The following is a 63229-nucleotide window of genomic DNA, read 5'->3' as shown; positions in this document are numbered from 1 at the left end:
TGTGTTTACTGCTTGGTCAGGCTGGTAAACCTTTGACCGAGTAGGAAGCTTGGTGAGGGACAAGTCGGCAATTCGGCTGGCTAGTACAGTTAGTAATATCACATTTTTTTTAATTTGTGTTCTCACTTGAGATTGGATCGGTGACGATCTCTCCGATGAGATTGGTGAGTCTCCGTACTGGTTCGTAGGCTGTCCGCTCTAAGGTGGGGGTGGTACCTACAAAAGAGACTCCGATGCTAAAGTTAGTACTTGATAATGTAGATGTCTCGTATATATAGTAGACGTACCTTGGTGATTTTAGGGTTTTTACTATCTACCGGCACATTGGCAATTTTAGGATTTTACCTCGTGATTGCGGCGTGGTGACAAGATTGTATTTTTATTTATCTGATGATGTGGTCTCTTTGGGCCGATGTGATGTTCTGATGTCTATGTTTCATGGTCGAGCTGAGGAGCTCGGTAGTAATGAGTTTACTGCTTGGTCAGGTTGGTAAACCTTTGACCGAGTTGGGTAACTTGGTAAGGGACGAGTTCACAACTTGGTTAGGCCAGTACACTTGCCCCCAAGCACCGAGTAATGTAAGAGCAAAGGGGCTTTTGAGGAGCTCTCAAATTTGATGTTTTAGTCAGGTCAATAGACCTTTGGCCGAGGTCGGCAACTTGGTAAGGGAAGAGTTCACAACAAGGTAACATTTAATATAAAACGGTGTAATACTTAGTAAAAGTTATACCAGTGTTATTATAACCCTTCTCATTTTAAAATATATAAATTATTACTTAAACTTTTAAATTTATAATAAATAATTTAAATTGTATCATAAAATTAATTTTAAATAGAAATAAGTAGATTGTTAATTATAAAAGTAAGTATATATATAAATAAAGATTAATTAAATATAATATAATTATTATTAATAATATAATTATTATATATTTATAACGGTCTGGATACACCAAAATGATAAGGATCCAAAGATAATATAAGTATGGGATTGAATAGTTGATGATGACTTAAATGAATTAATTTGTACTACTTATACTAACAACATACATCTGCTTTTCGGTAGCTTATCTCATCAGAACTTCACAGTAAATGTGCTTGACTTGGAGTAATATAGGGATGGGTAACCTTTTGGGAAGTTTTCAAAAATTGTGTAATTAAGGACAAAACATGCTAAAAAGTTAAGTATTGTGAAATAAAATCCTTAAGAGGCCAAATATGAATGGTTTGTAGCGACCAAATTTACAACGTCCTCAATTTTATTGGAAGTGTTTAGCATAATCTCATTATTGATATATGAGATACGGAAATCCATGGTTACTACCTAGACCATTTCTCAGTCTTGAAATAATTGAAAATGAAAATTGGTATTAATTAATTAACAACATCAATAATCTACACTACAAGAAATGTTATATATAATGACATATAAAATGTGTTATTATAGGTACAATATATGTAAGTATCCATCTATTTAACATATAATTACATATAATTTTAGTGTTGATTTTGAATGAAATTTAATAATATATTTTTTATGTCACTATAACTTATATCCACACTTTTTAATAATATACCAACATATTATATTTATTATGTAGATAAAAATAATTTTTAATGATACATGCAGCGGATAATAATTTTCTTGTAGTGCTAGTTAGATCCCAAGTCAACATGCAATCACGTTAAAGGAGTAGTTCAGCCGAGTTTGGCTAAAAACTGTAAAATTGTGAATAAGGCAGATAATGTATAAGGTCACATTTACCGTTAAGTCCTGCAAATCGGACATATGCAAAAGATTACTAACGCTTTTGAGTAACGTTTTTTTCCTATATAAATTTCACAAATTCTAAAACATTACCACCAGGTTACTTATGAAATTATCAATTTTTTAAATTGTCAACAATCTTTAATCTAGGAAGTCGTCTTTACTTTAGAAAGAAGTCAAATAGATTGTAAGAAATTTATTATAAAACAAAGCATAGAAATGCAGTAACAAATTAATTCAATTAAAAAAAATAAGAAAATAAGTTTAATCATATAAATTTTAAAAATTCAATTATTTTAAGATTTTATTAATCAAAAAAAATTTCATCATACATTTTCAATTAATTGAGATAAAAACAAAAAACACTAAAATAATATTATAATTAGTCAAAAAGATTCATCTAATTCATTATTGAAAATTTATGAGAAACAATTATATCATAACTCTAAAATAAAAGACTAGTAAGACATGATAGATAAATAACCTAACATAATACTAAAATTCATAAAACAAAGGAAAATAATTAACCTAAAGGGAGAGAATCCTCCTCCAAGATTAATTTCAACTTTTAATCTCTCATAGTACCTCAATGTAGAATAGAAAGAGAATAAAGAACATATCTAAGACTAAAAATAAAAATTGAATTATTAAAATATGCCATCATACCAAGTAAGAGATGGTAAAATGAAAAGAAAAAAGAAAAAGAAAAAGAAATTGAGGATCTATCACCTAATTAATATGTTCTTGGCAAAACCAAACTTTGAACATAATTCATAGCGTAGACCTGAAATATCTTGTTGGTAAGTTTACTATGTTTTACTGTATTATCTCTCCCATCATAAAGAATTGCTTGAAGAGTTGTAGTGCTAATCACGAGTAGACAACCATTCTCAAACATGCACAACGGTTGCACAAAGGACAAATACTTAGAACTAATTTGGAGATCTTGGCGTAAAGACAAGTTCAGTAACGGAGTCCAAGAATTCTGATTCCCAAACTCCTTCATTTGCCAAATGCAAAATCTGTTTCTGTTGGAATTGACAAAAGAAAGACTCAAACAATCCTTCAAATGCAAAAGCCGAAAGTCGTATCCTTCAAACATGCGAGGCAGCAAAAATTGTGTGTACGTCTCGCTCCCAAGATCAAGTGAAATAAGAACCAGTTCACTAGATACATAATGTGTTGTGACTATCCAATTAAGAGTACCATTTAGATATACTCCACAACAATTTTGACTTCGATTTAAATCATCATAAGGAGGGAGACTTTGAATCTTTCTCCAACAATTATTGTCACCTAGGTTGCAAACTTTGACCTCACTGAGTTTCTGTGAACCAGCCATAGAATGCTCAAAGACAATTACAACCTTGTATGTATCACTTAGGTTGTCATACCCAAACCCAAACCATTTTATGAAGTCATATCTGTTTGGATTGATTGGAATTATACAATGTGGGACTTCACATGTTTTTCTAATGGCAGGGTTCCATAAGAGAAACTTGTATGTGCGTGCAGAAGAGGTGTTAGATAAAGCGAACAAAAGGACCAACCCATTGCAGGAACCAGCAACCTTGTACTTGTGTTCTTGCCTTAGGGCAATGTCAGAAAGAGGATCCTCTAGCAAAGAACGAAGAGAGCAAGGAAGGGCAAAGTCATGTTTCCGATTTCTGTACCGTATTAGGAAGTTGGTGTTCTTGGGTGATCTATGAAGGTGCAGTTTCACGAAACTTGGATCAGAGATGAGGGATTGAAACGACTTGCTCACGCATCTGCATTGCATAAGAGATCTCACTGGAAGCCATGACAGAATTTCAACCATGAGTTCGTCACACAAGAATGGCAGTGCCATGTTGTGGTGTGGTTTCGGATTTCAAAGGCAACAAACAACACAACGACTTGTGGCAATCACTATTTTATAACCAAAAGTTGACAAATCTTTACTGATATTTATCCTAAATAAAGCAGATAAAGACCGAATATTAAAGATTACTTTATCTTCGATTTGTTGTTTGTTAATTATCACGATTTTAAATTGATTTATGTAAAAATATATATAGTAGATAAAGGGCGAATATTCTAAATTACTATATAACTTATTTGTTTTTTGTTATCATGATTTTAAATTGATTTAGACGTTTATATAATACATAGTAACAAGCTCTCGTCTAGTATATTAAATAATAGATAGGAATAGAGAGTAACTAGTATTTTATCCTTCGTAATTTATGAGCTAAATATTTATTAGATTAAATTATATATATATATATATATATATATATATATATCTTTTACCTATTAAAATATTTATTTTAGTTTTTTAGTTTTAGATCAATTTGGTCACTTTAAAATGATAATAATTTTTAATTTTATAACATATTTTTTGAATTAAATTTTGACTAATTTAAAATGTAAAATTTGTAACATTAAATTTACTTTTATGAAAACATAAAAATTCAACTGATGCCCGAATCTAAGATGACTACAAATTAGCATAATGAAAATCATGTGAAAAATAAATCTCAGGATAACTAGCTAGAAAATAATTTGAAAGTATATTTCTTTTGAATTATCAATTACTTTTTTGACTTATTTTTATGCAATTTTAATTGTGTTTATGACATTTTTTTTGTTTAAATTTCAGTTGGATTCAAAATTTTTCATATAAGTAAATTTAATGATCCAAGTTTGAAGTCTTGAATAAATAAAATAAGGATTCAAAATCATGTTTCAAAATTGAAAATAATCTTTATTTTGAAAGGATCAAATCAACTCAAATTTAAGAAATTAAGAACTAAAATGAATATTTTAAAAGATAAAAGTTCAAAATAAATCTTAAAAATAAGATAAAGAAATAAAAATATAATTTAACCTATTTATTATAGATTAGGGTAAAATAATTACTCCATGTTTTTATGCCTTTTTTAAAGATTAAAAAAATTGTTTGAATTAATTCTACTTTGTTCAACAACTATTAAGTAACCCATGCATATGTCCGGGCGACATCATTATTAATTTATGTATTGTTTTTTTAATATAGCTTTTTTAGACATTTATTTTTAATAAGTATTACAATTTTTATTGTAAAATTCATACCATTTGTTATGAAAATTTGTTTTGCTTAAACAAATAAGTAATAGAAGTGAAAAATAGAAAAAAAAATTTAAATAAACATAAATATATTATCATAATAATTTAAACTATATATAAATGCTATATAATTATTTGATTTTCACTTTTTTTAAAAACTCATTTATCCTTTAACTTATTTATCTATATTTGTATAAAATATTTTTATTTTTATCTCTATTTATCATTATAACTAAAGACTTTTGTAGTAATTGTATATTATCTTTTTATAATAACAATTATTATTGAATAATTCTTTTTTTTTTCACAAAATAAAATCACCATCATTATCTTTTAATAATTTTTGTTATTTTCTTTTTTGAACAAATATATAGAGATATATACAATATGCATCTTTTCATCTTCTATATTGTACTACTATATATAAAAGGTATATCAATTGTATAGTTTATTTTTAGTCTCCACTTTTTTGACACTATTATACTTTTTATAATTATTTCATCTCCAATTTATACTTTTGATAGATATAATACTTCATATAGAAGTGTCAAATGAACTCTTAATATCTAAGCAACTCATGTGAATTAAGGTTCACGAATTAAAATACTAATAAAAATATTAAAATAACCAAAAAAAAAATAAAAAAAATTAATTGACCTTTATTTCCTATGCGCAATTATTTTACATCGACATAAAAGAAAAACTTTCACAATATATTATATAGTGCCTTTTTTCCCCTCATGCGTATCTATTATATAGTTAAATCAAAGACCATCTCACTAAGTATTATCTCTAAATTTTATGACTACTAACCTTGTATTAATTATTCATATAACTCTTTAGATTGATATAAATTTTTTAACAATATTATTGAGTGACACGTCTAGTTTTATTTTATAATTAGAAATATTAGATGTTCTCAAAGTGTTAAGAATTTACTTGGAAGGGTTTCAAATGTTAATTTGATTGTCTATGTTTTTTACTTGTCAATTGAATGCGAACTTTGACATTTCTTTTCATCACGTGAAATAATCTAAATTAATATAACTAGTAAAAACTAAAAATATATATATAGTGTTAATATCAAGTTTGCATTCAATTAATATATTTAATAAAATACCTAGGGTAAAAAACAAAACATAATAACTAATATGATTAATGGTCTTGGTGGATGTCAAAATATACTTTTTTTTTGTTGAATTAAGTTCGGTTATGTACTATAAACAATGTTAGTTGCGAAATCATCAAAGTATATTATTAAAAACTCTTGTGAAATATCAATGCAAACATAACCATCATTTAGTTTAGATATTTTTTCACTTCCAGTATTTAATATTGATTATGAAAATTGATTGAGTTCCAAAACACTTATGCTTACTACAAAAAGTTGTTTTGTAGTGACTCACATCCTATAATGACATAATGTTTGTCGCTAAAAATTATTTTTACCTATAATATATGTTAGCATGTGTTAGTAAATATTTTTCATAATTGTTAAAAGTGTTGGCATATAGGTTGTAGTTGTTGAAACTCATTTAAAACTAATACTAAAATTATATATGAGTATATGTCAAATTAATTTATACATAAATATAATATTTTTATAATAATACTTTTTGTATGTCACTATGTTTAACATTTCTTGTAGTAGTTGTCTATGTTATTTTGTAAACACATTTTTTTTGTAAGAATTCATGCGTGACAACGATACCAAATATAAGAAACATTAAATTGTTGCATGAACAATATCATATCTAAGTGAATTATCATGGTATGGTTGATAAAATTTGTCTAAAGTCTCCACTAAAGACAATGATATTTCTTTTTAATATTGAAGTATTATCATGATCTACTGGCATGATGTCTATTACAATTTTATCAAGTATCTCAAAAAAAAAATTATCTATCATTAGAGTTGCATCTCATAATATCAACTTTATTAATTTTAATAAATAAGCAAGTTTACTCTTTGAATGAATGTCACAAATATGTAATTTAGGAATATGAATCTTGAACTTCGAGTGACTTCTTCCACCTCTAAGTATTAATAAAGATGTAATGTCACTTAATGCAATTGCTAATACAATTTATTGTTAAAACTAGAATACAAAAGTTAATGTTTTTCATATGAATGTTTTCTTAATTAATGCTTTTTATAAAGAAATTTAATTTTTTGTATTAGATTGGTAAAATAATTGTTAATATATCATTTTTTCACTAAATTTTAAATTCAATTTTATTATCCCGTACAATAATTATTACAGTGTAAAATAATAGAAAGTCAAAATATTTATATAAGTTATTATTAATTGATGTACAACTTAATTGAATTGTCAATTTCAGTACCAGAACAGAAAACAGGCAATCTTAGAAATTTTATCCCCAATGCAACTAATCATTATCCTGGTCGTCAATCTATATATATATATATATATATATATATATATATATATATATATATATATATATATATATATATATATATATATATATATATATATATATATATATGTATATCCTATTCATATTCTACATTGGGCGTCACCAAGTAGCACTCGACTTTAAGCCACATTAGAGAGCACACATAATTTCACGCTCGAAAAAATTACAATTTTGCCTAACGGCAAGTGCAAACAAAGAGCATACAATAATCTCATGCCCGACAAAATTACAATTTTTCCCAACACTAAGCACAAACAAACACTACTAGAAAAGTTTCATTTTCCTGCGAATTTTCCTGCAAAAAAATATTCGTAGAAATTTTTTGCAAATTTTCCTGCAAAAAAAATTTCGCAAAACTTTTTTGCGAATTTATTTGCGAAAAATAATTTACAGATATTTCTTACAAATTTTGCTACAATTTTAATAATCATAGAAATTTTTATCCATGGTAAAAATTTGCAGAAAATATTGTAAGAATTTTATTTTGTTTCTTGCAAAAATAACTTTGCAAGTAATGTTTACTAAATGGTAGAAAAATTTTGCAGGTAACTTTTCTTACGAATTTTCCTACAAATTTTAATCCGCAGGAAAAATAAAAAAAAAATATTTAAATTTATAAGTTTAATATTTTAAAAAAAAACTTCAAGTCCCACATCAATTGAAAATAAAACAATTAAAAAGTACATAAGTTGGAGCAACACTTACCTTACAAGTTGATTTGTATGGTTGAGTGTTAGGCTTATAATCTACAATCTTAGAATTTAAAATATTATGTGTTGGAGGCATGGAAACAAATGTTTCGGATGAATTCATTGTGAGCATTTGAAAGTTGAAAAATTAGTTTTTCGTAAAAAATATTCATGCAGAATTTCTTGCGAAAAAATTCGCAGGAAACTTTACTGCAAATTTTTTTTTGCAGGAAATTTTCATGCGAATTTTTTTCGCAAGAAATTTCGCAGGAAAATTTCCTGCGAATTTTAAAATTTGCAAAAATATATTATTCACGAAGATATTACCTGCAGATAAAATTTTGCAGAAAAATTTGTAGGAACAACGTTTTCTGCGAATTTTTATGAAAAATCCGTAGGAAAAGTCGCATGTAATAATAGAAATTCTAGTAGTGAAAGACTCCTCGAATTGATTATGCTCGGCATGATACATAATAGAAATTCTAGTAGTGAAAGACCCCTCGAATTGATTATGCTCGGCATGATACGTTCCACGGTAGACTTAACCCTTCTTAGGCTTAACAATCATTAGTATGAATGCAAGCCCGACGCCAAGGACTCACGCCTAGTGCCATGCGGTTTCTAAAAAAATATAGGACGAATTGAACATCACCAAGACTCAAAATCAAACATACACACATCCTTTTATTAATCCAATTGATTAGAAGCACTTATTTTTATCCAAAACTACATTATACGTCATTAATTCATGAAATCACACATCAATTAACAATATCCCAAATTTTCAAGAACCCTAACCTACGTAGACATTCCAATGAATTCAATTATCTATCATATTATCATTTTCACTAAATAATACAATAAACATAGTCACAATTCAATATAGAACCTAATTGGATCGTCAATTTTGGCTTCAGAAAAGAATTAGAAAATCTTAGAAATTTAGTGATTTCTCCCACTATCCTTTTTCTCTTGTATTCCCACACATGAATTACTCGTTTTCCTCTCCCATATCTTATTATGACGATAAGGGCAGTTTGAGACAATCTGAGCACTTCTCCTCAAAGCTCCTTCCTTCTTTCCCTTCTCGCTCTCAGTCCTCTCACAAAATGAGGCACATCTCATAACTCTTCGTAACCCCTTCTTTTAAAGATTCACTAAATCGGGTCAACCCGACTTGTTTCTCTTCTCCCATTAAATTAAATAAATTAATATAATTCAATAAAACTACCTTATTATTATTTAATAAAATAATTCTCCACATTTAATTTCAAATAATAATTATGAATATAATCTAATAATATTTAATTACAAACATTACTCATTATTTAATAATATTTATTTTTAGTAAAAAAATCAGGATGTTACAATTTGTATATATAATTTATTATAAATTTTAGTTATATATAACAAACATTTATGAAGGTGTATTTGATTAGGATATCACAAGATTTGAAAAGAAGTTTTTCTTATAAAAATGTCACCTAGTATTCAATCAAGACTTTTTTGTATTATAAAAAATTCTTGTAGCATTATTAAGACAATTAAGATTTTTTTAAAAAAGTATATCAAAATCCAGTGATATTTAATTGAATATTTGTTTTTCACTTAAAAATAGTCTTTTTGATATTAAAAAACATAATTTTGGTGGATTCTTTTATAAAATGAATTTTGTAAGACTTTTTAGTGGAAATTATACATAATAGACTCATCCAACAATCTCACCCAAATCTTTAATATTTTGAGTGACTTTTTTTTTTCTATATATCTTTTTCTCTCCATCTTCTCAATTACCTTTCTCGTGTTTCTCATCTCTCTCTTTTCTCCTCTCTTTTCTCGTTCACTTCCTCTTTGCATTTATCTCTCCTCTTCTTTTTCTTGATCTCGTTCATCTCTCTCACTTTTCTTTTTTTCTTCTTATTTCTATTCTTTCTTTATCCAATAAAAAAAAGTATAATATCAAAATTTTCAAATTTTAAAATTACTCACATATTGAAATGAAGAGAAATTTTTAGGTTATTTATAAAATTATTGTGTAAAATATACCTTTAAAAGCAATAAAATATAGAACATTGAGAGCGTGATTATGAGAGTGAAAATTTCACTTTTAAGATATATGCAATATTTACTTAAAAATAATTAAAATTGTATATATGGTCATGACATTATCATTACTAAGAATATCATAATTTTTCCTAAGATCTTTCTAGTCATAGTAATAACTTTTAATATGAAAATGAATTGTTCAATCTTCGTGACAATATTAAGAAATGTGATTGAGATGATATTTGATATTTTTAAATTATTTCACTATTTTTTATGAAAATTATGTTTTCATATTTATTTAAGGCATGAGTTTAATTTATGTTAACATGTATAATAAATACTATATAATTTTCTTCATAAAGAATGTTTTGATAAATTTTTGGTTGAACTAGTAGATGAATTTTTATCTTTAGTGTTATCAAATAATGAATATCATATTTTTTTAACTTATTATTTAAATGCAAGAACATGAATCAGAAGATTTCAATACATAAAGGATTATATGCGGAGATTTCGAAAGACTTGGAACTATAATCAATTATTTATTATCTATTAAAATATTGAAAAGTTGTATTAGTTTAGCTTTTTTTTTATTATTTATTTATTCAAGTCTTACCATTTATGTTAACTTTTTCATTAATTTTATTGTTTACAAAAAAATTCATATTATTCTTTGAAATTCTATAAAATCCCTTCAAATCTTATGAATTCTTATGACTTAATAAATTCAGTAAAATCTTAATTACAAAATCTTAAATATAAAAGTGTTTTAAAAAATCTTAAAGGTTATTCCTTCAAAATCTCTTAAAATTTACAAAACTTTTTTATGCTAAAACAACCTTATTAAATCTTAATCAAATACACTCTCTTAACTTGTAAAATGTAAATTAAAATACCACTAAGAAGTTAATGAAATTTAAGTAAAACTTGATTCAGTCTCCTATTACTTAATTACTTAATGAACACGTTGCATCAATAATATGCTTTTATAAATAAAAAGTATATTAAAAGAATATGATTTTTAAAATATCCTAACATTTTTTTTTATTTGTAATTTTTATTTGATTTGCAAGAGTGTTAATTACTGCTGGTATTGGAGGCTAAATCAACAATATGAAGCAACTTCCAATTGCCAATGCTCATCCAATGTGACTATGGAGTTTGTTTGACCTTATAATCATCACTCTGAACAGTGGAAATATTTCTTAAGCATGGAAATCTATCAGTCAATCATTACAAGAAAAATGTTAATTTTTGACAAAAATTTTCAACGAAAATTTTCGATAGAAACAAGTAAATTTTCGATGGATTTTTTTTTTCTGACGGATTTTAATCTGTCGAAAAAAGTGACATCAGAAAAAAAAATCCGTCGAAAATCATATTCCGTCAGAAATTTTCGTCAAAAATTTCCATATAAAAATTCTATCAAAATTATAATATTTATTTAATTTTAATAAATTTATTAATGTGACAACCCTCATATTTGGTCTCTTAAGGGTTCTATTTCATGATATTTCACTTTTTAGCGTGTTTTATCTTTACTTGCGCAATTTTTGGGAGACTTCCCAGAAGGTCACCCATCCTTATATTACTTCAGGTCAAACACGCTTAACTATAAAGTTTTGATGAGATAAGCTACCAAAATGTATATGTATGTTGTCAGTATAACTTATACAAATTAATTCATTTAAGTCATCTTCAACTATACAATCTCATATTTGTACTATAATAATAATATATAATAATTTTATATTATGAATAATAATAATAATAATATATTTAATTATTCTTTATTTATATGTACTTACTTTTATAATTAACAATCTACTTATTTCTATTTAAAATTATAATTTAAATTATTTAATTTTATAATTTATAATGATAATATAATTTATAAAATTATAAATATTTATTTATTACATACTTATAAATTAAATTTTAACATTTTAAATATAAATTATTAATTAATTTAATATATTTATTTATCTTAAATCAAACATAGAAAATTCAAAAAAATGTATTTATCCTTATTTTATTTTCTAATATAAAATTTTGTATATATGATTTAAGAGTAAAGAATTTTCAATTTAACGGTTGGATTTACAAAAATTCTCATTTAATATAAAGTTATTGACCGGTGTAATACTTAGTAAAAATTATACCGGTGTTATTATAACCCTCCTCATATATATATATATATATATATATATATATATTAATTTTTTTTAATATATGATTGTCAATTTTTTGTAAATAAATTCTTATATTTTTGAAAAATATAAATTTGTCGAAAATATTTCATTAGTAATATAACTTTTTCTACGAAATTTTTTTCATAAAAAAATAAATTTTTCGATAGAAAAATCCGTTGGAAATTTCTGACGGAAAAATCCGTTAGAAAAATTCGTCAAAAATTACCGACGGATTTTTCCGTCAGAAATTTCTGACGGATTTTTTTGTCAAAAATTTTCTTTCGAAAATTTGCGTTTTTCTTGTAGTGAATTGACCAAAGATTTGCAATTGTACCCTCCAAGCTATGAAGTACCGATACTTGAATTTGCTTCACGTATCTGTATCCGATACCAATTTGCTGATACGATACTCTTAGATATTTCACCGATACGTGTCAATGAAGTATCTTAGCCTTTAAAAATATTATCAAAATTTTATTCAATTCTGATACTCTCAGATACTTCACCCATACTTATTGGTGATACGTATCGATGAAGTATTCAAATTTTTGAAAAATTATGAAATATCCATTACAACTAAATAAGATATATAAACATGTTTAATATAGAAACATAGAAATATTAGTCATTGATGAACTGTAAATGAAAATTTTCTTCTATATAGATAATTTTAAAAAAGAAATGAAATTAGTAAAATTATTTCTATTTGTAAATAATAAAAAATAATTTATGATGAAATGATTTATAATTTATTTATTTTTAGTAATGTACAGCAAGTATGTTTTTAATTTGGATTTGCAAAATAGCAATTATATATTTAATGTTTATGAATTTTGATCAAAATTACAAGTATACACAATTATTATATTGTATGAACACTGATATATATGATGGCACGTATCTTACAAGTATCATATCTTATATATTTTAATATAATCATATCGCCATGTCGGATACGTATCATATCGGTGCATCATAGCCTCCAAGAGATTTCCATTGATTGAGATTAAGGAACCTTAAGTTGCACGAACTTGAAACCGTATCAAAAATTAAACCTGTTAGTTTGTTTCCATCTAGATCTAATACTCGGAATATTGCTGCTTGAGGTCAAACACTCTAGGAATGGAACCATTGAAACTATCGTGGGATTGATTTTTCAGCAAAGTCAGAAATTAAATTTCCTTTACTTGCAGTCTGCCAAAAGCAGATTTTCCATATTAGAAAATGATGAAAGGCCATGATCTTCACTGGAAGTGGTATCAACTTACAAGTTGTTATGGGAAAGACCCAATGTATGTAGATAGTGCCATTGAATTGATTTGAAGAGAAAATGAGGTAACCATGACTATGAAGGAATTGCCCCTTGCAATTTGTTGTTGCTCATTGGAGGAAGACACGATTCGGAATTTCTTCAACGTACACCATCAATATAATTATGAGAAAGAATAAGCTCCTGTAGTAATGGAAGTGTGAAGAGTGTTGAGGGAACTTTTCCACTAACGGAGTTATTACCTACATTGATGCTAAAGAGATTTAAAAGTTTCTCCCAATGAGTGGATGTGATTGGTCCTGTGAGAGTATTTTGGAAAAGGGATAAACACTTGAGTTTATTGGAAATATCGAGAGATAGGAGAGGGGAGATTAATGATATATCAAGGATCTTCAGTTCACTTGGAAGATTCCCTTTAGAAAAATACCAATCAATGCATAATTGTTAAGCTACACGGTGGTCAAATTTGAGAGATTTGCCAAGAAATTTGGTAGTTACCTTGACATATTCAAATTCAATTGAATCATTCAGAGAGACTTAATCTTTGATAGTTGTACTATCTGTACAGCCATGCCGAGCTCAAACTCGGCATCTCAGCGCAAAGTAACCTCGGACACGCGCTAGGTGACATCAGCTCGGCATTCAAATAGGTCATAACTGATCCTGGGCCCAAGGCTCAGAAAAATCCTAATCCACTCAAAGGTACGTGCATTACTTATACGAGACATATACTCACGCAAACCCTAACTTTAGCATCGGAGTCTCTTTTGCAGGTACCACCCCCATCTTGGAGCATCAACGTACCCGTGAAGGAGGCTCACCGATCTTACCCAGCGGATCATCCCTACCTCGGATTCCCGGTAAGAACATTTGGCGTCCACCGTGTGGCCGATCAAGACAGCTCTGATCGGCCACGCTTATGGTTTTCACCAGAAGCCATAGCAGACGCGCAACAGACGACCTAGATCACACAACTAACATGGATAATGAAGCAGCATTGAGACGACTGATCGAGCAGGTCGAGCAGATGTGACAGCAACACGTCGCAGATCTACAAAGTATGCGTTCCAAGCATGAAACTGACCTAGCCGCGATGCGCACCGCTAATGAGGTTGACCTAGTGGCGCTACGCGCCGAGAACGAGCATATTCGTGCTCAACTCCCTCGGTGTCCCTCTGATCAACCCCCTCAACAAAGCAACCTGCATGAGGAGGAAGGGCACTCGGTTTCTCAATCGCCAACAGCGGCTAGGGCACCAACCCCCAGGCCTGCCACACATCGGTCTCACATGACGTAAGCAACACTCCTTCCCACGTCACGAGAAATCAGACAACCTTCCGCCGTCATCCTTTTGTGGACGGCATCATGGAAACACCTCTCCCTTTCGGGTGGAAGCCTCTCCACATCGACCGTTACGATGGCACCATGGATCTGGACGAGCACATCGATCTGTATACCACACAGGTAAATCTTTACACTAATGAGAATGCTATCCTGTGTAGGGTTTTTTCTACCTCGCTCAAAGGGTCGCACTCAACTGGTACACCTAGCTACCTGCCGAGTCAATTGATAGCTTCGGCACCCTGGTCAGACGATTCACAGCACAGTATGCGACGAGCCGACCTCATCACATAACATCAGTTGCCCTGGCCAGTCTCAGACAGAGTGACAATGAGCCACTCCGGACGTTCATGGAACGATTCGCCGCCATCTCGGTAAAGATCCGAAATATGAATCCTGAGGTCGCCCTGCACGCCATGCTCATGGCACTCAAGCCCGGACCGTTCGTCGACAGTCTGTGTCGTGAAGCTCCTCGCGATATGGACGAGCTCCATGCCCATGCTGCTGGGTACATCCAAATGGAAGAACACTCTGCCTTCCGTGACCAGGCTCGCGGAAAGTCACAAGCAAAGCCCGACAGTGGCCACAAAGACAAGATGAAGATCACCAATGACAGTCAGTTCAAGAAAACTGCTCGGACAAGCAAGGGGGGGAGATACGACTTCTACACTCCCCTAAATACGCCCCGAGTTCACATCCTAGAGGAGGCAAGTAATAGCAATCTGTTCACCCTGCCACCACCAGGTCACACTCCCAACAGTGCGGACAAGTCCAAACACTGTAGATACCACCGAAACCACGGTCACACCACTGAAGAGTGCCGCACACTCCGAGACCGTATTGAAGAACTCATCCAGGCAGGTCACCTCGGCCAATATGTCCAACGACAGCAGGGTCACAGAGGAGGATAAGGTGGACGAGGACGAGGCAGAGGTAAGCCAGGAAACAGGGTCAACCCCCTTGCGGGGCGTCATTAACACAATTGCAGGTGGCTTCGCAGGGGGAGGCTCTAGCAGCTCGGCGCGGAAACGACATTTGCGTAGCATCAACAACGTTCACTCCGCTACCTCGGCCTCGCATCAAAGCTCGCCTCCAATCACCTTCACTGACGATGACTACGTTGGCGTCAGCCCCAATCAGGATGACCCGATGGTCATCGCCGTGGAGGTCGCCAACTGGGAGGTCTACAAGACGTTGATCAACCAAGGAAGCTCGGCTGACATCCTCCATTGGCCAACGTTCCTCAAGTTAGATATCCCTCACTCCCTTATCCAGCCTCACACATAGTCGTTAGTTGGATTTGCAGGAGAACGAGTTCACACTCGAGGGTACGTGGATCTGCTGACGACCTTCGGAACCTCTCCGGATACAAGGAGGATTATGGTCCGATACCTCCTCGTGGAAGCTAACACCTCCTATAATATAATCATTGGGAGGCCGACGTTAAATCAACTCGGAGTAGTGGTGTCCACCCCGCACCTCACCATGAAATTCCCCGGGACTGACGGCAAGATTATCTTTGTCAAGGAAAATTAGAAGACAGCCCGGCAGTGCTACGCCGAAAGCCTCAAGGTCTCCTCATCCGACGAGCATCGCCCGAGTGATCCCCCACAGTGGCTCACATCGCCCACGTGGATATCACTAACCTCGACCCGAGGTTCGACTCCCATGATGAGCGACCAAGTCCCATCGACGAGCTCGATGACCTCCAGGTTGGGAGTCTTCTTGGGCAGTGCACGAAAATCAGCAGATAGTTGAACCCGGAATTGCGGCAACGGTGAGCTCCATCTGCTTCCATCTATGGGGTCTGGTCATCATCATCTTTAGGGGCTGCTCCACCATCATCAACTCCATCAACCTCAGCAGCTCCACTCCCCCAAACTTAGGAGCCTGGTCCCCAAGCCAACCAGTATACGCCTGAAAGTCCTGGTAACCAGAATTGATTGCAGAGTGTACTCATGAAAGAACATGGTGAGCACAAAAATTATACACAGTGATGACCAAGCAAATATAGCAAAAATGGAGAATATCCTTAGACCAAAATTAAGCACAACATGCATGCACACGGAAATGAACTATAACAATGCAACATAAAGCACACAAACATACAACATACAACAGAACATAAAGAAACATGATTGAAAACAGATAAATATGGGCTGTCAGGAATGTGGTGCGCCGGGCTTAACACAGATGCGCCGGGCTTAATATCAGTAAAAATCAACGAGGTTTCAAAATCTGATATCGCGCCGGGCGTGCGTTAAACGCGCCCGGCGTGGTGGTTCCAGAGACCAAAAATTGAGTATTGTGCTGGGCGCGAGGTGAAGCGCGCCGGGCGCATAACCCTGATATGGTCAGTTTTGCCTAAATTTACTTTGAGATAAGGCCTGATTTCCACCTAGATACAGAGTTACCTCTTCCTCACACTCCCAACAAGATGTACCCTATATTTACCCACTCAAGCATGATTCTAACAATCAACATCTAACACAAAACAATACATACCACAAACCAACATATAACACAAACAACGTGTACACAAAACAATCATGCATAACAAACATTAACACTAAAATCTACAACAGAATGAAAGGACAAACACATAAACAAAGTCAGATCTCTGGGTTGCCTCCCAGGAAGCGCTTGTTTACTGTCCCGAGCCTGACGGTGACCAACTTGAAGTGCTCTGATTCTCCTTCTCCTCTTGTTGCTCTTGTTCCTTTTTGCCCCGTGTGCAATCTCATGATTGCTCAACAATGACTCAGAAGGATTGGTGAATCCAATTTGAGCAGTACCTTGCATACAAGAGAAAGCTGAAGACTAGAGTACACAGGTTAGCTCCAACAATTCATTGCTAACAAAGAATAACAAAAACAGTAAAGGATTAAATCACAAATAGCTATAAATACTAAATTGCCATTCTAATCCCCGGCAACGGCGCCAAAAACTTGTTGAGATTTCCGTTGAAACACTTTTGTTAATATTTGTAAATTCGTTTAATTCTATCAACGGTCTCAAACACGGCAAGTATACCGGCTGTTTAAGTAGTAAAAATATCGTATCCACAGGGATTAGAAGGTAAAATAAGCATTTAATGACTATTCGTGACTAAAGAATGATTCCAAATTGTAGTTCATCATGTATATGAATCGAAGAGCATGACTACTGGAATGAAAGCTATAAATAAATAATGGTTTGTGAGTGGAAAAGGGTAGAAATGGTAATGGTTTTGTGAGGTTGTGGGGGTCAGATTTCACCAAACGTAACACTAATGTATCCTTAATCTCTTGTTGAATTCATTGCTTAGTCAACCCAAGAGTTTACTCAAACCTAATCCCTTAGAGAAAGAGCCTAGGTGCGGATATTGAATATCAATCCCTTGAGTACCCAATATCTACACCCGCATTACGGGCTAGGGTTTAAGACTACTAATGGGTCAAGCTCTATCCCTAGATACAATCACCACTAGGCATATGTTTCAGAACTAGTTTCAAAGGTTATTTTCCAATACCCATGGAACCTTAAATCATGCAAAGGGTGATCAATCCAAAGCAAGCATTAAGAATAGAAACAAACACAACAAAGAATAAAACAACATGTATATATATCATTAAAACCGTAAAGATTACAATAGAGTACGTTGGTTACATCTAACCCCACAAAATGGGTGAAACCACTCAACAAAGAGGGCAAATACAAAATAGAGATGGAAGAGGAAGTGAAGAACCGAAGGAAAGATCCGCAGACGGACGATCCCAAGCCCTGGGAATCCCTTCCGCAGCTCCTAGAGGCGCCCAATGTGAGAATGGGGGTTTCTCCCCCGAAAATGGCTTCAAATACGAGCTTGGGGAGTCAGATTAGGGTTTCGCGCCCGGCGCATAAGTCTTCGCGCCCGGCGCGGGGCCTTCCAGATACTCTCTGCCTTAGGACAAGCCCGGCGCAATTCACATTACGCCCGGCGCAATGGCTCCCAGAGGTGAGATACTCTGTTTTGCTCGCCTGGCGCGGATCACCTTGCGCCCGGCGCAGAACCTCTTCTCTGCTCCTTAGCTTCTTAGATTTCCAATCCTAAGAGTCTTCAACTTTCCACTCTTCCTCAATACCTGCACAAAAAATGAGGTGGATTAAGGTATTGTTAGATGAATTTGGGTTAGTTATATCTGCACACAAAATGAACCAAAAAGAGAACAATTATATTGCAATGGTTCAAAGGATGAGTGGAATTTGTTCAATAAGTCTCATCCAAAAAGAGGTAAAATTGAGACTTAACAAACAGCTCGAAGCTGAGATCCTCAAGAACGCTGAGCTCTTCGCATGGTCCAGTGCCGACATGCCAGGTATAGATGCCGACTTCATCTGTCACAGGTTAGCAATTCACAAGGAGGCGAAGTCAGTGGCCCAGAGGAAGAGGAAAGTCGATGGCAAGAGGCGGGAGACCATCATCACCGAGGCGCAGAAGTTACTGAACGTTGGCTTCGTTCGTGAGGTCAGATACACCACATGGCTGGCAAATGTGGTTCTGGTGAAGAAGAGCTCGGGAAAGTGGCGCATGTGCGTCGACTACACCAACCTAAACAAAGCCTGCCCCAAGGACTCGTATCCTTTGCCGAGCATCGACAGGCTGGTTGGCGGAGCATCCGGGCACGCCCTTCTCAATTTTCTCGACGCTTACTCCGGGTACAACCAAATCATGATGTACCCACCAGACGAGGTGCATATGTCATTCATCACCGACCACGCCAATTACTGCTACAGGGTGATGCCCTTCGACCTCAAAAATGCAGGAGTCACCTACCAGCGGCTGATGGACAAGGTTTTCCACCAGCAGATCGGGAGAAACATGGAGGTCTACGTCGATGACATGGTGGTCAAGACCACCTCAGTCGAAGCTCATGCTGCCGACCTCGCCGAGGTGTTCGGCCAGATCAAAAGGCACAACATGCGCTTCAACCCAGAGAAATGCGTCTTCGGCGTCCAGGGAGGTAAGTTCCTGGGTTTCATGATCACTAGCAGAGGGATCGAGGCCAACCCGGAAAAGTGCAAAGCCATCATTCAGATGCAGAGACCCCAGACCGTGAAAGATGTCCAGCGTCTGGCAGGAAGGTTGGTCTCCCTTTCCCGTTTTATTCCCAGGTTGTCGGACAAGGCAGGGCCCATCTTCACCCTGCTGCGCAAGCCAAAAAATTTCGAATGGACGGACCAATGCGAGGAGGCTTTCAAAAGCTTCAAAACCTTCCTCACTACTCCGCCAATCCTTTAGAGGCCGGATCACAAAGCCAACCTCCTCCTCTACCTAGTGGTGGTGGAAAGCGCAATCAGCGCGGTTATAGTGCAGGAGTACCAAAAAGCACAGACACCGATTTATTTTATCAGCCGAGTCCTCCAAGACACGGAGAAATGGTACCAAACCATCGAAAAGCTTGCATTGGCACTTGTCACGGCAGCCAGGCGTCTCTGACCTTACTTTCAGAGTCACCAAGTGGTCGTCAAAACCGACTACCCAATCAAGCAGATCCTGAGAAAGCCGGAGCTCGCCGGTCGGGTGATAGCCTGGTCAGTAGAATTATCCGAGTTCGACATCCAGTATGAAAGCCGCGGTGCCCTGAAAGCTCAATGCCTGACTGACTTCGTAGCCGAACTCACACCTACCTCAGCCGAAGAACTAGAGGTATGGACTTTACACGTTGACGGGTCCTCCAACTCTAAAGGTGGTGGTGCAGACATCACCTTGGAAGGACCGAACCGAGTCACTTTGGAGCAATCCCTCAAGTTTAGCTTCAAGGTGACCAACAACCAGGCAGAATATGAGACGCTTCTCGCGGGGCTAAGGCTGGATCATGACCTCCGGGCTCGGAGAGTGAGTTACAACAGCGACTCGAAACTCATGGTAGAGAAGCTCAGCGAAACATACCAGGCCAAGGACATTCTCCTACAGCGGTATTTCCACATGGCATCACAGCAAATCTCGTCCTTCGACGAGTTCACTATACAACATGTACCGCGAGAACAAAACACTAGAGCCGACCTCCTATCAAAGCTCGCCAGCACCAAACTCCCTGGATAACATCGGACCATCATCTAGGAAACCTTGCACTCACCCAACCTAGATGATAAGGTCGTCAATACCAGCAACAATGAAGACCAGGGATGGATGACAGGCATCTGGAGCTACTTGAAGGAAGGAGTTTTGCCCGAAGATAAGGACGAAGCTCGAAAGATGAGGGTGAGGTCGGCCAAGTTTGTAAGTATCGGCGACGAACTGTTCAAGCATGGCATCTCCACCCCACTGCTCAAGTGCTTAACTGCGCCTCAGGCAGCCTATGTTATCGAGGAGATCCACCGAGGCATATGTGGCATGCATTCCGGGGCACGCTCAATGGCGGCCAGAGTACTCCGAGCAGGATACTACTGGCCCACTTTGAAGTCTGATTGCCAGGACTACGTACAAAGGTGCAAATAATGCCAGCAGTTCGACAACTCACATCGGTAGCCACCCGAAACTCTTCACCAGATGATGTCGTCATGGCCTTTTTCCCGTTGGGGAATGGACATCCTTGGGCCATTCCCCCCCGCAAAAGGTCAACTCAAGTTCCTCCTAGTGGCGATCGACTACTTCACCAAGTGGATCGAGGCATACCCACTCGCCAAAATCACCACCAAAAATGTACAGAGATTCACCTGGAGGAACATCGTTTGTAGATTCGGAATCCCTCACACCCTCGTCACCGATAACGACAGGCAGTTCATCGCACAAGGCTTCGAGGACTTCCTCCGTGAGCTCGGCATTAAGCATCTTCCAACCTTAGTGGAACACCCCCAGACCAATGGCCAGGCTGAAGCCGCCAACAAGGTCATCCTCCGAGAACTTAAGAAGCAACTGGGGAACGCTAAAGGACAATGGGCCAACGAGCTTCCCAACATCCTCTGGGCGTATCATTGCACCCCCCAATCAACAACGCAAGAAACGTCTTACATGTTGACTTACGGAGCTGACGGAATGATTCCAGTGGAAATCGGAGAGACATCTCACCGACGCCAAGTCTTCAACAGCCAGCAGAACGCTCAAGAGTTAGCAGCTGACCTTGACCTAGTCGATGAGCTCAGAGAGGAAACTCAAATGCACGAAGAAGCCTGCAAGCTCTGAGCTTCCAGAAGATACAATATGCGAGTGCGACCTCGCTCATTCCGAGTTGGCGACTTGGTGTGGCAATTATTAGGCAAAGCACGGAAAGACACGTCAGATGGAAAGCTCGCACCCACCTGGGGTGGCCCATTCCGAGTTGCAGAGAACTTGGAGAATGGAGCATACCAATTAGAAGAACTCAGCGGAAAACCCATACCGCGAACTTGGAATGCCACGCATCTCAAGTTTTACTTCAGCTAACTTTGTACGAATGAGCTGTGCACTCTTTTCTCGCCTCAGTTTTTTATCCCAAAAAATAGAAAAGTGGGTTTTGGCTGAGAGGGTTTTTAACGAGGCACATATACACAATTAATAAAATGACTCATTCTTTTTCATTCATATTCTCCTAGCTCTACATTATTTTACTATAAAATGTCTTATGCTAAGCCAAGGTCGAAGTCGAACCTTGACACAACATATCTTGCTCTACGCCGGGGTCGAATTTGAACCTTGATCCGATTTATCTCGCTATTAGTCAACGTCGAGTACGAACCCTGAATACGTCTCGCTTAAATCCAAGGTCGAGTCCGAACCTTGATATCATTCATATCACACTCAAGGTCGAGTTCGAACCTCCATACAAATCATTCTACCTCAGCCCAAGGTCGAGTTCGAACCTCGGTATTATCCACTCAAGGTCGAGTTCGAACCATGACATAATCAACCCCAGGTCGAGTTCGAACTCGGTATAATCCATTCAAGGTCGAGTTCAAACCTTGGCACAATCAATCCAAGGTCGAGTTCGAACCTCGATATAAACAACTCCAGGTCGAGTTTGAACCTCGGTATAATCCATTCAAGGTCGAGTTCGAACCTTGGCATAATCAATCCAGGGTTGAATCCGAACCTTCGTATAAACAACTCAAGGTCGAGTTCGAACCTTGGAATAAACAACTCAAGGTTGAGTTCGAACCTTGGAATAGACAACTCAAGGTCGAGTTCGAACCTTGGAATAGCCAACTCAAGGTTGAGTTCGAACCATGGCATAATCCACTCAAGGTCGAGTTCGAACCTAGGAATAATTAATTCAAGGTCGAGTTCGAACCTCGGTATAATCCATTCGAGATCGAGTTTGAACCTCACAGCGGAACATCTCAATCTCACCCAAGGTCGGATTTGAACCTTGGAACAAATCGCTTTGTTTTAAATCGGGTCTAAGCGCCACAAAGAACAAAAATACACAGCAATTGCTAAACGTGTTTTCAAATCGCGCAAACAGGAAAAAATCAAGCCTAAACGTGAAGACAAAGAAAAACGCAACAACAAATAAGAAAAAAAAAATACACAAACAATGTTTGTAGAGTTAAACACATGAATCCAAAGGAAAAAATAAAACAAAGAAAAATAAACTAGGCTATTACAAAAGTGGCCTAGGCGGAGGCGTTTTCACTGGAGCTCTCCTCGAGGTCATCTTCCTTCACCAGCTTTCCGAAGCGGACCTCTTTCTCCATATGCATAGCAGAGAAGTCAAATCCCGGAGCAAGCAGCCTAGCCTGGCGAGCTGCCTTGAGGAATCCCCTCTTATGCTCAAATATGACAGCTCGCTCGATCTCCTCAAGCTTCTTCTCCAGCCCCGCCCTCGCTGCATCCAGCCTTGCAAGGTCCACCCTCAAAGCGGCCACCTCCTCCTCTTTACCACCAAGAAGTACCTTGTCACAGAGACGCTTCAAGGTCGCTGCCACCAGGTCCGCCTTCAGAGTCGTCACCTCATCTTCCAGGGAGCGCACCCGACCTCGAGAGGACGTCACCTCATCTTCCAAAGAACGCATCCGTTCACGAGAAGAGGTGGCAAGCTCCTGCAGCTCACTCACCTGGGAAGCATAAGACTCATTCGACCGCAAGGCGATCTCTAGAGACTTCTGAACCCTCGAGAGATCTCCCCTTGTAACCCGGAGCTCTGCCTCATTCTGCCCCTTGGCCTTGCCAAGGGCGACCCTCAAAGCCCTGTTCTCCTCCTCCAATGGCTGGACACGGGCCCTCATCTTCTCAAGGTCCTTCTGCTGCTTGGCCCACTTGTGCTTCTAATGATCCATAATGGTCATGCTTCTCTGCAAGAAGACCTTAGCAGCATGCAGACCTTCCACTAGCCCGACCGACTCGATCATAGCTTGATCAGTCGTGCTCAGCGAGGAACGGGAGAAGAACTTCTCCAAGGTAACCCCCGCACTCCACAAAGAGCTGATGTCCTCCGAGGCGCTCACATGGTCTAACCGCACCTGGGAGGAGCCCTTCATGAAGCGCTGGGCGAGGTATTGGCTTCTTGGAGCCCCCTTCGTCTGGCCAGACGGCGGCGCCGAGGTCGCTGGTACAGAGGTTGGGACTTCGGAACTCAGCCCCTTAACGTGGGCCTCGGCGAAAGCAGAAGCAAGCACCCCCTGCTCGGCAATGGGAGGATCCACGCCTGGCACTTCCGGCCTCGGAGGCACCGGGACCTCAGCAGCATTCCTTGCCTGCAAAAAATCAAGCAAAAACTCAAAACCTCCTTTTAAGACAAAGCTCAACCAGAACGTAGCATAAAAGGAAAGCCACAAAGCAAGCACTTACCTCGACGGCCTGAACGACTTGCTCAGCAGCCGGGGTCACCACCTTGGCAGCCTGAGCAACAGGCTCAGCGACCTGTGCCATCTCCTCAGTGGCCACTTGAGGAGCCTCTTTGGGCGGCGGACTTCTGGTGAGATCCACCGCGTCAACATCAGCAGCCTTGGAGGTCACCTCCTCAACATCTGGAGGGGTAGAGGTCCCCCCGACCTCCTTGTCGCCCCTCTTTCTTTTTTTGTTCGTCTTTAGAGGGGCGACCTCCTCCTCCCGAGACTCAGGGACCTCAATTTCGGCAACATTGTAGCGGTGCTTCAGCTCGCGCCACTTGTTTCTGCCCATTATGCCTGCAAACAAAAAGAACAAACACATCAGCAAAATAAGCTTCTACAAACCCTAACAATCTAAGAAAAACGGGATACTCACTCTCTAAGCCCCTCTCCTTGTACGCCGAGTTCGCAAGCGACAAGACGAGCTTGCAATCCAGCGGGCGAGGAAGCGCTTCAAGGTTTTTAATGGCGGCCGACTCTGTCGCCGTCACTTGCAATTTCCCTTCCCCGTGAAATCTAGCCGGGGCTTGCCGCCAGTAGAAGGAAAACTTCGGCAACCCGCCGAAGTAGAACGCCCCCCCTCTAACGGGTCGACATCCACAAGCACCACCCAGAAGAATTCTTGTTTAAAATTTTTATATGATTGGGAGTAAAGGGAAAACAGACCCCCATCCTTACTCCCACTCAAAGACAGTAAGCCATAAGGAGGAACCCCTATTTTCAGCTGGTAAAAATGAAGAAAAACGGGAAGAGACACCCCTATCCCTAGGACTGAGCATAGGACTTGAAAAGTCTGCAAGAAACGCCAACTATTTGGGTGCAACTGGCAAGGAGCCGAGTTGATAAAGTTCAATAAATCGCACTCAAATTGAGTGAAGGGGAGGCAGACACCTAAATCCCTAAAGAAACACTGATAAACATAGAAATGAGGAGGGTCAGTAGAACTCCCCATGTACACACGCTCACCGGCCTGACAGGGTTCAAGCTGGATCATTTGGGAGATGGAAGGGTCAGAGACTCTATGTGATCTCCAAACCGCATTGACCTCAAGAAAGGACCTGAACACACTCTGGAACTCCCCCACATCACGCCTGACCCAGTCATAGCCAGGAATGCCTGGAACGAGGTCCTTAGGCGGGTTCATCTTTTCAGCAGCGGTCGCCCCAACAGCCACCGCCTTGCCGCGCGCCTTGTCCTTGCCTTTGGCAGGCGCAGAAGATGCAACACCCCTATCTCCAGCCATCAAGAAATGGAAGAGATTTTAGAAGAAGGAGAAGTTAAAGAAATAGAAGTACCTGGTACTCCTTTGACAAATAAAGAACAAAGACGGAAGGTGGGAACCCGGTTGTCGGAACTAACGACAAAGAGAAAACACGAAAACGAACATGGCAGAAGCAAGAAGGAAAAAAGAACTGGCGTACTCAAGAAACCAAGGAGAAAGAAAAAGTGAAAAGAGTAAAGTGAATGCGAAGGGCGCGAGAGAGAAAAGAAAAGGTTTTTTTTTCAAAAAAGCCTCAACACGTGTCAGTCAGGGGGCAAAAATGGCGACACATTTAATGAACCCCATTATGGCAAGCACGGCCATCATTACATACCGTCACTCCTCATTAAACACGCCGTCTACACGTTTTCAAGAACGAAGCGACAATTATGACACATGGCGCCTTGACAAGCAGGCGTACGCGAAGGGTCACTGCTCCTTGACGAGCTCGATCCTAACTCACTCGACCCACGGTCTTCGGAGCTCGGGAGGCCAGTGTACTATCCGTACCACCATGCCGAGCTCGAACTCGGCATCTCAGCGCAAAGTAACCTCGGACACGCGCTAGGTGACATCAGCTCGGCATTCAAATAGGTCATAACTGATCTCGGGCCCAAGGCCCAAAAAAATCCTAATTCACTCAAAGGTACGTGCATTACTTATACGAGACATATACTCACGCAAACCCTAACTTTAGCATCGGAGTCTCTTTTGCAGGTACCACCCCCATCTTGGAGCATCAACGTACCCGTGAAGGAGACTCACCGATCTTACCCAGCGGATCATCCCTACCTCGGATTCCCAGTAAGAACAATAGTCAAGGATCAATTGGTCCTGAGAGGTTACAAAATACATAGAAAAAGAATTATTAGAAGAGACAAAACTTATTTTAAAATCTTTGCGCCTAGAAAAAATTTACTCTTCAACTATTCGGATTCGGAGAATATACCAATATATATATATATATATATATATATATATACTCCTTCGTTATTTTAGTGATTAATTCACAATACATATCTATTAATTTTTTTATATTTTTTTTTCATTTGTTAGATATATGTGCTTGAGAAGTCTGGATCCTCAACCTAAGAGTCATGACACTGGTAAAACATTGTTGATTCTTATTCTTAAGTTAAATATTGTATTTTAATGAGTATTATTTTTATAAGTTTATTAAAAAAATATAATCCACAATGATGAGATACTGTCCGCTTTAGAACTTGGCCTTCACAGTTTTATTTTTGGTCATCACCCAAAAAACTTCTCAATCATGGAAGTATGTTTGTGTTATATAAGTTATTATTTTTTATTATATTTTATCGATGTGGGATTTGTTTGTATCTCAACAAATATTTTATATATGCAGCTTCTTCATTCTTACTTTAATAATATTCGATTGTTCATTATGTCCTCCTTCCTTGAAAATATATCAGTATATTCTGTTGGGTGTGACTTGGGAGACAAGCTTCGACTCTCCGATGAAAAGTACACTCTTAGTTAAACAGTTAGAACCTTCAACTCATGGTTGTTGCTGGTGTTTTGAAAGTGTTAAAATTTTAACACCTTCATAAGCTTTCTGAAATTAGTTTCCGTTATGTTTAGTCATTGGCAAAATACGTTCTTGAAATTATTTCCCAAAAAAGGTATTTAGCATCTCCGTAAGGTGAGTTTTGATTAGGTCCTTTTGCATTATATTTTATCACTCCATTGAGAATTATGATCAGGGAGTGTAACAACCGAGAGAAAGTCCTGGTTTTACAAGCTCTTGCTAGATTTGAAGATCAAACAGTGCAATTCTTCAGGATCTATTCTAGAATCATGTCTCTAACGTGCAAGTATAACACTGGTTTACTAATTCCATATAATCTTACCTTTTTACTTACCATGAACACTATTTAAAGTTTTAAACCATTTTCTAGCCTTGCATCAGAAGTGCTTTCCATATATAATCATAAAAACAAATGCGTGCAGTTTTTTATTTTAATATTCTTTTTAACAATAGCCAGCGCATATAGCTATTCTTAAACTCAACATTGAATGAAAAGCCATGATAAATTATAAAGCATGTTGTAGCTATGATTTTACACCAAGTATACCATTATTGCATAAACTCATTATTTTGCCAAACTACAACATAAATATAAGAAGAAAAAACACAACCCCAATGGGAAAGAAAAGTACAAGATATATATGTTTGCTTTACCATTATCAGATCGGCTACACTATCCACCTTAGTGTTTTGTACCTTTGCCGTCTATTGTGTTCATAAACAAAATCAAGCTGAGGAACAATCCTGTAAAGCAAGTTATCCACTTGCTTCCAATACAAAAGACTCCACCTCTCCAAGAACATAAGGGGAAGGATGACAATTCCAAAGCCAAAAATCAATCCCAACTCCATACTTAAGAAATTCCAGTCAACTGAACTCTGCATTTCATACACTGGTGTTGGAGGAGAATGCCCCACTCTATCATTGCTACAATCTTTCAATGGAGGCCCGCATAATCCTTCATTGCTTTGAAAAGAACTTGATTCAAATGTTTGCATTTGAGCACCTGTTGGGATTTTTCCCAACAAATGATTAAATGAGAGATTCAAGTATGCCAAAAAATTTAAACTAGCAAGCTCAAGAGGGATTTCTCCGCTTAAATCATTATTAGACAAGTCCAATGATTCGAGATGCGTCAAATTTCCAACTGATGATGGGATATGGCTTGAGAAAACATTATGTGACAAGTTAAGAACATTTAGTGCTCTCAAACTCATGAGTTCTTCAGGTATTGGACCTTCAAAATGGTTGGAGGAGAGATCCAAGGAAGTGAAGATAGTGGGAATTTTGATCAACTTCATTTGCAAAGCCTTGTTCACAACTGTAACCGAATCCAAGTAGCGACCGCCAAATTCATTGGAAGTGACATAATAAGCAAATATGTGGTCAGCTACAAAATAAGGTTCAGTTCCCAGCAATTTGTATAATTTTATTACAAGAAATTTATTGATAACTGAGAACAAATTATTGTAACGCACATTGTCATGATTATCAAACATGTCAAAGAATAAAGTCCCATATTTTTCATGGGATTCAGCCTCATTACCCGTCATTTTTGTCCAGCTTCTCAAAAGTGGTCCTGGTATTATACCAGAGAAATTATTGTAGGCTAGATCTACAATATGAAGCATCTCCCAGTTGCTAGAGTTATGTGGGCATGCAATGGAACCATTGAGTTTGTTTGACCTCAAAATTAGCACTCGCAGGGTGGAAATGTTCCTTAAGAAGCATGGAAATCTATCAGCAAAGTGATTGTTTCCAAGATTTAAGACTTGTAGACTCTCACAGTTGGCCAGAGAGTTTGGGATAACACCTCCCAAGAGATTTCCATTGAGATTAAGGAACCTTAAATTGCAAGAACTTGAAATGGTGTCAGAGACATAACCCCTGAGCTTGTTTCCAGCAAGATTTAGCACCCTGAGGGTACTATTCCTTCTCAACAAACACTTGGGAATGAGGTCATTGAAGAGATTATAAGAAAGATCAAGCAACCGCAGAGAAGAAAATCCACAAAAGGCATCATGGATTTTCCCTTGAAAGCTGTTATTTGATATGGAGAAAAAGTATACAAAAGGGATATGCTTATCCATGTCAAGTGGGGCATTGCTGAATTCATTGCTTGAGTAGTCCAAATGGACAGCATATTTTGTGAAAGTGGGAATTGATCCATGAAGTTGATTGGAATGGAGATCAAGGATGTATAGATTGGAATTCAGATCATCAAAGGGTCCTTCCATATTTGTGAGAAAATTGTTGGAAAGATTTAGATAAACCAGTGAGTCAAATCTCCAGATCCAGTTAGGTACTATTCCTTGAATCTGGTTGTTGGATAGGTCTAAAGCATTTAGTTGGGATTGGTTTCTCAAGAAACCTGGAAATTCCCTCAACTTGCAAGAAGCCAACAATATATATTTCATGGTGGGAAAGGATGAAATGTCATGATCATCTTTGAAAGTTATATCAACTGACAATTTGTTGTGTGAAAGACCTAATGTATGCAAATTATATAGCCTTTGAATCATATCAAGTCTTATGGTGCCATTGAATTCATTTGCAGAAAGTTGTAGGAAACGAAGGCCCTTAAGATGAAAGATAGACACAGGAATAGGGCCCTGCAATTTATTGCTGCTCAAGTCAATCAACTGTAATTCATCGGAGGAAATATTTGGGAATTCATCTAACAGACCATCAAATCCATTATGAGAAAGTGTAAGTTCTTGCAATGATGGAAGTGTAAAGAGAGACACAGGAATTTTCCCGTTGAGGGAATTTTCTCCTAAATTGATACTGAGGAGATTTTTAAGTCCCTCAAAATGAGTTATAGTAATGGCTCCTGTCAAATTGTTGTGCAAAAGAGATAAATATCTAAGATTTTTTATCATCTTGAAAGAGGGAAGTGGACCACTAAACTTGTTGAAAGACAAGTCCAAATGAACAAGTTGAGTGAGTTCAGACATTGAAGTTGGGAGTGTTTCAATGAATTGGCAGTTAGATAGGTCTAACATAGACAACTGCTTTAGATTGGAAATAGAACCTGGTAATTTCCCAGAGAAATTTGTATTACTAAGATTCATGGTGTGAAGAACTACATGTTGTAGGAAGTTTGGCAAAACACCATGAAGATCCTGGTTGTTTGAGATATCAAGAACACCTAATGTTTGTATTTGGAAGATACCCTTTGGAAAACGACCACTCAACCTGCAGCTGCTTAGATCCAAAATATTCAAATTGGAGAAATTTGCAAAGAATTCTGGCACAGAGCTTGAGATATTATTCCGATTCAGGCGAACAACTGAGAGTCTCTGAAGTGTTGCTAGTGAAGAATCAATTGGTCCGGAGATGTTGCACGATGACATGCTCAACACTCTTAGCTTTTGAAGAGAAGATAAAGCATGGCACCATTCCTTTCCCTCAGCAGATATCCTTACACCATCAAGATATAGTTCTGTCATGTTTGAAAGGTTCCGCAAAAACACTCCAATATTTGGCTTCAGGAGTTTTAGAATATTTTGTGAGGCAAGTGATGTAGACAAGTCAAGTGTTGTCAAATTTGTCATGTGAGAAATCTGAGCTGGAACCTGTCCATGAAATCCAGCATTTGACAAATTTAAAAACCTCAAATTCTTTAGCATGCCAAACTTCAAAGGAATGGAAGAATTGAAATCATTGTAAGCCAGATTCAAATTCTGCAAATATTGCAGCTTAAAGAGACTCGAATTATTTAGTCCTCCAAAGATAAATTCCTCACTCAAGTCAAGACCAATTACACGGCCCATGCTGCATGTTACTCCATTCCACTGACAGCAACTAACACTTTGGTTCCAGTGAGCCAATTTTTTGGATGTGGCAGGGTTGAATGCAAGGTTGTCTTTCAACTGGAGCAATAAGAGTTGCTGTTCGTCAAGACAGTGGCATGTTGCTACGCTGATGTTGATATTCAAGTATATCGAGCACAAGGGTATGAAGAAATTAAAGAAGATATGATGGATTCTCATTGGAGATGTCTATGAGAATCAGCTCAATGAACTGACAAGTTACGGAGGGTGAGGATGGTGTACACTTGAAGTAACATAATCTATTTATACACGTTCAAAAACTTGAATTATTAGATGGTTTTTATATATTTAATTAATTTTTACGTGAGCATGTAAAGAAGTGGTAACTTTTTTCTCATAAATTAAAATTTTAAATACAAAAGATTGAGTGGATCGTACGTAGACATTTAATGAAAGTCACACTTCATGTATATGAATTAAGAAATAATAATAATTTAATAATTTTTTTACTACCTAATAATTTATCATTCAACAACTCACTTTTTCTAACCCATTTAATATTATTGGTTAAAATTTATATAATTTTGACAAAAATGAGCCAATGATATGTAATGTTTAAGTTTTAAATTTTAAGTTCAACTTGAAACTTTTTTAATTTATAACCCAACATGGAATTAATCTATAAAAAAAAATAAACTAAAGAAACTAGGTTTTCACATAATTGAGGTTCACAAATAATTATAGGCGCGATTCATTAAATAAAAAAGAAAAGGTTACAAAATTTTGTAATTTTAATAAATTTTAATTAATAATGAATAGTGCTTTCAAAAGAGTAGAGAGTATATTAAAAGGACTTCCAAACTCACTAGTCGTTGACTACTAGTAGATCATCTAAGTCTCACACTAACGCGGAAGCTCCTTTCTTAAGTGACTAACAATCATCAATCTTTGAAATTCTGTGTGAAGGAGACACATCAAATCAAGGAAAACTACTTCTCCTTTCTGGTCCAAGTAAACTTGGAAGCATTCATTTAGTCCACAAATACATTCTATGGGACAATTAGTAGATGTATAGCTAGCTGAAAGGCAGAGAGTCAAAGAACTGTTCCCTTTTCCTATACTACCATTAAAAATATTTCACCTAATTAACTCTAAGGTTGATTTTATAGTAAACCATTAAATTAAAGAGTAAAAGTGGTGTATGTAAGTTGGTTTAGCCACGATAAAAACATAGTTCAAAATTAAAATTCTATACATATTACTGTAACTTTTTAACCAATAGGATTGATATACAATCTTTCTATCTAGTACAAGGTTAGGCTTTATTAACAACTTAATTTTGACGAACAGATTAATTATTTCTTCTCCCTAACTATTCCTATGGTGGGGTGTCGATAGCTTAGGACCTTTAACCCGAGCTCTCGGCCAGGTAAAGTTTCTAGTGGTAGTCGTTGATTGATTTCACAAAATGCATTGATGCAGAATCACTCGCGATTATCACAGCAAATAAGATCGATAATTTTGTGTATCCACGAGTAATTTGCTGATTTGGTATCTTACAGGTAATAGTGACCGTAATGTCCAAGATAAGGTAAATGACTAGTCATGAATCTCATAAATAATCATCTTTGATATCCCACTAATATAAAAATAAGACTATTATAAATAAAGAGGTATAAGATAGGTATGTACTAATTTTTGATTCTTAATGATCTCGAATTTTAATGAACTATTGACTGACTTATCGTTGGAGTTCACCTTACAAGTATTCAATCATCTTTTTTCACAGGGAAAAATATCAAAATTAATGAAGATCAAAAAGAAAGGTGAATCTTAAAAATGTCATCTCAAGAAAAGATTAAAGATTTACATACTTAAATTTTATTATGTTGTGTAGTGGGAATTACTAGTTCTATCCCCTTTTCTAGAGAAAAAGATCATAGTTTACGAGTATATTTGATGGTGATCTATAGAGTCTTCATAATTTTGTTTTTAGATATTACTCAAAAAGTCTCTTTATTAGTAGAAACAATTGTGTGTATATAAATTTATATTATCCTTTTATTTAAATAATGTAAAGTTTTGTTTGCATCCTAACATATTACATTTTGATAAGAATAACATCTAATAATGAGACTCAATTTATAAATAAAAGAAATTTCGAAAATTGTTGGAGGGGTTAAATATCAAACATCATTTCACCTTGGTCCAGCACACTCAGACAACTAGTCAACAAAAGCTGGAAATATGAAACTGAGACCGACGACCAAGTCATACTTAAGCCGACATAGTCACTATTAAGTAAACCTTATCACACCATTCTGATCTTATGACGCCTTGGGCGCTGAGTTGGCAACTCACAGATGACACAACTACTATGCAAGGCACTCCTTAAAAAACCTGCCCTCATTGGATTACAACATAGGTTTAGTACGCTTTTCTCTAGTACTCATTTTTTCTCTGTAGGAATTCTTAGTTATCTGACCTTGGAGTGCTTGAATGTGGCTCCCACCTTTGCCTTCCCACTAAAGTTGGCTCACCAGAATATCCAAACCAGTTTTAGAGACTTCCTCACGTTCACTATCCCAACACTACTTATTCATATTTAGTTTATGATAACAATAAAAAATTCACCGGGTTTATTTATTCTAAAAAAACACAGTATAAAACCGTGACTTTTAAGAGAATAAAAAAATACACTTATATAAAAGGAAGAGAAAAAAAAAATTTGTTTATCTTTTATATAAAAAAAAAACTACAACATAAATACTCCTATTTTATAACAATATGGATGACTTTGGAATTAAGATCCAAATCATCGTGTGTCCTTAACATGCCAAATCCATAAATGACAGCACAACATAATATTTGCTCTACTCACTACAAAAGTCTCGTGTTTAGTGTTGTGTATACTTTAGGGTGCGTTTTGGTTTTAGAAAATATATTATATAATTACAAGAAATGTGAGATACAGTTACATACTTACATATAAAAAATGTTATTATATATAATATATATATATATATATATAAATTTATTTGATATATAAATACATAAAATTTTAGTATTGATTATTTGAATGAGATTTAATAATAATATACCAACACATATATTATTTATAATATATGTAAATATAATTTTCAGTGATAAGTATTGTGTCATTATAGGATATGTGTCATTATATAAAATAATTTTTTGTAATGTGTTTTTATTTTCTTTTCTTTTTTTAAAAAAATATTTTTTATTTAAAATTGAAAACATGTTTGGTATACTTATTTTCGATAAAAGTTCATGAAATGTTTTTATATGAAACTTACCAATAAATAGAGATAAAGTATTACATATATAATCAATACTAGATGATAGGAGTCAATATTTAATTGCAATAAATAAATAATTAGTATTTAATTATAATAATTAAATAATATATATTTTATTAGTAGGAATTAAATTAAATAATATATAATATATGTAATTAAAAATTTATATATAGAATAATTACGTTAATAAATTATAAATATTTTTTATTCACATTAATTCATATTTTAGCATATGTTGAATGTACATGATAAAAGTTTATTATATATAACTAAGTTTCAGGAGTTTTTCTTTTTTTGTAAAAATTCTTTTTAACTTCTTATTTAATATAATTTTTATTTATTGTAATTATTTATGAATTAAATAATAATATTTTTTAAAAAGTTATTAAAAATTAAAATACTTTATGCTTCGATATAAGTTATTTATCATGAAATTAAAATATGAATTATATTTTTAAAAATATATGTATACAAATTTTAAATATAATTTATATATTTAAATATAATATTTATTTATGTATAATTTATTATAAATTTTAATTATACAATAGGTCTATGCATTATACATGCTAAAATACTAATTTTAAATTTATGATAAATTATTTATATTGTAGTACAAGATTTATTTATTTATTAATAATTTGTTTTTGAAATATTAAAATTTAATTTATAAATAATTATAATAAATAAAAAACTGAATTAGATATGAAGTTAAATTTTTTTAAAAAAATATTCACATCAAATATGTTTGTATATAATATATAGAAGTTAATTACATTAGAATGTTAGTTGTTAATTGAATTTAATATACGTAATATATATATATATATATATATATATATATATATATATATATATATATATATATATATATATATATATCGAAATAGTTCTTCAATAAAATTTTCTCAAATGTTTTCATCAACTCGCAATCAACTACAAGTACAGAGGGTTACCGCAATTTCAAAAATATAAGAAATAATGAAAATAACAATTTTTTTCATTTTCAATTTTGGATTTCTTTTTTAAACATTTTCAAAGAATACATTTTATAAAATAAAATGTAAACGCATTTTCATATTATTTTCTTTGAAAATGAAAATAGAAAACAATAAAACCAAACAAGCTTTTAGAATCTCAATATTTGTTTATTTCTCTTTTTTAAAATGTTTTTATAGCATTATTGTAACTTTTTTATTTTTAATTTTTGTAATTCTGTCCCACTTTTGTATAAACAAAATTTGTTATGGAAATTGGTCTTTTGATTAATTTTTTGAATTAACTTTTTTGATTAATTCATCCGATATCAATTTTTAATTTGAAATTTCTGATTGTTTAGATTTTGTTATTTTTAAATTTATTTGTCCACGTAATTTAAGATATCAAAACTCTTCGATTTCTACTGGTTCAGTTCAATAGCAACTCCCCCACTTTATGTCTCTTACATACCAATATGGACCCTATAACTTATAAGTATGAACTCGCGTCCAAAGGTTTGATTACACTTTGCATATTCTCAAAGTAACCATTCAATTGCTTAGACGCTATTGGTTGGAATCCACTTGAGATATTATCCTATTCTTCATCCAAAGATACACATATATTAAACAAGCATATTATAATCCAGTCAAAATCGATTTATAATATATAAATTATGTTATTAACAAATTATTAGAGTTCATCTAGTGATAAGAAAATTAAAATAATATACACAAACATATAAATTCAAACTCGACCTATTATCATTATAATGTTTAAAAGATTGCTCATTCATAAATTCTTCTAAACCAAATACAATTAATTATATAAAAAAAGTTATAAATTAGTGAAAAGAAAATGCATCATATTGATATTAATAATATAAATTAATTTTTTAAAGTCATTCTCAACTACATAATTTCACATATATATAAATTTCTAGGTCTTCTAATTCTTGTATGTTCGGACTATTACAAGTTCACTAGCTTTCGTTTCGTTTGGGCACGACAGTTCACATAATTTTTATCAGTTAGAATCCTTCATTAATCAAAATCCTTTTTGAGTAGTCATTTCTAAGATGTCTTTTTGCTTCTAGGATAATCAATTGACTCCAAAAATCAACACAAAACTTTTCTGCATATTTTGTCTTTACTCGCACGCTTTCTAGGAAATTTCCTAAAAAGCCACCTATTCTTAAATTATTCAAACACATTTAATTATGAAGTTCTTTTGTAATAAATTATCAAGAAATAAATACATCTTATTATTATAGGTAGTACAAATTAATTTTTTTAAGTCACCCTATAATTTCACACATATACAAATATCTAAATTCCTCTCATTTTAGTGTATTTGTATTGTTACAAGGACCAAAAGATACAAGAAGTAAAATATAAAAATTAAAATTTAAAGCTCAACATATGTCGACTCATATTCCTTTTAGCCATTTTCTTCAATGGAGGTGTTCTTTTTAGATTTTCATAACCTCATTTTAACTATTTTTTCTCATCTTATATGAATATATATATATATATATATATATATATATATATATATATATATTATCCTTTTCAATTTTTAAATTGAGTTTAATATTATTTTAAAAGAAATTAACAATAATAATATTTAAATTTAAATATGTTTTTAGTTTTTATAAAATGAAGATTTTTTATTTTTATTTTGGTTTCTACAAATTTTTTTCTTTGTATATTAATCCTTTAAATTTTGAAATTATTATTATTGGTCCTTGTAAAATGAATGAAATTTAATTTTAGTTTCTACAAAATATTTTTTTTTTCATTTTTATCTTCTAAAATTTAAAATTATTATTTTTTGTCAACAAATAGATAAATAATATTCATTATAGAAATGTAGAATTATTATTTAGAGGTGTCTTATGTTACTACAATACTACAGATATACTAGTAGAAATCACTTTAGATGATCATTTAACTTTTAATTAAATAAATAATTAATTAACAATAAGTGTCATGTAATTATAGGGTTGAAAACAATAATTTCTTAATGGATGAAAATAATATTATAAGGATCAAAATAAAATTGACTCATTTTATAAGAATTTAAATTATATTTATGCTGCTTCAAAAAAAAAATATTTATGCTTAATCTTTTTCTATATTTTGCTCTATAAAATTTAAATATGTATGAAACAAAAATGTTTCTAAGAACTAATTTTCAACGAGATTAGTTTTATATGGTTTTCTTTAATGATAATCTTTCTATGAATTTTCTTAACTTATTATCTCTTTCAGTTTATTCTTCTAACTTTAAAAAAAATTAATATTAAAAAAAACTTGCTCTCGTTGCAAATTAAGTATCTTTTTAGCTCCGGTAAAATGAGTGACTTTTGATTTTGATCTTTGCAAAAAAATTTCTTTATATTTAATCCTTCTAAAATTTGTAAACATTATTTTTATCCTTATAACATATTTTTGGTTCTTGAAAATGAGTAAATTTTGATCTTTGTACTTGTAAAATGTTTTTCTTTTGATTTTCATTTACTTAAAATCTAAAATCACTATTTTTTTATTCCAAAAGATGATTTTAAGGTAAAAAATAAAATAAAATATATTTTAAGAACTTATAAAAAAAAATTAGAAGTGTCACAAACTAACATATATCATTAATAGTTTTGAGTAATTCTTAAGAACCTTTTATAATATACAAATAAGTAATTAAAAAAAGATTATAAATAATAGAGACTAAAAATAATAATTCTAAATTTTACAAGAATAAGAAATAAAGAAAAAAAAAACATGCAAGAAGTAAAATCAAAGTTTGTTTAATTTGCATGGACTAAAATTATATCTAAATCTAAAAAATATCATTAGTTAAAAATAATTTTGTATCAAAATATAAATAATTTATCATAAAATTAAAATATAATTTATCTAGTAAATATATTTATTTATTAAAATATTTAATTTGAATTTAATTTTTATATAAGAAGACATTTATTTATTGTAATTTTTGTTATATAAAATAAAAAGTTATTTTATCTTCCGAATACTAGTTTTAGATTAAATAAAGTTGATAATTATTACTTCCTCCATCATTGTATTTGAAGAAAAATTAAGTTTTAAATTAAAATGACTTCTTTTTCAGTTAGAATATTTTTCAGTTATTGTACTATACAGTAGAAACTCTTTAAATTAATACTCGGTAAATTAATAAACTCTCTAAAATAATAAATTTGTCCGGTTCCGACTTGGGCCAATATAAAAAATTGAAAAACTCGATAAAATAATAAGATAATAATTTTTCGGGAGATCCCTTTATAATTTTCACTCCTAAGAAAATCATAAATTAATAATTCATAGAAACTGAAAAAAAAAATATTACACTCTATTGAAATATGATTCAATAGTTGTCTGTTTTCCTTTAAAGTTCAAGTCTATTTGGAGCTCATCTCTAACTTTTCTTATTGCATCCAATAGCTCAGGTGTTCGCTGCAACGTAATTCTAAGAGGCATAGACTAATTTGCCTTTTTATTTGGTATGTACAGTATAATTACTTAAAAACTCTTTAAATTAATAATTATTAATTTATCGATAAATTAATAACTCTCTAAATTAATAAATTTCTCTGGTCCTGACATTATTAATTTAAAGAGTTTCTACTGTATATCTCTAACACAAAAAAGGCTTAATTACACTTTTGATCCTCCTAATTTAGTGTAGGAGCAATTTTGGTCCTCATAATTTGAATTGTTTAATTTTGGTCCATAAATTCAAATAATGGGCAATTTTAGTCCCACAAACAATTTACCATCCAAAATTTAACAGACGTTAATGATATGGATTTTATGCTAAATAAACATTAATTATATATTATTTAATTTCTTAGTGTCAAATTATTTAATATTCAAATTGTTGCGGGTTGCATCAATTGTCTCGTGGCGGAGGCTAGGTGGGCCAAGTCACTGTCGAATCATGGCGCTTGGGCTGCTGCGCTCTTAAGTAAAAAGAGTTGCGCCCTGACTATAAGCTATAGCTTTTGGCGTAGTGGTAAGCGCTCAATCCAACAATTGGTATCAGAGTCAATGGTTCGGCTGGGTTTGATGCGGGAAGACCCTCAGTGTTGTGCCTCGCGATGGAGATCTGAACTTGGTGCCTTGTGTCGAAAGTCTTCCTGATATTGTGGTGTTCAGGCGGCGTGTCCCGTAGAGTTAACGGCAGTACAAGATGGTGGCAGATTATCGCTTGAGGGGAGGAGGTCACGAGACATGTGGTCCTTGGTCTGAGGGGAGGTTTGTTGGGATTCATCCCAAGTTCCACATCTGTAAAATGAAGGAACATTGGCTAGTTTATAAGGGTGTCCACCATTCCATATAGGATGAGGCCTTTTGGGAAGGAGCCCAAGAAACAAAACCGTGCGGGCCTAGCCCAAAGCGGACAATATCATACTATGGAGGAACAGGTGGACTATCGGGCCCTACACAAATTTTAAAAATTTTAAATTCATTTATTTTATATTTCTCCTTCTTATACGTGTTAATGTTGCAACTGGAATGGTCCGTTCTCCAAGAAGAACGGGTCGTTCTGCTTACACATGTAGTCTGTTAATTTTGAAACTGGAACGTCCAAGCAGAATAGCCTGTTTTGGTCCATTGTCATGTGTGTATTTTTACATCCGGAACGGCTCGTTCTAAAAGGAGAACGGGCCGTTCTGCAAGTGTTGCAAGGAGAACGAAGCGTTCTGAAAGGAGAACGGGCCGTTCTGGATCCAGTTTTACACCATGCTCAGATTTAAAATGCAAAAAAAATAATTAACAGCTCATTATTCGAATCCCTGGGAATCGAATTCTGAACATGAATAGTGAAAGGAGCTACTTGGATAAATAAATTAGTACAGGTGCTTTTTTGGTAAATTTTTTTTAAAAAATTCTAATTTAGTGAAAAATTCTCACTACGATTGATATCAATACCCTTTTCATTTTGTTTTCAATGTTATTTGAATTTAAAATTTGAATATTAAATAATTTGACACGTAAGAAATTAAATAATATATAATTAATATTTATTTAGCATAAAATTCACATTACTAATGTGTTAAATTTTGGATGGTACGTAAATTGTTTGTGGGATTAAAATTGCCCATTATTTAAATTCATGGACTAAAATTAAGCAATTCAAATTATAAGGACCAAAATTGTAACACCCTGAATTTTTACTAATGCAATATTAATTATTATTTATTTTTATATTGATGAAGATTATTTTATTATAGTTGTTTTAGTTAATTAAAAAGGGATTTTTATAAAATATTGTAAAGGTTTTTAATAATTTAATTATTTGTGAAATTGTTTGTGAAATTCTATTTTTTTTACGCCGGAACGGGCTGTTCCAAAAGCGGAACGGGCCGTTCCAAATGAAGTAAATAAGTTACTTTTGAAGCAGCAGAACGGGCCGTTCCAAAGTAATGTAAAGGCCCATTTTGGTTTTCCCGGAACGAGCCGTTCCCAAAGCGAAACAGGCCGTTCTGAGATTTTGAATTTGCCTAAAATGTTAAGTTAGAAACTGGGCGTTACGTATGGTCAATGAGTGTTAAACGGAACCTCAGAACGGGCCGTTCTAGTTTTAAAACGGGTCATTCTGCTTTTTGAAAACGGGCCGTTCCGATTTTGGAATGGGCCGTTCCAGTTGAGAATTTTACGTATATTTGAAGGATCCGGAACGGGCCGTTCCGAATTCAGTACGGGCCGTTCCGGGTGCGTCAAGATGCCTATAAATAGGGGCATAGGGGGTGAAAAACTTATAACTTAGTGAGAAGGTGAAAATCTTAGAGAGAGAGAGAAAAAAAGAGAAAGAGAAAGAGAGAGAGAGAGAGAGAGAGAGAAAGAGAGAGAGAGAGAAGAGAAAGAAAGAGAGGGAAAGAAAAGAGGGAATCCAGAGGAGAAGGTTCTACTCTAGTTCCAGCTCCTATTTATCCAGGTAAGAGGGGAGTGAGAAACCTCGCTCGGGGGTGTGGAGATAATTGTTGGATAGTTTGATTGTCGGATTGGCCCCCAATCCCTTGCCTGTTGTAACGACCCGCCACGGTCTCTACACTTAGTGGAATCGCACTACAACTAGTTAACTAAGAGAATATTAAACTGGATAACACATACATACAGGCATAAATATAAAGATCGAAATAATTAAGTTTCTGTATATAAAATATAGCACCATATATGTACAGTCATCCCAAAATATTCCTTAGTGCCGGTCAAGCACTGACAAAAAAAATGTTACCCAGAATGGTAACTCAAAACACGAGACTCAGCTCCTCGTCTCACAACGATCATCTCTACTCCCAAGCTATCCTGACCTGCTCCCATACCAAGTATGATCATCGCAGTTCCACCACATGGAAAACAGAAGGGTAAGCTAGAATTCAAAGATCAATAATACAAGTACAGAATAAAAATTCTATACTACACATGCATCCCAAATCCTGTCCCTAAGGAACCTTTCATCTCAATCAATCATTCATTCACCAAACATGAAGTCAAACACCACACTTCATCATATTAATAATCATGCAATGAATGCAACTCATGACAGATATGCATACATATCAATCATCTAATGCGTTGTCACGCATACACCTAGGAGATCTCCATAACAATAGAGCTGTATAAGTGACATTCCATCCTACCGAAACCACCCCAACCGTTTTCACGCCCAAAGCGCCCGCTCGGTCACAGCTAAACAGGATATAATCCTCCCTCGGGTTTACTCGGATGATGTCACTTACACACTTGGAAGTCCAGATCCACCGTCAGGTATAGCACAGCTGGGTACGGGCTTACCACGACCTTGGCATGCATTAACCAAGTCAATTGTGGAGTTCGCCCACCGACTATCCGCAAGGATCCACGCACCTTCCCGAGTACTTGGTTAAGGGAAAAACCCTCGACCTCATACCCCGCTCCAACACTAGCTAAGGACTTAGAGGAGACTCACCCAACCCAGTGGCCTATCTGAGCACCACTCTCCCAAATCCAGTGGCCTCCCAGAGCACCACTCTCATATATCAGTGACCTATCCAAGCACCACTCTCAAGAGACTCTATGTGAGCTCTTCCAGTTCGAAATATTTTTCCTCTCCTCAAGTCCTAGGCTAGACTCATGCCATAGGCATCACATGCAATCATGCATCATACATCATAATGGTCTGCCCACCATCATGATCAACAACCATACACATATGAACGTATCATATTCAAACATTCATATATATCATCACAAAGCATACATATGAATCACACCTCACCATACATCATATATCATACATACATGATCTAAAACTTCAACTTTAAACATGCATAAGCATCAATTCATTCATAAATATATTCAAGCACAGTGCCGTCAACTCGCGCCTGGCCTAACACCAACCCAAGAGCTTTAAGCTCTTCCACGCCTGATACGCTCAACCTGCGCCCGGCCTAAAACTATTCAGAGAGTTCAAAATTCTCATCCAAACTAACAAATTCAGCCACATGCAAACAATCTAGCTTCCCTTACCTGAAGATTGGCTCAGATAGCCAAAGACTGAATCAAAAGTATAATTTCCCCTCGAGGCTCAACTCGAAACTTCAGTCCTCCCAAAACAAGCTTTCTAATCTGAAATTCAAGAAAAGACAGAAGGAGTTATTGATCTAGAGGAGAAAAGGAGTTAAACAGAGAAATTTGGGAGAGAAAGGAGCTCACTGACCCAGAGACCTTCTCTCTAAAACTTCTCTCTAGAACCATAACTCCTCACGGCCCCCCCTTCACCCCTATTTATAGGCAATCCGGAGTGGCCAGAACGGCCCGTACCGATACCGGAACGGCCCGTTCTGAACTCCCAGATCACGCACAAAATCCACGCCCAGAACGGCCCGTTCTGAAAACAGAACGGCCCGTTCCGGGACTCATCCAGAACGTCCCATTCTCCCTCAGGAACAGCCCGTTCTCCCTCCGGAACGGCCCATTCTCCCTCCGGAACGGCCCGTTCTCCTTCCTAGAACGGCCCGTTCTCCTTCCTAGAACGGCCCGTTCTCCTTGCCGGAACGGCCCGTTCTCAACTACAATATGTAGTTCAATTCAGTAGTGTGGAACGGCCCGTTCCAGTTTGGGAACGGCCCGTTCTGGGCTACTGAATCAGCCTCTCTTTTTTTTTTTTTTTTTTCTTTTACAATGTTACAATACTCCCCAACAAATAAGAATTTTCGTCCCCGAAAATAGGCTTACCTGAAAAGAGGAATGGATACTGTTCCTTGAACCGACTCTCTTCTTCCCAGGTTGCCTCACTAGTAGCTGCATCCCAAAGAATCTTCACTAAGCTAATAGACTTGCCTCGAAGCTCTTTCAACTTGTGATCAATTACAGCTACCGGTCTCTTCTCGTAAGTCAAGTTTTCTCTAACTTGCACCTCATCCATCTCTATCACGTGACTCGGGTCTCTGATGTACTTCCTCAACTGTGAAACGTGAAACACATCATGCAGGTTGGACAGAATCGGAGGTAACGCCAACTGATAAGCTACTGGACCTACACGACGAAGGATCTGATAAGGACCAATGAACTTCGATGTGAGTTTCTTGGCCCTTACAGCCCTTCCCACTCCAGTAGTGGGTGTCACCCTGAGAAACACATGTTCTCCCTCCTCAAACTCTAGAGGTCTCCTCCTCTTATCAGCATAAGACTTTTGTCGATTCTGAGTAGCTCTCAACCTCTCCTGAATCTGTCTCACCATCTCAGTAGTCTGAAGAACTAACTCTGGACCAACCACTACTGACTCACCCTCCTGATACCAACATAATGGAGTCCTACACCTCCTGCCATATAGAGCCTCAAAAGGTGCCATGCCAATACTCGCATGATAACTATTATTATAGGTAAACTCTACCAATGGCAACACCTCCTCCCAGCTACCCAGATGGTCCAACACACAAGCTCTCAGAAGATCCTCTAGTGACTGAATTGTCCTTTCCGACTGACCATCTGTCTGTGGATGATAGGCGGAACTCAACCTCAATCTCGTTCCCAACGCCTGATGTAGAGTCTGCCAAAACCTTGAAGTAAACCTTGGATCTCTGTCAGAAATAATACTGGAAGGCACTCCATGCAGCCGTACTATCTCTCGGATATATAACTGTGCAAGCCTCTCCAAGGACCACCTCTTGTTGACAGGAAGAAAATGAGCACACTTTGTCAACCTATCAACAATCACCCAGATAGAGTCACTGTTCCTAGTTGTCCTAGGCAATCCAACCACAAAGTCCATAGTGACACTATCCCACTTCCACTTAGGAATCTCCATCAACTGTAAAACCCCTCCGGGCCTCTGATGCTCAATCTTCGCCTTCTGACAAGTCAAACAAGCGGCTACAAACTCTGCTATCTCCTTCTTCATACCAGGCCACCAAAAACTTTTCTTGATGTCTTGATACATCTTAGTCATACCAGGATGTATGCTAAGACGACTCATGTGTCCCTCCTCTAGAACAGCTCTCCTCAACTCTGAATCACAAGGCAGACAAATTCGACCTCTGAATCTTAGAATCCCATCAGTACCAAGCTCAAAACCAGCTGCCCTCTCAGTACCAAGTAATCCCAAAGTCCTTAACAACTCTGAGTCCTGTAACTGTTTAGTTCCCACCTGCTTCAAGAACTCATTAGTTATGGTGATCATACCACAGCTAATGTGATCCTGAACAACCTCCACCTCTAGTCTCAAATCTCGGAACTGTTCAATCAACTCCAACTCCCTAATCATCATAGCCGACATGTGAATGGATTTCCTACTCAATGCATCAGCTACCACATTCGCCTTTCCAGGATGATACATCAATTGGAAATCGAAGTCCTTTAGAAATTCCATCCACCTCCTCTGCCTCATATTCAACTCTTTCTGATCAAACAGATATTTCAAACTCTTGTGATCACTGTATACACTGAATCTCGCACCATACAGATAGTGCCTCCAAGACTTCAAGGCAAATACCACAGCTGCAAGCTCCAAATCATGAGTAGGATAATTTCTCTCATGGGTCTTCAGTTGCCTCGAAGCATATGCCACTACTCTCCCTCCCTGCATCAACACACAACCTAACCCCTGGTGAGAAGCATCACAGAACACATCAAAATGCTCACCAGTGTTAGGTAACACCAAAACTGGAGAAGTGGTTAACCGTCTCTTTAGTTCCTGGAAACTCTGCTCACAAGCGTCCGTCCAAACAAAAGGTTGATCTTTTCGAGTCAGTTGAGTCAAAGGCATTACTATTCGAGAAAAACCCTCAATGAACCTCCGATAGTAACCCGCCAACCCAAGAAAACTCCTAATCTCTGTAGCAGTCATCGGACGCTCCCACTGAATCACAGCCTCCACCTTGGCTGGATCTACTGCAATCCCCTCTACCGATATCACATGCCCCAAAAATCTCACCTCGGACAACCAAAACTCACACTTGGACAGTTTGGCATACAACTGTCTCTCTCTTAACACCTCCAAAACCGACCTCAAATGCTCACGGTGATCCTCCAATGATCTAGAATACACCAAAATATCATCAATGAAGACCACCACAAATCTGTCCAAGAACGGTCTAAAGATCCTGTTCATGTAATCCATGAACACTGCTGGAGCATTAGTGACACCAAAAGGCATCACCACATACTCATAGTGACCATACCTAGTCCTAAAGGCAGTCTTCGGTATGTCACTCTCCTTCACCCTAATCTGGTGATATCCGGATCTCAAATCAATCTTTGAAAACACTGAAGCTCCCCTCAGCTGATCCATCAAATCATCAATCCTTGGAAGGGGATATTTATTCTTTATCGTTAATTTATTCAGCTGCCGATAATCAACACACAAACGGGCCCCACCATCTTTCTTCTTCACTAACAGTACCGGAGCACCCCAAGGAGAAACACTGGGCCTCACCATCTGTTTCTCCAACAAATCCTCAATTTGTGTCTTCAGCTCTACCAACTCAGCTGGAGCCATCCTATAAGGAGCCACTGATACCGGTCCTGCACCTGGTACCAGATCAATGCTAAACTCAACATCACGCCTGGGTGGCAATCCTGGCACATCATCTGGAAACACCTCAGGAAATTCACTGACAATCTCGATCCCAGCGATAGCTCTCTCTGTCTCAATACTCAAAGTTGCAAACAACATGAAGCACTCAGCTCCATCCCTCATCAACTGCTCAGCCTGACCCGCTGATACCAACACCTCATCCTCCAACTGAGGAAACATCAACTCTCTCCGAGCACAATCTATAAGGATGTGATGGGCAGATAACCAATCCATCCCTAAGATTATGTCGATATCCACCATGGGCAACACAATCAGGTTCACTCGGAACCTCCTACCAGACACCTCTATCGGGCATCTCACACACATCTCCGACGTCACCACAGAAACTGAAGCCGGAGTAGACACAAACAAATCAACATGCAAGGAAGATACTGACAAACCCAATCTCTTCACACAATCAACAGAAATAAAAGAATGCGTGGCTCCAGAATCGAATAAAAATAAAACATCCTCACCTGCTGCCTTCCCCTTTCCCTTCACTAAGTCTGATGAAGTAGAAGCCTCTGCACCTGACAATGCAAACACTCTCCCCGCAGCTGTAGGTCTGGGTGGCCTCGGGGCACTCCCAGATGAAGTCGCCGGTGTCTGACAATCTCTAGAGATGTGGCCTGGCCTACCACATCTGAAGCAAACATTCCCCGGAAGGGAACAATCTCTCACCATATGTGCTCCTCCACATCGATAACACCGCACCGACTGTGCTCCGCCCTGAGGAGTAACAGGTCGAGGTCCCCTACTAACAGCTCCTCTCTGAGACTGTACAGGTCTGTCATAAGGTCCCCTCTGCTGGCCTCCCCTCCTGGACCCAGATGATCCCTCCTGAACTCTAGCAGCCTTACCGCTGCTACCACCACTCTCCAAACTCTCAACAGTCTTTGCCTTCTCAACCAAGGCAAGAAACTCTACTATGGACATGGGGACTATAACCCTCTTCAGCTCGTGCCTCAATCCCTCCGCAAATTTTCTACATCTCCAAGCCTCAGATATGGCCTGAGAGTAGAAACGAGCTAGATGCTCAAACCTCATAGCATACTCAGAAATAGACAAGCTCCCCTGATGTAATCTCATGAACTCTGCCTCCTTAGCGTATCTAACGCTATCCGGGAAATATTTCTCCAAAAAGACCCTCCTGAAGCAATCCCAGTCAACAGGCACACCCCTGCTCTCTAACATCTGCCTGGTGCCTCTCCACCAGTACTCAGCCTCGCCCCCCAGCATGTAAACTGCATAAGCCAACTTTCTCTCATCAGAAGATCCTAAAACACTAAAAATCTTCTCCATATCCCTCAACCACTGATCCGCCACATCAGGATCTGAATCCCCTCTGAATTGAGGAGGCTGACATCCCCTGAACTCTGCTAAATCTCTCCCCTCCTGAGAGACCACCGGTCTAGCTGCATCAGCCGCAGCTCTAGCTGCCTCAGCCGCAGCTCTACCTGCCTCCATATGAGCAAAGTGAGCACTCTGCAGCTGCATCGCCATGGCTATCATCTCCATGGCCCTAGCAATCTGGTCATACTGGGGTCTCACCATACTACAAGAATTCAAACATCCTATTAGTAACATAATACCCCCACAATTCACCAAAGGCTAACACATATCAGAGATATGACACAACAGAAACCTAGAAGGATCACTCCCCACATAGTATCCTAAAAGACTCGACCGGCTCTGATACCATAAAAGTGTAACGACCCGCCACGGTCTCTACACTTAGTGAAATCGCACTACAACTAGTTAACTAAGAGAATATTAAACTGGATAACACATACATACAGGCATAAATATAAAGATCGAAATAATTAAGTTTCTGTATATAAAATATAGCACCATATATGTACAGTCATCCCAAAATATTCCTTAGTGCCGGTCAAGCACTGACAAAAAAAATGTTACCCAGAATGGTAACTCAAAACACGAGACTCAGCTCCTCGTCTCACAACGATCATCTCTACTCCCAAGCTATCCTGACCTGCTCCCATACCAAGTATGATCATCGCAGTTCCACCACATGGAAAACAGAAGGGTAAGCTAGAATTCAAAGATCAATAATACAAGTACAGAATAAAAATTCTATACTACACATGCATCCCAAATCCTGTCCCTAAGGAACCTTTCATCTCAATCAATCATTCATTCACCAAACATGAAGTCAAACACCACACTTCATCATATTAATAATCATGCAATGAATGCAACTCATGACAGATATGCATACATATCAATCATCTAATGCGTTGTCACGCATACACCTAGGAGATCTCCATAACAATAGAGCTGTATAAGTGACATTCCATCCTACCGAAACCACCCCAACCGTTTTCACGCCCAAAGCGCCCGCTCGGTCACAGCTAAACAGGATATAATCCTCCCTCGGGTTTACTCGGATGATGTCACTTACACACTTGGAAGTCCAGATCCACCGTCAGGTATAGCACAGCTGGGTACGGGCTTACCACGACCTTGGCATGCATTAACCAAGTCAATTGTGGAGTTCGCCCACCGACTATCCGCAAGGATCCACGCACCTTCCCGAGTACTTGGTTAAGGGAAAAACCCTCGACCTCATACCCCGCTCCAACACTAGCTAAGGACTTAGAGGAGACTCACCCAACCCAGTGGCCTATCTGAGCACCACTCTCCCAAATCCAGTGGCCTCCCAGAGCACCACTCTCATATATCAGTGGCCTATCCAAGCACCACTCTCAAGAGACTCTATGTGAGCTCTTCCAGTTCGAAATATTTTTCCTCTCCTCAAGTCCTAGGCTAGACTCATGCCATAGGCATCACATGCAATCATGCATCATACATCATAATGGTCTGCCCACCATCATGATCAACAACCATACACATATGAACGTATCATATTCAAACATTCATATATATCATCACAAAGCATACATATGAATCACACCTCACCATACATCATATATCATACATACATGATCTAAAACTTCAACTTTAAACATGCATAAGCATCAATTCATTCATAAATATATTCAAGCACAGTGCCGTCAACTCGCGCCTGGCCTAACACCAACCCAAGAGCTCTAAGCTCTTCCACGCCTGATACGCTCAACCTGCGCCCGGCCTAAAACTATTCAGAGAGTTCAAAATTCTCATCCAAACTAACAAATTCAGCCACATGCAAACAATCTAGCTTCCCTTACCTGAAGATTGGCTCAGATAGCCAAAGACTGAATCAAAAGTATAATTTCCCCTCGAGGCTCAACTCGAAACTTCAGTCCTCCCAAAACAAGCTTTCTAATCTGAAATTCAAGAAAAGACAGAAGGAGTTATTGATCTAGAGGAGAAAAGGAGTTAAACAGAGAAATTTGGGAGAGAAAGGAGCTCACTGACCCAGAGACCTTCTCTCTAAAACTTCTCTCTAGAACCATAACTCCTCACGGCCCCCCCTTCACCCCTATTTATAGGCAATCCGGAGTGGCCAGAACGGCCCGTACCGATACCGGAACGGCCCGTTCTGAACTCCTAGATCACGCACAAAATCCACGCCCAGAACGGCCTGTTCTGAAAACAGAACGGCCCGTTCCGGGACTCATCCAGAACGGCCCGTTCTCCCTCAGGAACAGCCCGTTCTCCCTCCGGAACGGCCCATTCTCCCTCCGGAACGGCCCGTTCTCCTTCCTAGAACGGCCCCTTCTCCTTGCCGGAACGGCCCGTTCTCAACTACAATATGTAGTTCAATTCAGTAGTGTGGAACGGCCCGTTCCAGTTTGGGAACGGCCCGTTCTGGGCTACTGAATCAGCCTCTCTTTTTTTTTTTTTTTTCTTTTACAATGTTACACCTGTTGTTCTGTTTTATTTTCTGTTTGCTTTATTTTGTTCCTTGTTACTTTGTTCTTTGTTACTTTGTTCTTTGTTACTTTGTTCTTTGTTACTTTGTTCCTTGAAAGTAATAAAGGAATATGTAATTAATGTTAAAAATAAATAAGTTTTAATATGAATAAGAATGTTTTCTGTGGATCTCTGTGAATTCCTGTGCGGACCTTATGAGGAGTATTTATGACATGACCATGTGAAATATGGACAAATGACATGAGACCTAAGAATGGACTATTAAGACAAGCTGTGATTATAAGAATATGAAAAATGATGACATGATGTACTAAATGAAATTTTGTAATAAGTAAAATGTTGAGTCAATGAAATAATGACTGTATGACATGCATCATATGCATATATTACTCCAGGTGTGCCGCTGAGGCCGCATACCAGTGATGCTAACCAGGTGTACCTTAGGGTCACCAGTGATGTAACATGCAAACAAGGTGTACCTTAGGGTCACCAGTGATGCTAACAAGGTGTACCTTAGGGTCACCAGTGATGTAACATGCTAACAAGGTGTACCTTAGGGTCACCAGTGATGTTAACAAGGTGTACCTTAGGGTCACCAGTGATGTAACAAGCTAACAAGGTGTACCTTAGGGTCACCAGTGATGTAACCAGGTGTGCCTTAGGGTCACCAGTGATGAATTGTGAAACTTCCTTATGGCGCCACATGCATGCATTTATGAATCGAGTTCATGAGATCATAACATGATAAATGAATATATATGTGATATTGAATATTTATGTGTAATGTTTACATGTGACTTATATTTGTTGTGCGTGTGTGTGCTATCTAGCCTTTATTTCTGCACCTGAAACTGAGTGAGATGTTTCTCACTCCCTTGTTGTTCTTGTATATGTTTAAATTATGTTGCAGGTGATCATGATGTTGGTGATGAGGCTTAAGGCTTCAGTTGGGCATGCTCTGATAGGATGTGACATCGGGACTTAGCTAGCTTAGTCTAATATGTTATTGTTTTAATAACTTTAGTTTGTTTTCTTTTGTAATTTCTAGCAAAGAAATAACGTACACTACAAGAAAAATGCTAAATAGCGACCGAAATTTTTCGGTCGCTATTTTGCGACCGAATTAGCGACAGAAATTTTTCGGTCGCTATTTTGCGACTGAATTAGCGACTGATTAAAATAGCGACCGATTTAGCGACCGAAAATTTTTGGTCGCTATTTTGCGACTGAATTAGCGACGGATTTGGGTGGTAGCGAGAAAATCGGTTGCTAAATCGGTCGCTATTTAATTGTGTTTTATGAAAGCATGATCTGCGACGGAATTAGCGACCGATTTTGAATAAATATAAAAAAAAATTGCGACCGATTTTATTTCGGTCGCTAATCCTAAACTTTTGAATATTTTAGCGACCGAATTAAAATCAGTAGCTAAAACATTTTTTTTTTTTTTTTTATCATTCAAATGTCAATTGATGTGGCAATTTTTATTAAAATGTCAAAGTTAGGATTCGAACTATGGACATGGAGATTATGGGCCACGCATGGTACCGCTGTGCCACTTTAATTTCTTTGTAAAATATTAAAAGTAATATATATACATAATATAATATCTTTTCTAAACTTTGAAAAATCCTCAACATTATATTAGATATCTTTTAATTTAATATTAAATATCTTTTAATTATAAAATATAATAAATGAAATCTAAAATCTGTAATAATTTATTTGATACAAATATTTAATATGAAATTAGTTATTTTAAATTTAGTTATGATTTTTATAATCTTTTAATTTAATACTGGATTTCTTTTGATTATAATATTTTAATATATTTTATTTGAAATATCAATTAAAATATTTTATTACCTTTTCATTTTAATTTATTGTAAAAGAATAAGAATATTTAATTTAGCAGTAATAAAAAATAACTATTATAAGATTTAATTTGTTTAATTTTATTATTTATTATAATATTTTTAGTCGCTATATTGATAAAAAAAATATTTTTAATTAAAATATATTTTAAAATTTTAATTAATTTATTTCATTCACTCTCTTTATTAAAAAGTGATAAAATATAATTTATATTCAATTAATTTAATAAAATAAAAAATAAAAAATATGTATTTAAAATCTATAACAATTTCTTAAATACAAATATTTAAAATTTTAAAATAAATGTTTATTTATTTATTTATTTTAAATAAATTAAGCACAAATTAAATGTTGTGATTTTTTTTAGAGTATTCATCCTTAAAGTTGCAAGCTCAGTTACTTGCTGTAGAGAAGGAGAAACATAAATATTGAATAATTCATCTTTTGAGAACCATGAAGGATCTCAGATCAAAGTTAGAGCAAGTGAGTATAGCTGATTTGTTTTTAAATTTTTATTGAAATAAATGATCAAAATATATTGCCTCTTTTAATGTGTTGCTTCAAGTCAAAATTAGCCAATCTGATTACAAAATAAATTAAAGGCAAAAAAATCACGTATCAATTCATATCATAATCAAATTTGATTATAAAAGAAAAATGAAAGATAATATCTGGTTCCGTGAAACATCAGTGTTTTAGCGACCGAAATAGCGACCGATTTTATTCGTAGCTACATCACTGTTTTAGGAGTATTTTTTTTTCAACATGGAAAAATTTATAAGAAATCTTTTAACTTCCTATTTAATTTGATTTCTACTTGTCATAATTATTTATGAACTAGATTTTAATATTTTAAAATAAATTATCATCAAATGAAAATAATTTTATACCAACTTGATTTCTTTGGGAAAGTAATATATATATATATATATATATATATATATATAAAATACAGAAGCTTATAATTTTTATTATCTTATAATTTAATATTGGATTTCTTTTGATTATAAAACATAGTAAATAAAATCTAAAATCTGTATTAGTTTCTTTGATAAAAATATTTAATTAATTTTAATATATAATAAATTTAATATCAAAATATTTATCTGGATTTGAGTTATAATTATTATAATCTTTTTGATTTAACATTAGATATCTTTTGATTATAAAATATAATAAATAAAATCTAAAATCTGTAGCATATCTTTATACAAATATTTAATATCAAAATATTTATTATAATTTTAATTATGATTTTTATAATCTTTGGATTTAATACTGGATTTCTTTTGATTATAATATTTTAATGTGTTTTATTTGAAATACCAGTTAAAATATTTTATTATCTTTTTATTTTAATTTATTATAAAATAATTAGAATATTTAATTTAGTATTATTAAAAAATAATCATTATAAGATTTAATTTATTTAATTTCATTATTTATTATAATACTTTTAGTCATTGTATTGATAAAAAAATATTTTTAATTAAAATATATTTAAAAATTTTAGTTAATTTATTATCATTCACTTACTTTATTAAAAAATGATAAAATATAATTTATTTTCAATTAATTTAATAAAATAAAAACTTTAAAATATATATTTAAAATCTGTAACAATTTCTTAAATATAGATATTGAATTAATTTTAATATATACTAAATTTAATATTAGAAAATTTATTATGATTTTAGTTATATTTTTTTATTATCTTTTAATTTAATATTGAATTTCTTTTGATTATAAAATATAGTAAATAAAATATAAAATCTGTATCAGTTTCTTTGATAAAAATATTTAATTAATTTTAATATATAATAAATTTAATATCAAATTATTTATTATAATTTGAGTTATAATTATTATAATTTTTTGAATTAATATTAGATATCTTTTGATTATAAAACATAATAAATAAAATTTAAAATCTGTAATAATTTCTTTAATACAAATATTTAATATCAGAATATTTATTATAATTTTAGTTATGATTTTTATACTCTTTTGATTTAATACTAGATTTCTTTTAATTATAATATTTTAATGTATTTAATACTTTTGATTTCTTTTGATTTGAATTATAATTTTTATAATATTTTAATTTATTATAATTAATTAATTTCCATTTTCTTATTTTTTAGGTTAGTAGTAAGTAGTTTTGCCAGGAGAAAAGCAAAAAAGAAGGGGGAAAGAGTGAGTGAGTGAGCTAGTATTCCTTTTCCCTCCAATTCTAGGGTTTTTCTCACCGCTAGGGTTCCCAATTCTCTGGTCCCCCCTCCCCCATCCATGGCCACCGAAATCCTAGAAGACTCCAAGCCTCCGCTCCACGAAGCCAAATCGCCACCGGCCTCCAAGATTCCGGAGAAGGATGCTTCCGCGGAGGCCGCTAAATCCGAGGACAATCAAGCGCCCTGTTCCGCCGTCGCCCTGTTTCGCCGTCGCCCCCATCAAGCGCCGCTCCCCCTCTTCCTCCGCCCAGCCCAGCGCCAAGAAGCTCTTCTGCGACCAAGAGGACCTCTCCCTCCACGGCTTCTCCGCCGTCCACGTCCCCCTCAACCTCCATTCCCTCCTCACCAAGGGCCGTTCCTCCCCTGTCCTCCGCCGCTGCGTCTCCGACCCCTGCTGCCCGCCCAGACCCTCCGCCCTCCCGCCCCTCCCGCCCACCTTCCGGAGGAGCGTGTCCGACCTCTCTCCCTTGCCTCTGCCTTGTATCAACTGCGAAGAAAATACTGCACCCGACTCCCTGGTATGGACGGTTCTTGAAAAAGTTTTGATCTTTCTTGGATTTGGAATCGTGGGTTTTGTTTCTTTTTTGATGGGTGTGTGTGTGCAGAGGCTGAGAAGGATGAAAGATTTGCTTATTGGTCAAAGGTTTGCTTATTATGAAAAGTGGTTCACTACTTCTACAGGGATACTGCTAAAGATCCTACTTATTGGTCAAAGGTTTGCTTGTATAATATGGCCAAATTGGCAAAGGAAGCTTCAACTGTGTGGCGTGTCCTTGAACCACTTTTCATAATTTTGATATTGATAACCACTGGTCTTCTGAAAAGGGAGTTGCTTCTTGTGTTTTGATTTATTTGCAATCCCTTCTAGCAGAATCAGGTAGCCTTGTAAAAAATTCACTATTATAAATTTTCTTTAAGTATGCAGTTTTATCTAATTTTCTATATAATTAATTGATTATCACTTTTTGAACACCAGGAGATAACTCCCATCTTCTACTATCCATTTTGGTCAAGCACTTGGATCACAAGAATGTTGCCAAGCAGCCTATCCGTCAGATTGATATTATTAACACCACCACGCAGCTTGCACAAAATGTGAAGCAGCATACTTCAGTTGCAATCGTTGGTGCAATATCTGACCTCATTAAGCATTTAAGGAGATGCCTCCAAAATTTAACTGAAGCATCCAGCATTGGAAATGATGCAGATAGGTTGAATTCTGAACTTCAGTCTGCCTTAGAAATGTGTATATTACAACTTTAAAGCAAGGTATTTGTGTTAACATCATGTCTCACTTTTTTGTTTGGCTTTCAAACTTTATATTATGCGACACTTGATATCATTCTGAGGCCTCAGCTTTGATTTTTGAATAAAGTTTCTTGTATTCATCATAATTTATAGATCCAATTTGTTATCTATTATGTTTTTTTACCAGATGTTAGCTAGTGTTTATAATAATACTCAGGAAACCAATACACAACCATAGAGCATAACTACCAAAACAGAGGAAGGCAATGCAGACAAAATGCTTAAGGTACTTTTGCTTCAATTTTGATGAAAAATATGTACTTTTAAATTTGGTTCCTTTGACTGATCATATACTTTTTACTATACATCGGCAAATGTTGATAATAAAGTTCTGGAAACCAATATAAAACCGCAGTCCGTGGCTACTGTAAAGGAAGATGAAGCTGACAAAATGCAGAAGGTACTTTTGCTTCAATTTTGATTATAAATATGCACTTTTATGAATTTGGTTACTTTGACTGATTATTATATATTATTTTACTAGGTGTCAGCAATTGTTGATGATAAAGTTTTGGAAACCAATATAAAACCAATATAAAGTTTTGCACTTAAAACCTTTTGTTTTAAATATAAATCGGATTTTCTTTTTATAGCTGAATCGTTAATTTCAATTTCTAAAATTAATGAGCTTGAAAAGGTAATCCACAAAACACACATTTGTCCTTTTTTATTCTTTTTTACCTTAGTTGTGAGCCTTTTTTTTGCCAATAATTAGTAAAGTATAGTATAACACTATAGCTTTTGTTTACTGGTTGTTTTGGTTTAAGTACTCCACAAGTAAAAACTTGTAAAAATGGTTAATTTTATTTTATATAATTAATTATTAATATAAACCTATCCTTGCAGGTGGTAGCCATCAGTTTGTAACCATTAAAAACTTTCCACGGAAAGAAAATAACTTACAAGAAAAGGTGAAATAACTTTTGTTTTCATTTTATTGTTAAGTCACCTTTATCCAACTCTTTTGTTTTTTAAAAAATTTCAGAAACACCTAAACCATAATATACAGCCATATCAATGAAATTATTTTTGACTACCTTTCTTCATTTTTCATTTAGTTAATAATCCATTAATAATAAATTAAAAATTTTGTTTAGCAATGTTTTTGTTGATGTGAACAGGTGGGTATAAATAAATTCCTTTTACTAATTATTTACCCTTGCACTGCCATCATGAACAGGTACAGAGCAACTTGTAAGAATGTCACATGAGTTCTCAAGTTAAGCAAAAAAACCAGCAGAGCATAGAATATGTGCCCTCTTGCATCTTGAATTTCACCCTTAATTTCATTGTTATGCTTTCTTGAGGATATAAATTGAAGAATATAATTCAATTCCTTGATTTCTTAGTTATAAGTGAGATTTATTTTTGTTGTTGTTTTTGTTAAATTCTTGGTCTAATTTTATGGACAAACATTGGTATGTGTTAAGAGTTGTGTGATTGATACCTTTACTACTATGTTTTTGGGTTACAGATAACACTTTATATGGAGGTGCATATTATGGCTCTCACGTGATGCAGTACGGTGATGTAGGGTTCCACAATGATATTCTTTTCCTATATATGGCTACATCTTATTTTGTATTGTTATTGAAACTTGAGAGGTTGCTAGTAAACCTTTTTTCCCCTTGAATGTTTGGCCCTGAATGTTAAAACTATAAGAAAATAAAGCTTGTAATTTGATGGCGCATTTTATTTTGATTGACAATATTTGTCCATTATATATACAAAAAAAAAATCCAAAAACAAGCATATTTTTTTTATAAAAAAAATGCAATCTACATCGGTTTTCCAGAACCGATGTAAAAATATATACACTTTTTACGTCGCTCTATTCTACATCAGTTTTAGAACCAATGTAAATGACTTTAAAGAACCGATGTAAAATATGCTTCTTGTAGTAGTGTCATATTCGTTAACAGGTATAAATTTATAATTAAAAAAGAATTTAAAAATACTGGTATATTTTAGTGACTGAATTAGCGACCGAAATTATTTGTAGCTAATTCAAGTTATTAGCGACGGAAATAGTGACCAAAATAATTGGTTTTCAAATTTTTAGCGACCGAAATAGCGACCGATTTTATTCGAATCTATTTTAGATTTTTAGCGACCGAAATAGCGACCGATTTTATTCGTATCTATTTTAGTTTTTTTAGCGACCGAAATAGCGACCGATTTTATTCGTACCTATTTTAGTTTTTTAGCGACCGATTTAGCGACTGATTTATAAAATGTTTTTATTAAATAAATATAAAAATTAGCGACGGAAATTGCTACCAAAAAATTCGGTCGCAAAATTGGTCTCAGAAGTTAGGAGACCAAAATTTTAGCGACGGATTTTTATTGGCTAGCGACTGATTTTTCGGTCGCTAAATTGCGACGGAAAAAATTTCGGTCGCTATTTCAAATAGCGACCAGGGTTTTAGCGACGGATTTTTTCGGTCGCTATTTCGGTCGCTGAATGAAATAGCGACTGAATTTACCTAAATAGCGACCGATTTTGGTGGTCGCTAAAACTTGATTTTTTTGTAGTGGTAAATAAAGTTTGTAATCTTTCTTTTGTAATTTTGAGCGTCCTTGATAAAAAACCAAAATGTACATCTTTGTCATATTATTTTTATTACATGATTTGAAAGTTATAAATCAATTCCTAACTAGGAGGCACTGCCACCTTTGCTGGAATTAATTTATATTTTTCTTTATATGATTCCTTGAGTTTTGATACTTATATGTTGACTTTTTATAATTGATGAGTTACGAATGTGAATCTTCTACCTTTTAATATTGAGACAATTATTTTATCCATGAAAAAGGTTGTCAACTATGAAAGACTTGATTTACTCAAAAAGGAAAAAAAATTTATTGTTTACATTTATTGTGTTTTAATGTTGGGGTAGAGGGTGTCACAAAAATTACTCCTATACTAAATTAGGAGGACCAAAAGTGCAATTAAGCAAAAAAAAAAAAACATAAGATTGATTTTGTAAATATATTATTCTTTATCTATTTATTATTTTTTCTAGGTTTGTATAAAATAACTAAATAATAAATATAACATTTATTATATATGAGGCAAAGAAGTAATATTTAATAAAAGAAATATATAATTTTGCGTGTACGCAAAAATGGTTGACCACGTCAATGTAGTGAAGATGTTTGTTGACAATGCATACTTTTGCTGTAGAGTCCTCACATTCCAAAATATGATTTGTTTTCGTGTTCTTTATTTTAATTTGGTTGTAAGAAATTTACAAATTCCAGGAGACATGATTTGTTTTCTTGTTCTTTATTTTCCAAAATATGAAAGTATATTCAACTTATTGGAATTACATAATGCATGAGGATGTGACCTTCGTCAACTATGTAAGATTATTTCAGTTGGTTGGTGAAATTAATAATATTCTTCTAACATTTTAGCCCTTTGTTCCTGTAGCGTTTGACAGAGTCTGAATGTGTTTTACTAGACTTTGTTTCCTTATCCTTCAAAAGTTAATATCATAAAAAATAATAATAATAATTACTGTTCCATTTAATGATGTCCATTGTATTCTTTCTTCAGAAGATTTATTTTATCATCATTGAGTCTATTTGGTTTAATAAAAAGATATAACTATTTTTTATCTAGCAAATCTTACGAAAGTAAAATGATATGTTTGATTGTGACTCAATATTCAAGTCAAAAATTTAATACTATAAATTTATATATATAAATATTGTCTTCACTACTTATAATTTTAGAATTTAACATTCACCATAATTATGATTGTCAATTTCATATACATAAAAACATATTTAGTAGTTCATGATGTATGTTACAAATTATAATATATTACAAATCAAAATATAATGAAATATTATTTTGTCACAATTATATATTAATAATATTATGAATTTAGTAAAAATTAGTCCGTAAATCACACGGGTCACGAATCTAGTAAAGGTAATGATAAATTAAAGGGTTATATATAAATTGATTTGAGAAAAAAAAAAACAGCTAAAGAGAGTTAGTGGGAAAAAATCAAATAATTAATTAGATATCACAACATTTTTAATTATGTGTATAAAAAAATTAAGTCTGTTAAATAATATACATAAGCTTGCAAGCTTAGAAAAGTGTTAGCATGATCGTAAAAAGTTTCAATAATTACAATCATATACTACCGCATTTTTAAAAATATAAGAAATAATAAAAATAATATTTTTTTCATTTTCAATTTTGAATTTCTTTTGAAAACATTTTCAAAGAAAACATTTTATGAAATAAAATGTAAACACATTTTCATGTTTATTTTTTATTTTCTTTAAAAATGAAAATAGAAAATAATAAAACTAAACAAGCTCTTAGAATCTCAATATTTTGTTTATTTCTCTTTTTTTAATTTTTTTAATAGCATTATCGTAACTTTTTCATTTTTAATTTTTGTAATCCTGTCCCACTTTTGTATAAACAAAATTTGTTATGGAAATTGGTTTTTTATAACTTTTTTTAATAGCATTATCGTAACTTTTTTATTATTTACATTAGCATTGTTAACTCACTTGAAGAGTTTTATTATATTAGTTGGAATTGAGTATTTTTATTATGTTAGTTGGTACTGAATATTTTTATTATGTTGGTAATTCATAATTGTTTTAGTTAGCCTTTAGTATTTTTATTTTGTTTGATGCAAGTTGATGACACAATAATATATTTGATATGCAAAATACAGGAACTACAATCTTGATATCAAAACAAAACAATTATGATAGTTATAGTATGAAAAATGCAGGTAAAGATGAATATATGAATATATGAATATTAAAAATAAAATTATGACAAAATAGTGAGGGATTAGCGATGATAATCAAAACATAACAGTAAGGGATCTGCTAGGAAATAGCGAGGCATATCATGTGAAAGACAAAATAGCAAGGGAAAAAAGAGCAAATAGCTAGGAGAATATAGCGAAGGAATAGCGAGACAATTGCTAGGGAAGTATTGCGAGGGAATGGCGAGACAATTGCTAGGGAAGTATTGCGAGGGAATAGCGAGACAATTGCTAGGGAAATATTGCGAGGGAATAGCGAAACAATTGCTAGGGAAATATTGCTAGGGAATAGAGAAGGGTCTGCGAGGGATATTCAGCGAGGGAATTGCAAGGCCTTAGCTAAGAAATGTAGCAAGGGAATAGAGAGGGGTTTGTGAGGGAACATTAGCGAGGGATTAGCTACAAATTAGAGAGAGATATTTTACGACCCCTTAGCGAGGGAATAACGGGGAAGCTTGACTGCAAATTAGCGAGCAAATAGTAAGCATCCTTAATATAATTAGCGAGGACCTTAGCGAGGGATTGGTGACGAATTTTGCTACAGATCAGCGAGGGATTAAATCCCTCGCTAATTAGCTACCTATATTTAGCTAGGGAATGGTCTCTCGCAATTTCATCACTATTCCGTCGCAAATCTGATTAGCGAGAGATTAGAGACGAAATAGCGAGGGAATAGTCCCTCGCTAATATGTAATTTTCTTGTAGTGTTCATCCGATATCAATTTTTAATTTGAAATTTCTAATTGTTTGGATTTTGTTACTTTTAAATTTATTTGTCCACGTAAATCCCTCTCATTTTAGTTAGTACAAATTAATTTTTTTAATTCATCCAATTATCTCACACATATACAAATTTCTAAATTCCTCTCATTTTAGTGCATCCTTATTGTTACAAGGACCAAAAGATACAAAAAGTAAAATATAAAAATTAAAACGTAAAGCTCAACATATGTCGACCCATATTCCTTTTAGCCATTTTCTTCAATGGAGGTGTTCTTTTTAGATTTTCATAACCTCATTTTAACTATTTTTTCTCATCTTATATGGAAAAAAATATATTATTCTCAAAGAACTCAAGAATTACAAAGAGAGAGAAAGAGAGAGGATTTTCGAGCTATAAGGAAGCTTAGACCAATTTTTTTCTCGTTGTTTTTTTCTACTATTTTTTTTCTTCTTGAGAACAGTGCTCAAGTCTGTTATTTATAGATGTCAGAGGGTTATTCATCATGAGCTTACTTTGAACCTGGAACAGCCCGTTTTAAAGGTAGAATGGCCCATTGTCAATTAGGGTTTTATATATTTATAGTAACTTGGAATGGCCCGTTCTAATTTTGGAACAGCCCGTTCCGACTTGGGAATGACCCGTTCTCAATTAGGGTTTTAGGTCTTTATAGCAACTTGGAACGACCTGTTCCAATTTGGGAACGGTCCGTTCTAACTTGGGGATGGCTCGTTCTGGTTTTGGAACAGCCTGTTCTAGGCTCCTAAAACCAACTTGTTTGGGCTTCAAGCTTCCTTGTTGTCATATGGTTTTGCCTCCATACTTTGGGAGCTCTCCTCCTCTTTGTAACGACTCAGCTGGTCACCACACACAACACAACACCACGACACCACACAGAAAAGAGCAAGTATATATATATATATAGCAGCTAAAATATATACACAAGGTCAAATCTGGAGCTTAAACAAATAGAACATACAAAATATCAGTCCAAATTACTACACCAAGTAGCTAAATACAACAAAACATCAAAATACATCCACTACATCTGCCAGCTGCAGACCTGCCTCATCACCAACCTAACCCTGCTCTGCTCCCATACAACGTATGATCATCGCAGTCTAAAACACATGGACACAACAAAGGGTAAGCTAGTGAAAAGAATCAACATACACATATATAAATACATGAATGGTAAACAGCTACCGCTATCAACACATCATCAGCATACAACTCCTCAATTATACAACATAAACAACAATAAACACACAATGCGTCGTCACACATATCAGCTCGGAGATCTCCTATAACAGCTCAACCTTACGGCCTATAACAGCTCAGTCTTACAGCCTACAACAGCTCAGCCTTACGGCCTACAACCGCTCAGCAAATCAGCATACAACAATAACAGCTTACAACACAGCTCAACATAACAATATTATAATTCAGCATTATCGTCTAATCAGCACAACAATATTTAACATTTACATCTCAGCTCAGCATAAAACAACATTTATCAGCATTTCACAACATCTAATAGCATATAGCTAAACATCACCTCCGCGCCCGGTGCACTCATGGTCGCGCCCAGCGCGACACAACCAGAGAGCACTAGGGGCCAGCGCGCTCGACGCAAGAGTACTCGCGCCCAGCGCAGACCAGCCAGAGAGGCCAAGGCTCAAACGCACCTGGCATAATACCATTTTGCGCCCAGCGCAACCCAGGTAGAGACTCTTAGGAGTCTCATGCGCCCGGCGTGCCCAAACCCGCGCTCGGCGCAGGGAAAGCAGAGACCTCCTCAAGGTCTCGCACCCGGAACAATTCCAATTACGCCTAGCGCCCCCATGGTAGAGACTCCTAAGGAGTCTCCACGCTC

General features: G+C 35.2%; 3 protein-coding genes across 3 annotated transcripts; 1 reads left to right on the top strand and 2 right to left on the bottom strand.

The window, feature by feature from the left end:
• Positions 1–2502: 2502 nt before the first annotated feature.
• On the bottom strand, positions 2503–3618 carry LOC109802625 (F-box/kelch-repeat protein At3g23880). Its single transcript, XM_083073734.1, has one exon. It carries the CDS (start codon positions 3616–3618, stop codon positions 2503–2505), a length of 1116 nt encoding a protein of 371 aa, XP_082929860.1.
• Positions 3619–27793: 24175 nt separating this feature from the next.
• Positions 27794–31480, bottom strand: LOC109802624 (uncharacterized). Its single transcript, XM_020364042.2, has one exon. It carries the CDS (start codon positions 31410–31412, stop codon positions 28086–28088), a length of 3327 nt encoding a protein of 1108 aa, XP_020219631.2. The 5' UTR covers positions 31413–31480; the 3' UTR covers positions 27794–28085.
• Positions 31481–53257: 21777 nt separating this feature from the next.
• Positions 53258–57552, top strand: LOC145956927 (uncharacterized). The gene is made up of 6 exons (XM_083072844.1): positions 53258–55390; positions 55490–55782; positions 55949–56047; positions 56151–56221; positions 56668–56732; positions 57296–57552. Exon 1 carries the CDS (start codon positions 54654–54656, stop codon positions 55302–55304), a length of 651 nt encoding a protein of 216 aa, XP_082928970.1. The 5' UTR covers positions 53258–54653; the 3' UTR covers positions 55305–55390; positions 55490–55782; positions 55949–56047; positions 56151–56221; positions 56668–56732; positions 57296–57552.
• Positions 57553–63229: the final 5677 nt, after the last annotated feature.

Source organism: Cajanus cajan, chromosome 4 (assembly GCF_000230855.2).
Source record: "Cajanus cajan strain Asha chromosome 4, NIPB_CcT2T_4, whole genome shotgun sequence".
In the NCBI taxonomy this organism is placed as follows: domain Eukaryota; kingdom Viridiplantae; phylum Streptophyta; class Magnoliopsida; order Fabales; family Fabaceae; genus Cajanus; species Cajanus cajan.
This window is presented reverse-complemented; position numbering and strand designations above follow the sequence as displayed.

Bases quoted from the DNA above. Each gene is read 5' to 3' on its own strand.
- LOC109802625 (XM_083073734.1), bottom strand. From the start codon at position 3,618: ATGGCACTGCCATTCTTGTGTGACGAACTCATGGTTGAAATTCTGTCA.
- LOC109802624 (XM_020364042.2), bottom strand. From the start codon at position 31,412: ATGAGAATCCATCATATCTTCTTTAATTTCTTCATACCCTTGTGCTCG.
- LOC145956927 (XM_083072844.1), top strand. From the start codon at position 54,654: ATGCTTCCGCGGAGGCCGCTAAATCCGAGGACAATCAAGCGCCCTGTT.